Genomic DNA, 55,689 nt, shown 5'->3' with positions numbered 1-55,689 from the left:
GAAATCAATGACGAAAGCCGATGCAGCCCATTTTTTTTGACGGAAGAGTCATAGGTCCGTTAAACTGGATTGTATAAAAACATCCAATAATCCATCAATCTCCTGCATGTGCTTCACACAGGCTAATGATGCGAGGAGAAAATGACAATGGGGAAAATGCAGGATACACTCAAGACGAGCCGTCGCGGCGCATACACAAAGAGACACAACATCACAGACGCTTACACCTCATGAATAGGAACCGTTTATACGTCAACATTTGAAGCGAAAACGCATCATGTCTTCATTTTCATTTCAGAAATCTTTCATGTTTACATGGCTGTCAGTAATAAAACCACACACATGCAGAAAACAAATGTTTTCACTTCAAAATGTTGTGTAAACAGGACCTTAGAAACAACTAAACACAAAGACACAAAAGTCTTTCACATGGATTTCGTAGGAAGGACATGCAAACCCTTCTCAGAATGAACCAAAGTCTGGAATCTCTCTTTTGGGCCAGAATGCTAAAACGCTACATCATTCAGAAAAACGCCCATTTGAAAGAAGTGGTCACTGTCAGTCTCTCGGTTAACCTCCGGCAGGCGTGTGAATAACACTTTATTGTTTCTATTAGGATCCTAATAGCTCCCATTATCATAAAAAGGTGCTGCAACTTCTGCTTTCAAGTTGCTGTAATTATAATGTACCTCATGTCAAGTAGCTGCTGGCGCTGTGGGAATTTCAAAGTCATTGAAAACACCCTTAAAAAGAGGTGTTTTCCACTCCCTCTTGCTCCCTCTCATTACTTGCTCATCTCCATCTATCACTTCCCCGTGCCGGAAAGAGTGGAGTCGGCACATTTGAATTGCTCAGCTGTTAAATTCACTCCATAGTTAATCTTGATTATTCCAGCTGTAAGTTTGGAGGAGCTGACGAGCTTTTCGTCACAACTTTTGGAACCAGTTTCCATCCTTTCCCCCCCAAACAGTCTCCGCAGCTCCTCGGCGGTGGACAGAGCGCCAGTCAGGGAGGTTTACATGCGCTCCAGCTGCAAGCAGATGTTAAGAGACTGAACACGCAGTCCCGAGCTCGGCCAAGGTGGACTGTTAGACGGAGGCAGAAACGTTCAGAAGTGAACATGAGGGAGCACGTAAACCAACACCGCAACTCTGGCTCTCCTCTACAGTCGAATCGGAAGGAGGGATGCGCTCCCCCCGCTTGGCCTAAAAGCTGTCGTGTGCGTGGCCTTGCAGCCACAGGCGGGCTGTCAGATGGCCAAGATATGGAACAGAAAGCCGATCTCGTCCGCCGATGTGTTCGGGCAGGCAGCTCTGCTTCCCACACGCTCCGCGCAGCGCCGTAAATCAAAGGCAGACCCGAGCAAAGGCGAAAGCCCTGTAACTTTCTCTCCTGGACGGCGCAGACAAATAACAACAAAGGCGTTTACAGCTGGACCTGCTCGCTTCGGTTAGGCTGCGGGACGGGAAGGATTAGGCCTGTGTTTGTTTGGTTTGGTTTCACATGAGCTTCATGTGCTTCCGAGGCGCCCCAGAGTCATTCAAACCAGGTGAAGATGAAATGAAGAGTTTTAATGAGAGAAAACTGAATTCTCCGATTTAAAAGTAGCCACTCGTGTTGAGCGCATACTCTGCAGTTATGCCTCTGTACACGGCAACAATAACATGACCCCCGTGCCAACATTCACATGGCGTTTGAATATATTTGCATGAAAAAGCGCAGCGTGTCACAGTGAATCGTGGCGTCAGAAGCCAAGGTCAGGCTGCCGGTCAGCTTTCCAGATGCCAAACAATCTCTTCCATTGAGCAGCGTCTTATCTATGAATACTCAACCTGATGGGGTTTACAGTGAACAGTGGACTTACTGGACAGAGGGGTCATTTTTCTGAGCTCGCCCACCGCACACTCGGCCAGAGAGTTTGGCGAGAATAAGCTTTGTCTCACTCAATCAACCGTAGGTTCTTAAACTTTTTCAGCCTTCAGCCGAATCTATTTCCTGCCTTTAAAAAGGCAAAGCCGAACGCAGTCCAGACCACCGGAGTCTCAAAGAAGCCTGATTATGACATATGCAGAACAGAATGTCATGTAAAGTTTAGAATTAAAAAGGTCAGAGTAGAAATGTTGGAAAAAAAATTTTCGGAGAAAATTCCAAAACTTTATATTCATTTGACATGACATACTCATCCAAGCTAATAGAGTCTGAACACCGATTAAACGAGAATCGTTAACCGTTAATCAGGAATATAGTGACCCGACATGGCCCAGATTTTTCCTTCAGGCTTGTCAAAGCACATTTTCTTTATCTGGATGACTTTAAAGTGCCAGTTTATTACTCAACCTGTGTAACGGTCTGATAAGAAGAGAATGATTGGCTAATATGCGACCTGATAGAAGTGTGTGGTGCAGTGTGAGCCGTAGGAATTCAATAAATACACACTTGTATTACAGGAAGCACATTGGGAGTCTGTCTCACGATACATTATTTTGAGGAAAAGCAACCACAACAGTGACACTGGTGTACACAATGACATCTGATATCCAAACAGCAACAGTGCCAGAGAGGAAAAGTGCAACTGATACGGTCTAAAATCAGAAAAAACAAGTGAACCAATCCTGCGTTAAGACAGGGCTCTCGATCCAAGCGACCTTTCAAAATTTTCCTGGGAGTGAAAGAAGATGTAGCTCTGTTTATTATTAGATGTTGGTCTGAGGTATAGTTAAAAACAATACATTCAGAACCGGTATTATGTTTCTAAAGGCATGAATGGACTTCCATGTCTCATTGTTTGATTGTGCTCATGAAAGCAGGCAGGAAGTTTGAGGAATCCTGCTGTCACATTCCCAACATTCCAGAGGTGAGCGCTGTAAATTCTTGTCCAACGCGTCAAACAAAGGGCTCGACGCGGCAAGTGACTAATGGGAAACAAGAGAGGAATGTGTAGGTAAACAGAGAAATTAACCAGTGTCTTGACCTTGGGGGAAAAAAATCCAAAAAACCCCCCCAAATTATTAAATACAGAAATGTGACAAAAAGGTGAGAAGACAAATGTGTCATGTGATATTTACACTGAACTGTCACCAATGTGAGCGCACACACTTTGTCACCATCAGATGGTATGGAGACATATTTATAAGTGGAACAGCTCACGCTCGCGGCAGCTACAGCTCACAAAAATATTGCAAGAATCCCTGCTCAGGTTGATCTGCTCCACCGTACTGCTGAAGCCCCTGAAGGCTACATCTGGGTTTGCAGACGTTTCAGTCACTGTACAAACTTGCAGATAGTGAGAAAAGTGTGAGCCGATATTCATTCACTCTAAATACGTGTTCACGTTCAGACTGTATTGCTATTTTAATTCTGAAGAGCATGGGAAGAAACACATGCATCCATGTGATGCTTTTTTCCAGTTTGTCTTCATTCTTGTGAAGGTTGTGAGAAGGAGGAACGTGAAAAAGATCTGGCATTTGGTTTCCCAGACAGGAATGTTGTCAAAGCAAGCTCCTGTTGAGGTGAATTTGTTTTCACTCAAACACTACTGGTATCCCTCATCTTCTGACTTGAAGATTGCTCAATCCGTTTAAAGTATTAAATATTAGGCAGGGTGCTGCCATTGGCTACCTGTTTAGAATCGACTCCAATTACATTTGCTCCATGTAAACACCTGCATTTGATGAGAACTGGTCCTGTTCAGCTGAAATTAGATTGGATGAAATCACATTGGAGGAGTGATCTAACTGACTCCAATCAGATCCATGTAAACGGCAGATCAGATTACTTCTTGAGTGCATGTGTTTATGCTGTGAAACATATTATTAAGACTTAGGTTTGAAAGCTCAATGAATGTAAAGGCTGGAGTCAACAAATCTATCTTCAACACTGACGTCATGTTATTAACATAAAATGTCACAGAGCAAAGCATTATGGGAGTGAGTCACCAGCTGAATTAGTTGATTTCATTGGCAAATATAACTCTGCAGAATTCAAAGAGATTGACAAAAAAAAATGTGAGCATGTGAAAAAAAAACACTTTTGTTAATTCATCCTTTTCACATGAATGAATATTCACCGTGCCACTTTAATATTTCGAAAAATGCAAGTAACAAGTAGCGCTCCACATCACTCTACACTTCTGAAGCAGCTCTAAAGTTTCAAAAAGTTGGATCACGCCTGTACTTGAGACACATTCTAACTTCGAGAACAATATTATACCCAGAATTCCTTTGTAGTCTGTCCAAAGCGACCCTGCACAATTGGCATGCTGGTTTTTGTTTAGAAGTTGGAGACGGCGGGGTGGGGGGGTGGGGTTGGGGGGGTTGGGGCTGAATGGAAGCAGAGGGCAGTCAGCAGCTTGGGGTTTGTGTTGTGGCGTGGACAGTGACTCAGTGTTTCCACAGAGGGGTCTGCCAAACACGGGCCTCCCACAACACTGCCTCTGTCAGCGCTGCAGACCTAATCAAACCCAATAGGGTCATCTGGCAGACCCCCCCAGCGTCCCATGGATGTGATGGGCCAGTTGATGCCAGATTGTAAAACATCTGAGAGCTCCAAAGTCACACTCGGAAGTAGTCGTTTTGTCATTTTTTTAGACGCACAGTTTTTGAAAAGGAAAGAAAACCACCGCCTGGACGCTGCCAAAGCGGTGGGTAGAGAGGCAGTCACGGCAGGAAGAACCACACATTACTAGTATCCATTACACACTCCTTCCTTCTTCTACAATGTTGGGAGAAGTTTTCAGTTTGGTGCTCTGTTTGGCTACACATTATATGAATCGCAGTAACAGGGCAGAAACTCGCTACTTAGTAGCAACATATTCAAAAATCAAAAATCTGATATAGGTAGACATCTTGCAGTTTTTTTCTTGCGCCCAAGTGTTTTGTTTTGTTTTTTTGATGAATTTAAGGGATAAAATCTGATGACGCTGTCAGTCAGGTTTATCACCACCTGCATTTACATTATCACACGGCAACAACTTTTGAAATTTTGAAAATGTTCCCACAGATTTACAAGACAATCATAAAAGCTGATGTCAAGGTTATCTGCATCTCGCCATGATGGCGTATGTGCATTTTTAACAGAGAAAAGAAGACATACTGACTTGAGGGATTCAGATTTTTAGCAGGTAAGTTTGTATCAGAGCAACAGTCGACATTAAACTACGATTCAAAAAGTTGATGCAGCTGAACTGGCTCTTTTCACCTCTTTCATGCAATGAAACCATCTAAAAATCTGTGAAAGTAGCACATGGCAAACATAAGAGCGATCGTCATCTGAGGAGATGGAAACTTCAAAAGCGGTTTCTTATTTGTCTGATTCCAACAAGATGCAGAAAAAAGCTTTCCAATGGCTTCAAGCTAAGTCTTAAACGTAAAAATGTTAAAAATCTGCTATATTCATGTGTGCTGAAGCGATGGAGCAAGTTTCTGTTCAGCAGCTGCACATCATGCTGTCTGATAGGTACATATGAGATGTTTAAACCAGATCAGGTCATGTAAAGTCAACCAAAAGCCGTTTCCACGTTATGGCTCGAGGTCAGACACAGGTCGGAGGAGCTGCCGACGGTGTGGGGCCACGGAGAAGAATAACAGTAACTGAGCTGGAATCCCTCAGCAAAGACCTCACTGATGCAGTCCCAAGGTTGAAGGAGTTACAGAATATTTACAAAGCCTGGAAGGATTTGTAGCAGGTGTTGTCTCATGGTAGAGCCTCTACCTGTTCTCTGCCAAGAACGGCAACGTGCTGTCCGAAATATCAATGAAAAACACGTGAACGGTGGAAAACAAGCTGGTTTAAACCAAGTAGAAGTTGCTTTTGTTTTTTTAGTCAGACAAATTTCCTTATTATTAAAGATAAAAGTTACCTTTCTGCTATTGACATGATTTCTTTGATACAAATGAAAAATCAGTCATCTTTCTTCAAACGAACACATTTGGAAAGACTCGTTTTGGTCCCCGGTGATGCAGCGTGAGTGTAGACGTCTAATGAAAGCAGAGAAGACTCCCAGTCATCGTATAAAACACTAATTGAAGTAGGGCTGCATGATATTGGAAAAAACTGACATTGCGATTTTTTGGGGGCTTGCAATATATTGCAATATATATTGCAATATTAAAAATAGAATAATTTTCACCAGATGACCTGAATAGCTGTATTTGGGGAGATGGCCACTTGAGAGAAATACGTGGTGTTTCATACCGCTTGTCGAGCGTGCGGATCATTTTTTTAAATCCCTCTTTAACGATCCACTGTGTTCAATGACACCATGTCTTTTGCTAGGTAAAGGGTTATTGCATCCATGATTTGTCGATGCTGTTTGGAGTTCCTATCATACGGTGTTATGCCGGCAAAGGCTTCTGTAATTGTTCTGGAAATACAGGAGCTTGTGATGGCGTTTCAAATGGTCCAACAGGTTTGACGTATTACCTCGTGTTGAGGCAACCACGACGAGGCACTGTCGGCAGAGAACGTTTTTTTGTTCTGTATCATCTTTTTTTACAGTCGAAATACATCCAAATTTTGTATGTTGACCTTCTTTTGAGGACTAAATCCTTCGTCGCTTCCTCCTGCATGTCGCCTGTGTTCAGAGTGGACCTGAGAGCGGCCCCTCCCATCTCCTCTCTGCTGTGGAGGAGGGAGGGGGGCGGTGAGTGCCGAGCAGGAGGGAGGAAGAGAGTGCAGCTGTGCAGAGCATGGAGCACCTTGCTGCTTTTACGAAGCAAAACAAAAGTTAATAATAATAATAATAACAATAAAAAAATATTGCACATCCTGCGATGTGACTATTGCACATGTGCACATTGCGATGGCGATGTTCAAACGATATATTGTGCAGGCCTAAATTGAAGTGAATAAATCAAGAGAATCGCCGCCTCAGCTGCTGCATCGGTTGTATTGATGAAACCTCTAAATCACTTGACAAGTTCTAAACTTTAGTTTTAATGAAATCTAAACAACTCGCTGTCCACGTGATCACCACATAGAACAAACACACACACATAGGGATTTCTACTCTCCAGTCCTGACTCATCTCAGCATGCGGAAAAACTCAGTTCGTCCCTCTGGAGGGAAACGTGTTCAATAACCTTGTCCTGCTATTGATTTTTTTTTCCCCCCTTTTTCTTTTCAAAGAAGCACAAACAGGTTTAAAAATAAGAAAGCACGTGGGCTCCTTTTACAGGTTGTGTGCCCTTGTGTCTGGGCGCTGCCTGGCTACTGAGAGGAATGCTGCTGCTGTTGACTGCAGCTCGGCCTCTCTGGGATTTACGGGGAAGAGCAGAGAGGTCGAAAACAGACGTACCAGCCAGACTCTGCCACACATTAGGAACAAGTTTCAGCACAGGCAACAAAAAAGCTTAAAGTTCAACATACTGCATAATGGAGATTGAATAAATGACCTATTCATATGTAATTAATTATTTATTATTAATATCTAACGAACAGGCAGTCTTATTAATATCTGGGATGTGTTATCGGTACAGTGCAGTTGTAAATGTGTTGATTATTTTCACCTTGACACTGTCAAATACCACATAACTAATGTCTTTCAGTCATAAAACTAGGCTGATTGCCTGAACGGAAAGGCATCTTGAACAGCTTTACAGGCTGATTTTCGTCATTGTTGCCCAAAGATTTGTCATGAACTGCTGTGCGACTGCGATAATGTCATCGCAGGGAGATTTTACGTACATGTTGTGGCTCACAATGCTGCCACATGAAATTCAAATTCATCAGAGCACGGAACAGAACAGATTGTGTGCAACTTCCAGCCATCTGCAGCTCCACATTCGACCGATCAGACAGGGTCCATACAGTGTGTGCGGATCACAATGTGTAGAGAGTGAACACGTCCCTCCATCCTCGACGCCACTTTATTCCACAATCAGAACCGCTCTGCTGACGTGAGCTGGAATCCTCAGCCAGATTCTGTCGGTTTCTTTAGAGGTGCCAGTGCGGACTGGGAGCAGATCGGGCCGTTCCCACGCAGCATGATGCCCAGTCTTTTGAAAAATATAGCTCAGCTAACCTCCAGAGCAGAATCCCAGAGCTGCTGATCTCAGCCGGCTCCATGTCAGCCAATTAAAAAAATAATAATAATAATAATAATAATTTTCATTTGAAATGGTGTCACACTGAAAGGATGATGACAACCAAAACTTTGTTACCAACGAGAGAATAAAATAAATTAGAAGAAACAGATCTGTGATATGCTATTCCTTCTGAAGCCTGTTCACTGAGCTTCACTTGACTAACACACTCTCATGAGGAAACACACTGCGTCTACCCACTTACAAAAAGAAAGTAGAATAAAGGTCTGTCCTATAAATAAAGTGTTTCAGAGATAGATACGATAAGTTGTTATCTATAAGCTGTAAACTGATGCATGCAGATAAATGTGTGAACAAGCATTCAAATAGAAGGAACAGGAAGCTGCTCAAGCCCAGTCATTCCGGCAAACACCCCACATAAAAAAAGAAAGAAAAAAAAAAAACAGCTGAAAGAATCTGCTGCTTTCTTTTTCTGACACACATTCCAGACCAGTTTTGCAAGCTTGTAAAACTGTACGGCAGCAACAGGTTCCTGCACAGGCTGCCTCCGGGCCGACGTCTGCTCGGACAGAAACGCAAACACAACAGAGAAGAGTTAAGATCGGCAGAATTCAATGGGAATCAAGAGCTTTCTCTGACAAAACACCTGGAAAAAACAAACCTGCTGAATCATAATCAAAAAGCTAAAAAAAATAATTAAAATTTCATTATTACATTACTTTTCTTTCAAATCCACCCAGAACGCTAAACTTCGCCTCCCTTCAGAATGTTTTCCTTGGCTGTGGGTCGTGCCATAACTTCACAGGAACACTAAAAGTAAGTTGGTCTGTCTGACTTATGAGCAGCTCTCTGCTGGTGGCTCACACTGTTCGTCTTCAGAAATAAAGCTGTCAGTGCACACACAGCAGGTCACTCTGTACAAGCTCACCGGCCGCCGGGGGGAACATAATGAGAACACAGCATTCTTGGAAACCGTCACCACGCAAAAGGTTAACTTTTAGATTTTAGGACTCCAATTCCTTTCTGCAGATTTCATCCCAACGCCTTGCCATTGGGCACAAAACAATTTGCGCAGAAATGCCAGAGGAAAGCAAACGATCCTGCGATGTTCGGCCTGTCAAGGTAACTCTGTGACGGGCTGACTGAACGATGCAAGATGAGTCCATGTGTAGCCTTGACGTGCATTCCCCACAAACCTAACAGGTCAGAGCTGACGCTATCTGCCTGTTCACACCTGCTGTCCTGTGTGGAATGCAGCTGAACACACACACACACACACACACACACACACACAGTAGCAGTGACATGCTACGCTGTTTGCACAGGCACGCAGGCAAACATGCCGGCCCGGCCCGGGCGGCGTGGCCCGGGAGGCCGCTGGTGGTACCCACAGGGAAAGCTGACGTGTTTACATTCAAACAATACCCAGCGGGACAAAGCCGGGCTGCTGCTGTGGAAAACAGCCAAGCCCTTTTTTTTTTCTCATCACAGGAGATTCTGCTACAACACAAGCTTGCAATTAAAGAGCCGAAGTTAAATATTAATTACAGCACGATTAAAGCAGCGAGGACAAGCCTCAGCTAGATTACTGTTTAATGAGGAGTTCACCCATTAGAGAGCATGAATATATTTACAATAGATGTGACAATTCACTCGGGTGACGTCGCACGATGAAAAAAAAAAAAAGTCGAATCACTGCAAATCCTCACCAGCTACTTCTAAAAGTAACAGTGGTAGTTGTAGCTGGATGTGACAGCGTCACGGCTACGTCACGAGAGCGTGCTGCGCTGACCCAGGAGTCACTCTGAAAAGCAAAATCACTGAAGCCAGGTTCTGTCAGCATCCGTCCGCCTCCCGATGCCCGGGCCCGTCGGCTGGGTTAGGAGGAGCCTTTATTGGATCCACAAGGAGGGCCTTGAGCGTGCCAGGTCAGGGGAAGGCTGTGTTTATTCATCCATTTAAACACACACACACAGGCTGTCCCACACAGCGACCAACCCTCTCACACACATACTGCTTTGTACCCATTTCATTTCGGAGTGCCTATCTCACATCGACAGTTTGTTGATGTTTCCGCTCTGAATGTGTGTGTGATTCGAGTAGAAGACAATACACTGTTAACTTGTGCCGTATTCACATCAATCCTGAAAAAACAAAGCATCAGCGAGAGATGGTCTTGGCCTCAAATCTAAGGTGCACACACACACACAAACACACACAAGTCCATCTACATCACGGCAGTCTTGAAGCAACAGGCTAAGCTCTATTTCAAAGTGAGTCATCGGTATTGCTTCGACTCTCCCAAAACTCTCTGAAAGCCGACGCGAATGAGGAAGTGAAAAGGATTTTTAAAAATTTTAAAGGTTTGTCAATATGGAAATTGCTCAACCTGCAAGGTAACACGGATTACAGCTGACTAATGTCCAGGCTGATGAATCGGGCAGGGTCGTCTTTCTTGCCTAAGGCCTCAGGTTTTATCATCATGAATCGTTCTGTTGACTCTCTGAGAGGAAATGAGTCGCCAAGAGTAATCCCAAACAAAAAAATGGATTCTGACAACCAACAAACTACACATTTGAAGGAAGAATTCACACAACAAAGTCTTTAACATTGCAACATGCCATGATCAAGTCATGTGTTTAACAAATGACTGTCTTATATCAGCACACAGTACAGAGTCGGACCATAAAAATCTGTGTAAACCGCTCTGTGTGCTGCACAGCCCTCAGGCCACATGCAGCACTTTTGCTGTCCCTGACCAGACCGCGTGAGGTCAGTGAAAAATTCTGAATCAAAGGCGTATTTCTACTTCCCTCCACAGCACCAGTGAGCAGAGGTGATGCTTGTCAAGCTGCAAGCGTGCTAGAATGCTCGGGTCTTTAATCGAGATGTGATCGTTTTCAATTGGAAAACCATTGTTTTCGTGTTTTCGCCTCAGAAAAGTTTGGCGTTTACACGGCAACGTTTTGAAAACGACATCCGTTATGCAAACATGGACACAGCATTTTGTCCACACTAATCTAGAACACTGCCACAGTTTTAAAAGCATTCCAAGAAAAAGATTCACCACACAAACTGATAGACAACCATAAACTACGACAACTTTAAAAATAATATTGTTGTTATTATTGTGTGTTCAGTCTATACTTGACAATTAGTGCTGTCAAAATAAAGAACATGGTATAAAAGAAATTTCAGTATCGGCAAATTTTCGGCATATCGGTATATAGGCCCAGGCCTCCAACACACTCTCTCCAGATTCAGTTTGTGAGCTTCTCTGGGATTGCCTGTGTTCATGCTGACGTCTTTTCCCAAGAGTCCCTGGTCTGGCAGGAGGAAATGGACTCAAATCGTTAAAATTGTATACATTCAGGCCGATCCAAAAGCTCTTTTGTGAGGTAAATGTTTTTATTTCCTCATCTGCATTCCTTAAAGGACCATTTCAGAACATGAGACACAAAACGTATGAGTCTCAGACAGTTTCTCTTTTCCTATATTAAACTGAAGCCACTTCTTGACCTCACAATGTGAACAATCTCTCATTTCCACCTTTCATTTGCCAGTTTCATCTGAGTCCACAAGTTTCATCTTGAAGTTTACTTTCTCACAGCCAAACTTTTGATTATATGTTGCTGCAGCTCTTTTCCCCTGCAGCCAGGCTTTTCTCAATTTAAACATCCACATTTCCCCCTCCCTCCCTTTCTCGAAGGCATCTTTTCTGATTACCTGCTAGTTTCTCAACTTCCCGTCCTCTTTTTTTTTTTTCCCCCCTCTTCGATCAGTTTGCGGCCTCCTATACCTGATAAGATTTTTCTTAACTCGGAGAGGATCGTTCTTGGACGCCTTCTGTGTCCCTGCAGCTTATAAGAAATGATCTTGCCTCCACTCACTCCTGCTGTTGCTCATTTTCTCCCATCTTTCCATCCGAATTTCTCTCTCCACCTCTTTTGTCGGCGTTGCTTTATTCTCTCTCCTCTTCTAATGATATGTGTTTTTTTTTTAGAGAGACCGTCACGACCAGTGACATGTAGGTACAAACTCAGCAGTGAGAGGAAGTGGCATCGACTCAGTTTCACATCAACAGATGCCAAAAACCACAAAGCTCCCCAACGAGGTGAGAAACTGATGCGCAGAGCTTCTCAAACAATGAGACACACTACTTAGCGTCTCTCTCTTGCATCAAAGCAAAGTTTAAAGCCACAATATTACCTTTAAGACTCTTTGTTCTCTGCAGGAATCGGCGATGGAAGACATGGAGTTTTGTTAAAGTTTCATTTTCGACAGTGTCACTCCTCGGTGATCCACCTCTTCCAGCTAAGCTTCGTCCCCAGGGTGAAAATAGATGGCACGGTTTTCAAACATGTCTCAACAAACATACTTTGTTACGATTCAGTCATTCATCAGCTGTTTTCTTTTTCTTCCATGTGGCAACAAGATGTCTCCACGAGGCCAGCAGACCTTGATACAGCTGTGTGAGAAAATAAATACGGCTGAAGTAGTGACTTATTTAAGATGAAAAAAACAAGGATCTCTTTAAAACTGACCCTGGAATACCCCATAAAAAACATCCCTTTAAGTCATTTTTATAATGTAAAAATAAATCAGTCACTCGAAGTGAGGCAGGTGCTTCAGAATAGCTTTTCAGGGAACAAGCCGCCTCATTCGGATTGTAAATCAAGGTGTAAGCTGCTTCACTGCCCCGGGGACTGAGACGGCTGCATCGCATCGGTCAGAGTTTGAAGATATTCTCAGTAGTTCCATCCAAAAGTTTCGGCTGGACATGAAGCAGCCTTTTTTTTTTGAAGCACAAAAGCGAACAGTCAGTTCAGCAGAAAAGACACACATGTGGTTCAGATTTGGTTGAAATGAAATGACACTACTCCCCCAACTGACTCCGAGCCACTGATCACTGGCTTTTATTTTAATATATATGAATTGGGGTCGTCCTTTGAAAAGAACGTGTGGACAACTAATATTGTTCAAGAATGAATGACGACAAAAAGAAGCGATAAACACGGACAGAAATACAAACAATGCTACTGGAACAATGGTTCAGGGAGAATGAGTAAGTTTGATTCATGCATGACTCAATGCCAAACTTCAAAACCAATGAACTGGGCCGTATGTCACAGATAGCGCCGCTTTATTCAACATGTTCAACGTATTTCTTCACGATTTCTAAGAAAACGTCTGAACATAGGGTACTGAAACCTCACATGTGCAGCGACGGAATCCAGAAAGAGACGTCCGCTGTGGTTGTGCCTGTTTAAAGTTCACACACATTCACAGGACTCATTACCAGCAAAGCAAACACACCAATCACATGTTCCTATTAAGAAATTCTACTGTATTCAATATCGAAATTAATGACAGTGGAAGAACAGTGGAGTCGTTCTCCACCAGCAACTTGATGCCTTGGGCAACACCGGAGTGCTTGTGGAGCATATTGTACGGCTGCACATATAGCTTCAAACTCGTGCACAAAAACGCACGGATTTGTGCCTCCATGGCTGCTTCGGGGCTCGCGCATTCATTTCCTGCAGACTGGCTTTAAACCAAACTTGACCTTAAAACATGTCCTCAACTTGAAATTTAATAATGCTCAATCAAGCGACGACGTGCTTTTTGTTCTAAAATTACCGCACACCCTCCATAACGAGACACGCCGCGGTCTGCTTTATGTCGTTTCCCACAGTTCTGTGTGACCTACATCTTCTTGGTGAAACATGAAATACCAGTGCGAGAAGCCACAAACCCAAGAAGATTCAATTTCAGTCTTACCAGAGCACTGTGTTTTTCTGTTAGACTTCTCTGTTTTCTTTTTTAAGGAACACAGGTGTCACGTAAACTTTAGGTTTAGATCTATTTTGAATTCTGAACAAGAATCATGCAAACATGTATTGATATAACCATGCAGCAGGGGTGCTGAGCTTTAAAGTTAGAATACGTAATGAACTGCAGGAACTGATCGTGTTGATGGTGAAATTAGGAAACAACATATTGAAGAAGAGTACCGAGGGACCAAACTGGAAACACATCTGACATCTGCACACTGACAACACCCGAGGTTGGGTAAAGAGGAACCTGAGCAGCTACCACCTACAAAAGGCGGCAGATTCTTCCACTCGTAGAGCTGCGTCAGCTTCGGCTTTGAACCCCTGTGATTTGGCAACCTCCGCTGAAACGCACTTCTTTGCAGTCGCTCCAAGAATACAGTCCTGACCGACCGACCACACACTGGTCTGCCTCTCCTCCTCCTCCTCCTCCTCCTCCTCCCTCGTTTTCTTCATGCTGTGTCTGTGTTCCTCTGTCTCTCCCCTCTACTCGCAGCTTCCCTGGGGAGCCTGCGGCTTCGCGATGGCTGGAATTCCCATAAATGTCCAATCTGGAGCGAGCGCAGCCAAAACCGCCATAAATCACCCCGACGCGATTTGTCGTCTCTTACCACCAGGCAGTCTGGATGGCAGCGGGGAAGGTAGACAGGACAGGGAAGAGCTGTTCGGAAACCCCACCGAAACTGGGGAAGGTTGACGAGGCATTAAAGCTGCGGTGGAGGAGATCACCGGCCGAGCCAAACATCTGCACAGGAGACGGACCAACCACCAGCACGTCTTGGCGCCTCCAAGAATTTTCGCTGACACTACAAACACTCTGAGGAGCTCACGACTGTGGGAACAACACATCAGATAGGACGGACGATTTTTGACATCCAGAGAAGCAAAGCAGTCGTTATTTCTGCCCCAGATTGCATTTAGACGAAAACGCCACGTTATGTTGTTCGAGGCTGATGTCTAACTCAGACAGGTGACAGCTGACAACGGTTACAACTTTAAAATCTGACCTTGTGGTTCTATCGAGAGGAAACGTTACGGAGTTCCTGAGTCGACGCGCCGAGACCTCAGACAGCCCGACATAATTCTGTCAGAAACTTCACAACCACCGTCTCACGACAACAAACAGTGTGAAAGTGTTGTGGCAATAAAAGTAACACCGAGGCCTCCGTCGGCGAAACCTTTTCACCGTTTATAAATGCGACCAGAAAAAACGCTGAAGGCACAAGTTTCGTACACAGATATACAGGATAATGTTATTTTTAAGCACTGAGGTACGTTGTGGTGTGCAACATCCAACACTGTGCAGCTGAGTTTAGCTTTCACAAACAAGTTTAAGAAAATGTGTGCAGAATGAGACTTCTAGATTCTTCCTGTCGGTCATAAAGAACTCATGTTACTTTCTTTAAGTGTTCCCAATCATGAGATTGATTACCAAATAATCCCAAATCCACTTCACTGCTGGGACTGTGTCGCGTATTTGTGGACTAAACATGGCTGTTATGGTTTGTTCAAGGGCGCACAAAAGCCCTCTGTGAAGGTGTGAAAGAGGCTTTCAACCTCCACGTACACCCACAAACAAACAGAGGATCAGCGCCTTTTCAAAAGGCCTTTTCAAAAGCATTTTAGAAAACATTTGCAGAAAAAGTGCCTGCTCTTCAAAACTATTACCGGCGGTAGGACATGGAGGGGAGTACGGCGAGGGCTATTTTTGGGAAGAGAGCGTAACTGAGGCAATGACAAGCCAGCTGTGTTTCCACAGCTCTGTGCTGGGAGGAGGAAGAGGAGGAGGGCTGGGAACGCAGCGATGATTAAACTGAACTACTGGCTTCATTCAGGCTCACGTTTACACAAACTATCTCGCGGGTTTTAGGGCATAAGCCGCCTGATGAGAAGCCGTGACGTGATGTTGTGTTTGGTAAGCCCAGGCACAGGATGTCGTGCAGTAAAGAAGGGTTTTCCCAAACATCAGCTCCCCTCTCTCCAGTCACTCCTTGTACAAAGGAAAGTCCTGTAGGAGTCTGCCCATTACTTTCCATAAAATCGCAATTACTTTAGCAGTGGCGTTTTGGCATGTTTGCCAAACAATATTTATTTGAAGGAGACTGTTTCATTAAGCAGAACTACACTTCTTCTGTAAATGGATCTTGTTATTTCTTGCTTTTTTTCTTAATTGGTGTGGCTGAAGGGGTTGGGAGGGGAGTGTTTGTTTGATTTTAAGCTTCACAACTACATTTATAGGGAACCTTCTCTTTTAGTCTGATCTCTTCGGGGAACACCATAGTAGATCGTCTCTCTCCTTCATTGCATCCATCCTATCTCTTACCTCATACCCAGCATTCATTGTTCAATACATCCCAATACATGTCTCATGGGTTTATTTCCAATCGGAGCTGTCTGATCAGGTTTGACCCATACTACAATGAAGTTCACGGAAACTCTATTCATCTATCCACCCTTCTTCTGTAACAGCTGTTGGGTGGAGGGTGACTCAGGTCCTCGCCCATCCGACCCTCAGAAACCCATCGAGGTACTTGCACCTCAGACTGAACATCACAGAAGCCTGCTATTTAGCAGACAGACACAGAGACTGTACAGTGTGTACTACAGTGTGTGTGTGTGTGTGTGTGTGTGTGTGTGTGTGTGTGTGTGTGTGTGTGTGTGTGTGTGTGTGTGTGTTCTCAGAGAAACTCTGCTGACAGCTGAGCTCAGGTAGTAAAAAGAAAACCTGTGATGGAGGCTAAAGTTAGCAGGGACGACGGTTTTGTTTACCTCTGCTGTCCGCAGCGGGGGCGGCTTCTTCAAAGCCAGCCTGAAAGAACTTTCCATGGCTCCAGTCATTTTCATAACTCCGGCTCAGGAACTTTCTCCCTCTTCTTCTCTCCCCGCTCGCTCTCACTTCCACGCCGCGCTGCTCGGTGGCCGAGCAAACTCACATCCCCGTAGTTCCCGTCCGGTCCGAGCCGAGCATGGATGGAGTTTAATCCAAAACGAACCAACCCGGGAACTTCTTCTTCTTCGTCTTCGTCTTCTTTACACACAGAGGAGGAGAAAAACTTCACTCACATAAAACTTCACCGCCTCACAAAAACGTAAAAAAAAAAAGAAAAAAACTCCAAAGTGTGAGAGGAAGTGGGTCGGCAGGGTCTTGTTGTTCTGATTTGTGCGCATGTTAGAGAAAAGGACGTGAATTCAGAGACAGATCCAGGAGTTCAGATTTAGAACCCGCCTCCTCCTGCACGCGCACAGGTGACGACATCTGTCCACCCAGAGTCGTGCTGCCTTCACAAACTGTCGGAAAACAGAGCTACTGCAGCAGACTCAAAAGAAAGACTTTGTAATAATGTATGTTTGCAGTTTTCTTCAACATAATCGTTAGTATTGATTTTAATGCAATATTTTTGTGATTTTAGGAAGACTCAAGGAAATATTTCGAAACACATTTTGTATGTCCTGAATTACTGCAAATACTCTACCAGAAGACCAGACAAAGCACATCAAATAAAGACTTGTTAAACCTCAAATTAAAAACCGAACTGTCATCTCTCATGCTTTGAGAGACAGAAATCTCACATGTTATAAATTGAATCTAACCGGCTTTATAAACAATCACTTTGCCAGTTTATCATTGCCTGAAAAGCACAGCAAGGATTAAAGGCCTGACAGGATTTAGAGAAGGTAATCCATGAAGTTGTCCTCAGACAACTCAGAGAAAATCAACCACATCAATACAGTTCTCAGATGTTTTAAATTTCGAACATATTTTGAACTATTACCGCTGGTCGACAAAGCAGTGTTATGTTATGAAGCATCCAGATCATTCAGGTCATCTGGAGCAAACCTGTCTCTGTCCCAAGATGTGTTTTTATTTCATATTAAATTCAGGTTCCCAGAAACCTGCAGGAATGCTCCAACTCTGAATTCTTCTGAGGCACGAATCAAGCCTTTGTTCGAGTCCTGATCGAGGGGATGTTTTCATTTTGTCTGCATAACATTATTATTGTAATGAAATGATTTTTTGCATTAATTCCTGAAGTTTTAAAATTTTTGTGTTCATTTATGATCACTTGCTTCTTAGTGGACAACCACTTCATATTTCTGCCTCTCCTGTTTATGATTTTAATCTGTTTGAATCACTTGTGAGCTTTTTGTGTTTCAGAATGTATTTCACACCAGTTTTTGTTCTTGTGGTAGCTCATTTCTTTAGTGGTTACTTTATCTATTTTTGTTTGTTTATATGGGATGGTTTTGTTGTTTGCTTTGAGCTAATTTGCTATTTTTCTCTGTTTAGTGATGATTTTGTGTCTTGTTCAAGGTGTTCAGAGTTGATGGCTCAACACCTTACCTCACTTGACTCATGATATATTTGAATTCATGTAGTGACATAAAGATTTTTGTTTTAAGGTTGCCTCACCAATATATTAAAACAAAGTAATCTTAAAAAAAGGGATGTATTCTGTTTAGTCATATATTTGAAGAGAGATGTTATTTGCATTCATAAAACAGCGACAGTGGTGTTTTAAGTTTGAATGTGTTAAAAGCATCATAAAAGCATCAAAAGCAAATTTTGAAAATATATTGTACGAGCTCTGAAAGGAGCACTTGAATGCAGCACAGACCCTCCCTCTGACAGAAGCGAGCTGAGTTTACAAATTACCGTAATGTCTATAAACGCAGCATTTATGAAGAAGACAAACTCCCGCCACCGAAATGTTAAAATTACCGTAATGTCTAGAAATGTACCGCCTGTCTTTTCTTGGAGACTTCAGCAAAGGCCTAGTAAACGCACTTTTTCCACATTTCATCCAAACTCCCAGCTTCTTGCTGCTCCTGCAGTGGAGTTAATAGCAATGTTGTGACAGGGAGAAGACACGGATGTATTTCTGCTCCTCGGCCCGGACACGCCTTTTCCCCCTCATTACATAACTGCGGTGAGAGCGAGAGTGCGTGCTCGGTTCATTTTACCCCGTGCTCCGCCGGGAGGGGCGGGGCGCACTGGCAGACAGTTTCAGGGTGGTAAATTGAAAGGAGGGGTGAAAATGTGCGATCCAGATGGTGACCACTGGCAGCCAGAGCACCACCAATCCAAACAAAGCGGCTATTCTTGAGAAGGCCGTTTAACTGTAAAGGAGCATTACTGTAAATTGTGTGATTTGATAATTAAGGAAAAGGAAATGGAAGAAAAACTCCATTAGCTCAGTAGGTTTAACTGGAAATAGAGACACAACCACCAATTCTGAGGGGTTTTTTTCCCCCCAGTGATTGTGGGAAAAGAGTAGAAACCACAGTTAGTAATCTGAAATGTGACACTTATTTAAAACATTTCTCTAATGTTGTAACTTCTAACCCACAACAAGTGGTTAAATCATCAAATCCTATCAAAATCCACTCAGTTATACCATGTCCAGTTCCTTTCTTTATGGTTATTCACTTCGGGAAAACTGATTTTATATTTCATCTTCTTTTAACTTGAGTTACAGACAGGACACACACTCTACAATTCAACATCAGCATCTTTATTGCACAACGTTCCCATAAAATTGGGAAAAAAATAATTTGAAAAGACAATTCTTAAAAGACATTCTGTACAAATACATGGAAATAAAACTGGAGTATGTACAGTTTACACGAACCGTTACGCTTTACCATGAGCAACTAAATAATTTAATCATATACAAAGAGGAGAAAAGAAAAAAAAAAGCAGATACAAAGTCATACCTTGTTTTAAAACATAATGGTTGGGTTGTACAAAATGTAGGCTGATATAGCGGAGCATCTTCCATTACAGTAACAAGCATGTAAATATGCATTCTAGACAGTTTTCCCAGAAGCCGGTGAAGCATTAAGACTTGGACAATACACAGGGTGCGATTTCAGCCAATAAGAAAGCACTGTCCAGTTTTCCAGGTTAAGGTGCCAGCTGCTCATTTTGAACCACAACAAGCCTGATACACATTCAGTCCCATCTCCAAGGACGCCCGCACATTACATTTCCACACCTGGTCACAAATTCCTACATGGATGATCATATTACTGTGCAAAGCAGCAGTTGGTTAGACAATGAGGCTGGTGTCAAATTATGAGCACGTCAAGAGCAGGGGTGTCAAACTTACACAAATTGTCTAAAATTTGCTTTCTTTGAACATTTTTGCTATTTTGTTGACGAGCCCATTTTGGGCCATGGGCCTTATGTTTCACGCCCTTGCCTTAAAGGGGCAGAGGGTTTAATTGCTCAGTTCAGAATTAAAAACAGCTTTAAAAATAAGATTTGTGGGAATTTAGGGATTAGTACATCAAAGCACAACCTGGAAAAAAACCCCAAAAACTTCTTCTTCCATCAAGATACATTCGTTAGATAGCAAATATAACTTCCCATCTGATAGCGAATACTTCTTTTCTCCACTTCTGACGCTCTCTACATGACAGAAAGTAGTGATGTGAAAAAAGTTTGTGGCAATTAAAAAAAAAAAAAAAAAAAAGCTGCTAAACCGCAACGCAAAAAATCGCACCCTGCTTATCTGTGACTGCCAATGAGGAGGAAGAAAGAAAGAAAGAAAGAAAAAAAGAAGTCCCGCTGTAGATTTCGTGTGTCAAGCTGTCACAGAAACGAGCTCTGAAGTAGCCTCAGCTGACACACACACATCCACTATAAGGCCCACCGTGCTCCTCCTCTCTCTGCAGCAAACATCCGAGCCGTAAACATTTGTATAAAGGTGGCCAAGCTATAAAAGTGTGAAAATATCTCAGCATTTTGGTTGTAAAATATATGCAGATAATGCATGTTTTAGCTTCTCCACAGTATAAAGGGACGTTCCGTCATCTCGGCGGTCGTCCACAGGAATTAAACAGCCTTCCCTTTTTTTTTCTATTTCTTTTTTAAAGAACACAGCATTGAGTCTGCACAGTTGACATTCCTCTGATTAAAACATTAAAGAAAGATTTACCTCAAGGTTTTTCTGCTGGGCAGCTGAGCGTGGGTGTGTCACTGCCACAATGAAGATCTGAGGTAGTGCTGTACCGACGGGAAGAATGTCAAAGCCAATTCTATCTTTTATAAAAAAATAAAAACAAAAAGACGGTGAGTTTGATTACCCATCAGCCCAAACGTCAAACCAAAGATCAGGTGGCCACTGCTAAAAATCCAACAAAAGAAATCTGATTTGTTGAGAAGTCTCAGGGAAATTTGGCTTGTAAACAAAATACGTGAGAATAAACCAAAAATGTAATTGGCATAAGATTGATAAAGTTGGTAATGATGTTCACCCCAAAGCAATGTTCAAAAATGTCCACCTGTTTCATTCAAACTTGTAGTTCATTGTTTCGTATGACTGAGTTTAGGATTGTACAGGAAAAAAAGCAGTTGAAGAAACTAAATCTGTCGTTTTCTGAATCTTTCATTCTCACCAGGAAAAAAAAAATTAAGTCTTTGGCATATGTGTCCAAAAATTCCAAAAGATTCCAGTTTAAAAAAGAAACATTCAAACAACAGGAGAAGGTCGTTTCCAGGTTTGTCTGCCGGTCTGTGGTCTCTGGCTCCACCTTGTGGTGCAACATCGACATTGCTCCAGATAGCCGCAGCAGAAAGCCGCCAGGCTCCAGCTGAGACCGTGGTCCGTAAAGACGAGCACTGCTCACAGATCCGGGTCGGCGGTCGCTCAGCCGTCAAGCGTCTGCAGCCGGTTTTGTGGGCCGGAGCGGCATCGGGACAGTCTCATAGTAAGATCTGGGCAACGTAAGGGGAGTGAGTGCTGGCCACTGCCGCTAACAGGGGGAGGTCGCTGGATTCGATCCTGCAACGACAGTAGAGCAAAGATTCTGGATAAGTTTAAAGAAGAAAGAAGGATTTCTTCAAAAACAGTGGGTCAGCCACAGAGAAGAGCTTCAAAACTCTGCTTACCCTAAGACCATGCCCAGTTCTTTCACATGGACTCTCGTCTGGCCCTTCAAATACTCAGCGAGCATCTTGCTCTTAAAGTAGATCTCTTGTAGACGATCCTCGAGGTGCATGATGCACTGAAGAGAGGGGAGACACAACAGCGTGATGAGCCAAACGCAACCGAGTGGGATTTTCTGCGAGCGGAATCAAAAAGGCCGAGGAGCAGCGACGTACGAAGTTTGGGGAGAGGTTGAGCTTGTAGAGCTGGTGAGTGGACTGCAGCAAACTGGAAACCAGACTGGACACCAGGACCTCCTTCCCCAGCTTGTTGACGTCCGTGGCTCGCCGCTGACTGCTGGCGACCTGCACCGTCCACTTGTCTGTGTCTGCGATAATGCAGACGGCCTCGGCGATGGGCTCATCCAACACTGGATGCTGCGGACGACAAGGACAGAGTCATGGGGGTGGAGTTCAGTAACACTGAGGACCAAGCTTTATTGAGCAAAACATGAAACCATGAGTTATTATATCTTATACATTACAAAAAGGCTAAAACATTTGATCGTATTAAGTGGAAATATGCTTTGGCAAATTTGTCATTACCTGAACAGCATGGGTCAGTTCCGTCATGAGGCTTTGCCGCAGCTTATCGTCACTGGGCATCCCATGCAGTACAAAGTCTGGCACGTAGGTGGGGCAGTAGCCTCCGAACAGAGACCGGCCGAAGTTGGCGATGCTTGGCTTGGAGTAGTTCTCCACTAACTTTGACCTGCAAATCAAACATTAGAAGGGAAAAATAAAAGATTGATATGCTTCCAGAGCGTACGAACAAGGAGAAAAGGTTGAGGTCTTGTGTCTGTGCCTCGTCCACTCACCCGGGGAAGGGGACGAGGACTTCCTCCTGCCAGTCCTCCGTCTCCTCGCTCTCGCTGTCGCCCAGTGCGCTGTCCGAGCTCTCGTTGCGGGGTATCTCCCAGTCGTTGACGGGCCCCGTTTTGCCCTTTTGGTCCTCTTTGCTGCTGCTGCTTCCGTCCTGGGGAACGGGGACTGGCAACAGCAGAGTCTTGTCCTGCTCAGCGGGACAGATCCTGCAGCGGCAGGCGTCGGACGAGTCTGTGGAGCCACACCGGCACCTCCTCTGAACACCCAACACAATGTCTCCCTTCCTGCTGGACCCTAACTGGACACCACCCAGACCCAGACAGAGGCCTGAACCCTGACCTCTGCCTGGACTACAGAATTTGGGATCTCCCAGGTCATGAAGCCGGGGGACCTCCAAAGGGCCCGGTGTGTCACTGTGCACGGTACTGGCCTCCTGCTGTTTGGCCACATCGTCTATAGTCCTTGTCTCCACGGGGTTCTCCTGGTTAAAATACTCATCAAAATGGTCGACACAGTTCAGGCTCCAGTGGGACATTTTGCTGGAGACCCGCTGCAGAGCCGGAGCCGCCTTGGTCTGTTTGCTTTGGTCCTCTGATGCGCTGGTGCTGCTGGTCTGTGACTCCGCCCCTCTCTGCAGCTGCTGCAGCGCTTGCTGTTGGTAATGTTGGCCTTGCTGATGCAGCTGGAGCGGATATTTATCCTTGAGGTGTTTCTTGTGCTTTTTGAAGACCTCCTCCACCTTCCTCCCGCGGCTCTCTGTGTCCGATTCGGGAGACAAGGAGTCTCCGATGAGGAAGGTGACTTTTGTTGCCGGCTCTTCCTCCTCTGGGAGAGGCAGAGCCATGGGCCCCGATGCCGGGTTCCCCGATATTCCCGGAACCGGCACAGCGGCGGCCACGGTCTTATCGGGGGGCTTCTTCTCCAGAGGGATCCCTAAAGGGCGAGCAGCCAGAACTTTGCAGGGCTGGTTCCCTGATGCTGGATCGGCGTAAACCTCAGCTCCGCAGGTTTGAGCGTGTGCGCCGACGGGACTCAACGACGGACTTGATGCCGGTGTCGCGGGCGCGGACGGAACGACGAGCTTCAGGCCGCCCCTGGTCTCTGCATCCGGCTCCCTGGGGGAGGCCGAGCTGACGCGCAGCACCGTCTCCAGTCGGGCCTCCGTGGCCAGCGGGCTGCTGGACTCCCTGTGCCGCTCCCCGGACTCCCTCCGCGCTGCTTCTGCAGTCCTGTGGTCCGTCTGAAGCACGCTGCTCCTCGATCCTTGACTCTCGCTGCTGTCCTCGTCCTCCTCGTCCTCGTCGTCCTCGTCCTCCTCCTTGGGCGCGTGCCCCGTGCCGTGCTCGGCCTCGTTGTCCGTGTAGGTGCTGCTCTGGAGGCTGTTGTCTGAAGGGTAGCTGCTGTCCTCGGCCTCCGCCTGCTGGCTCTGGGCTCCCTGCGACAGGTAGTCCCCGCTGGGCTTATGGACGGTGACCAGCACGTAATCCGACTCCTCCACCTCTCCCTTTCGCAGAGAGGTGGTGATGAGCGAACCGGGCATGACGATGGCCTCGTCCTCAGCGCTGTCCAGCATGTGGGTCTCCAGGAGCTCCGAGCAGCGGATGAAGTAGGTGAGGACGTAGAGGAGCCTCTGAACCAGCTCCTGTCTGCGGCCCACCACCACCGTCCTCGACAGTCGCACGGGAGACCCGATGGCGCCGTACAGGTCGCCTGAAAACAGCAGCAGGGAGAAGAAAACATCAGCTATTTAGATCTGTCACATTCATGACATTTAAACATTCAAATCAAAACTGTTTTCTGAGATCAGTTATTTCTCTGTACACTTGGGAAGTTTGACCAACATGATGAAACTTGCTAATATTCAAGTCTAATGCCTTTTCTAATTGTGTCAATTCAACATACGCTGCAATGCAATCACCCCAACACAGAGCATTTCACTGGGAGCAAAGATGCTGAATTAACATTCAAAATAGCTGTTGTGCATCATTAACACAAAGCTCAACTTTCCTCTATTTAAGAGGAAATTATCGAAATTATCACTTTATTTCTTCTGTTTTCATGTTAAACATTTAGCAGGAACATTCTGAATTTTTTTTGTTCACAATAACACACTGATGAAAGTCAGACTAAACACAGTACTTGTGTTAAACTTCAGCTTCTCATAAGAGAATAAAACTATTTGTTCGGCCAGTGTGCCTGATGATTCTTAAAATCCTAAAATATGAAAAACAGTGACTCATGAAAAAAAACACAGAATGACCATTTTCAAAAAAAATAATGCATCTTGTAATTCATATTTACTGGAAATGCTTCACATTTTTCATGTTATATGTTACATAAATTGTGAAAACTGTCTTAAAATATCCTTCAACAACATCCTAAATTCCCAAAACTGTCATTCAGTGGCAGACAAACAGTTCAACCTATACTGTGAATCGCAGTTCTCATTTGTGACCACTGGGTGGCGTGATTAACTCACGTTGGAAGTGCTTCCTATGTCACTTGAGGTTAAAGTTTGGAAAGCTAAACACATGCCTGTAGATCCCTTCCTGACATTTTATTTATAGGGTCTCGCTTTTATATATGCTCCTATAAATCAATTGCAAATGTTCACACATAAGCAAATGATCCTCACATAAATCTATCTTTGGATTTCCACAGGTGCAGAACAACACCGCATTTACCCTCCTGCTTGAGCTGCACGCCGCTGCAGGGATGTTTTAAACACAAGTAAAGAAAACAAATCCCACCCGAACAACTGGCAAACACAACAACGCGACAGAGAGAGAGAAGAGAAGACTTGATGAGATGCATGTAGGAAGAGCGTCGAGTCCGAACCTGTCTGCACACGCTAATGTTTCACCACGGCACGCGTCTGCCAAAATAAAGACCGGCCAAAGTTGCTCCATTTCATTTTCTCCCTGCTCGGCTGCTTCAGCAGAATGCACAAACCACCCTGAGTGTGTGTGTGTGTGTTTGTGTGTGTGTGTGTGTGTGTGTGTGTGTGTGTGTGTGTGTGTGTGTGTGTGTGTGTGTGTGTGTGTGTGTGTTTGACTGAGTTACCTAGTTGTGCCCAGAGGGGGTTGTAAGGATGCGTCTTTGCCAGCATGTCGACGCTCTGGGACGAGTGCTTCTCCAGGAAGATTTTAATGGGAGGTTGCCCGTTTGGCATGACGGTGGGAACCCAGGCCAGGTGGTTGGTCAGGATGGCTGTCAGTAACGCGGGAAGGAATCTGGAATATCAAAGCACGGCCCGGTGAGAAGAGAGAAGAAAACAATGCAAAGCAGCACTTCCTGTTTGGTCCGTTTTATTTTTCTCCCCCCGTTTCCCTCTTGACCTGGTTTGGTGAGGTCAAGTTCACTTGAACTATATAAAACTCCAGTCACAGCTTTTCTTTGCTGGCTTTGAAACTACACACACACACACACACGTAAATGTATGAACATAGAGACACACACATGCTCCATGAGCATGATTCACTTCTCATTTCTTACCACAAGTGTCTACTTCCCTTCCTGTCTTATGACTCAATGCTGCTCTGTTAGCCGAGTTCAGTCACGTGCAACAGCACAGTTGTGTCTGCCGCAGTATCACTCGGAGGAACAACAACCAGATAACTCGCAAGGCTTATCTCGGGACGTGGTCACACTATCGGTTTCCACGGAAACATGAAGCTCCTGATCTGAGTCAAGAGCATGTACGCAGTCACATGACCAGTCATTCTGAAGAGCGGTGGGAAAAAGTGACCAAGAAGAGGGATCTTTTTTTAAACTCCTTTTCTGTGGAACACAGAAATGTCTTCTCAGTGTAAAAAATTGAGTCCAGTGTCAAAAATACACTGAAATCAAAAGCAATGAATATGAGAACTCTGTTCAATCTATGCCTTTGCTACCAATTCATGTATGGAGAGTTAATTGTGGTCACAGCCACAGCAGCTCTGTGAGAGCAACAATAAGCCATTAGAGACAGGCGGGGAGCTTCTCATTCACAGCTCCTTTTGAGGCAAATAAATAATTGCAAAGAGGGTGAAACATTCAGCGTCCGTGTGCGAGTGTGTGTGTGTGTGTGAAAGCATAATAAAGGGGTTTGTAGGAGAAAGAATGAACAATGAAGAGAAATCTGCAAGTATGTGCCTCAAGATAAGCAAACAAATATGGAGAAAGAAGATGTAAGTGTAGCATTTCTGATCTAAAAAAAACAAACAAACCACAACTAACATTGCATCCCTTTTATATTAGAGCATTTGCTGAAGTTATGAATGCTATTTTTTTTTTTTTTTTTTCAACACGGTTATTTCCACAGTTGCAGTTCGTTAGACGCCAGTTATGGATTCTGACAGTTGTGCGACACCTTCAGATGTCGTATGCAACCTGATTTGAGCATGAAAAGACACTCAACTGGTTCTTGGAGGCCTGCTCCATCAACAAGGAGAACTCCCTCATGAAGTGACCGCACAGCTGGTTCTTCTCCGACGCTCCGGACATCATGGTCAGCCAGACCGGCTCGGCTACCCGCGGCATGGTGTAGAGGTCGCAGATGGTCATCCTGGAGACGAGGTACAGCAGAGGATGGAGGGATGAAGAGGGGAGGGGGCGTGGAGGGAGCAAATGAAAGGGGAGCGAGGGGAAAAGGAGAAAACAGACAGAAGGGAACAGGCGCGTTATTGTCTCTCAGGGTAAACAAAAGAGATCTCAGTTAACAGAGCTGTGCTGTCTGCACTGAGGCCAAGGGAGACCCTTGTTTCGTGTGTGTGTGTGTGTGTGTGTGTGTGAGACAGTCCGACGACCTTGCGTACACTCAAACTCACGCGCGCACACACACATTCTTTCGGGCTTAGCCTGTACAGTGTGTGTATCCATCTGTATGTGGCTGAGTTGGGGCGTTTGTCCATTGAGACTGTGAGAAGGAGTGGAGTTTCCATGGAACGTGGGGGCCTGCCGGTTAGCATGTCTCGGCCAGGGGCCAAGCTTTGACACAGGCGTAGGGGAATCTCCACAGCCTCAGAAATGTGGAGAATCAGGACTTTTGAGTCAGATTTTTAAAATGAGCAGCAGCCGTCTCCTCAGTTCGAGCACACAGGGCTGTACGGGCGACACATAAAGGAGGTAAATGCTTTTTATGAGACCATCGGATGTTTAAAGTTCATTTCTACGCTTGCTTTTCTTCCACTGCAAACACATAAACTGAGCGCTCATTGCGGTCTTCAGGAAATGAAGATCAGACACCAGCGCAGTCGGATAAATTGTAGCCAGCTGCTCTCACCCCAGGTAACCGGTCACGGGACCTGCAGGTCCTGCTGGTGTGAAATAAAAACCCCGTGCCGTGTGCATGATTTAGCCTCGCTGCACACTGCGGGAGATCTCAGGTTGTAAACAAGGTTAATTCAGCAATAAACCCACAAACTTGGCTGAGGCGCAACAAATCATGAGACAGACAAGATGCGGACGTGTTGCACTCGGAGAGAAAACACGGATCTGTGAACACGGCTTGCAACAACCCTCCCATGAGATAGTAGTAGTATCAAACTCTTGATGATCAATTAGATGATTTGTTGCAGAAACCTTATGGCGACAGGAACCAGCAGGGTAAACCAGGATAAACTTTATGCAACCTGACATGTCTCTTTACATCTGCTTGTCAGCAGGGCAGTCGAGATGATCCGTCATGTTCTGCAGCATCGAATGACCCTAATAATGCTTTATTCATTCCAAAGTATCACTCAGCCTTTTAATCCCTGCTTGACCCCGCTGTGTCTGGGGTACATATGTTGACTGAGAGCCCACCACTGGGCTGGTGGCCGAGTATTTGCCAAATGAATGAGGAAATCGAGTCTCTGTGTCTGTCCAGCAGCTGTTCAGGTGAACTTTAAAGTGCACGGCTGTGAGATTCGCCTGATGCGTCAGGCTTAGGGGCCAGATTTCAATTACTTCACTATGAAGGGCAACAAATCAAATATTTCTGACCCCCTTTATGACTTTTCTTACCTTCAGTGCTGATTGATGAGACTTTTTAAAGAGCCTCTTGTAGACATGAGTAAATGCAAAACGGGTTGTGCAATTCTGTGAAAGTATTTTGGTTCTGGATTCTTATTAACGGGGTCGCAAGGTGGTGTCGAGCTTACGTGCGTCCGTGTGTGTGTGTGTGTGTGTGTGTGTGTGTGTGTGTGTGTGTGTGTGTCTGTCTGTCTCTCTGTTTGCTCTGTGACTGAATGTTGTGGATGTCTCCAACCTTCGCTCACAGTCAGCTGTGAGGCATGTATGGATGGATGCCTATTATAACTGGCTTTCAATGTATAAGGACTTCCTAACAGGCAGCTATCATAATCCAGTGTTTTTGTTTCACCACTTCTATTTATACATTTTTGACCAAACTAAACCATTCCTGTCATATTTCAGTGCCCTGCATACTGCTTTTGTACTTTTGACCTTCGTGTTTATTCTATTTGTTTGTCATTCAAAGTAAGGATACGTGCACGGAGGAAACCTTCATCATGTGATTGTGGTTAAAAGGGGAACTGAACACCTAACCTTGTCACCTTAAGTGGTTTGCTTCTCCCAAGCTCAAACCTTAACATAACCCCCGGTTATAGGCTTTTATTGCTTACGCACACATGCCTCCGTACATGCACAGCTTATCTATACCAGCGAGCCTGGGCGTGTGTGCGTGCCCACACCCTGCAGCTGCGTCAAAGCCAAATCAGTAAAGGGTGAAGGCATTTCTTCCACTTTCCTCCTGTAATGTTCCATGAAGTCAAACCTCTGAATGGCAAAGGTGGTTTACCTTTAAATTTAGCTGCTGTCTGAAGGTGAGATTTTACAGATATTGTCAGTCCTGAGCCGCTGCATTCCTCCTGCTGGCACTTGCATGTTATTTACTATTCTGGTGCTCGTGACCAGTGTCCGAGGTAGATAGGGTTGCTGCCGGAGAGGCTTGGGTTGCCGCGGACGGCTGCCAACAAGCATATGACTGCAGCGGGGAGGAAACCTCAAACAGGGAACCGACTGCCAGTGTGTGTGTGAGGCGGGTGAAAGCAGCGGTGAGGACAGGCAGGAGTGCGCTCTCTCATAAAATGTGTGTGGATAAGTATCAACCATACGACGTGAGCGAGAATTTCCCACGCTGACAGACATGCTCATAAATGCGATCATAGATCTTACTCAGTATCAATTTATGATCTTATATTTTGGGCCTTTAGACAGAAGCAACACATCCTTCCAGGAAACGATGTTTCTTTGAAGTGTACAAGTGAAGCATCCGCTTTAGCGGAAAGAGATGAAAAAGTGGCCGAATTGAGAAGTAACTTCACGCTTTTGAAAAACTGTGGTCACATAAGTTTCCCTAAACACAACCTACGCAACCTGAGGCTGGAAGTGAAGAACTTTAACTGCAGTTACTGTGCAACATCCGTGGTTTTCATGCTGGAAACACGATGTTCAAAGTTGTTTTTTTCTCATAAAAGTCCAAAGGAGAAACCAAAATAAAATTCATTGTATTTAATAAAATAGAAACTATCCGCATGACATGCGCCCCACAAATAAAGGTGAGTGGATATTAATTATTGATTGTTGGGACACTTGAGCACACTGCATCAGTTGTCAGACAAGAATAAGAGAATCACGTCACCGCAGCCGAGTTACTCGAAGATCACATGAATCGTCGCGCAGCCTATTCAACCCGGCACAAAGCAACTGCAGCAACATTTTCATTTTCATTTCATGTCAGTTATGTACCGTACAGTATGAGCGCGACGGGCAATGACGATAATTGCTTTACTTTTCCCAGACAAACCCCTGCAGCTTTAAAAGTTTCAGTTACTAAGATAAAGCAGCTAAACTGGCGCTTGGTATCAGAATAGACACGCCGGCATCCCATTAGCTAAAGAAACATGTTCGGAATGAAAAGCATTTGAAAAAAAAATTCTCAGGTCATTAAAGCCAGCCAGAAGTTAGCACCATAACACTGGGTGAATATGAGCACTGGGTGACCTACTTGACGGGACGTAACAGCTTTGCCACTGGCAGACGGACTGCAACAAACAAGTCTAGAACTGGAGTTGAAATCTGTCATTATCAGTCCGATCTGACTGAATTTATTTTAGCATCTTGATTTAAAGTCTGTCACGAGAAAAGCAGCTTCACTGGGGGGGGGGGGTTGTCCGAGACGCCATTATGTAAGGATCGGATGACGTTTGCTGTAACTTTCATAATGCGTAAAGGTCACATTGTGCTCCTTCGTAGCAGCAGCTTCCAGACCACTGAAAATAATACTTTACAGCCCCGTTATATAAATACATATACATGTTTTCATATTAATTATAACTTTTGATGCGTGTGACGAGTTGCAGCCTCACCTGAACTCATTGAGTCCATCAACCATTCGGCTGTAAGCCAAAGCTCTCTGACTGGCATCTGCTGATCGTCGACTCATCTTCATGGCCTTGTGAATGACACAACACAAATGTTAGAATCTGCGTCGGATCATTAAATGATCAACTTGTCATTCATTTCTATTTTGGGTCAATTCATGCATTACTACAACAATGTTGGGATGTTAAAGGCGAGATCATCTTTAAACTGTCAACAAAACAATGGGATTTAGGACAGTGAATAGAGATAACACTAAACCAAAGCACAGAGGACGTTTACTGATGTACCTGTTCGATGGCGCTCTTGAGTTTGTTCATGTGGCTTTCAAAAAGCGGGAAGTGGGAGAAAAAGAAGTCTTGGAAGCGGTTGTTCTCCTCAGCGTTGTGAGACAGCATGAAGATGACCCCGATGGCGATTTTCTTCTTCCGGGTCACGCCGAGGCTCGGGCCGGCGCTTTCGTCGGACATGTTGAAGCTCTCCTCCACTGACCTGACGGTGACAGGGTTCACATGGATGCAACTTGAGATGGGGAACATAAGGAAACCATACAGCTTTCAGTCCAAGCTGAATTTAAATTCTTCTCACATGTATCCAATACTCAGAAGTCATCAGGCCTATGAGGATAGCATACATGTGAAAAGAATTTTAATCCTGGCCTCTTCAATAGCGGGAGCTGGTAAACAAGATGCTGCTGAACCCGAGGGAATGGTGCATTGAGAGGCTGACAGCTGCGTTTACAGTTGCAGACCAGCACAGCATCCTGTAGAACCACAGCGCTGAGAGTTTGTTTGTGGTCTAAGATATTAGCACGTAGCCGCAGTGTGGGCCATTTTTCTCTGCTGAAGGAAGGAAATGCAAGATAAATTTCACTAAAGGTGTGTGTGTGTGTGTGTGTGTGTGTGTGTGTGTGTGTGTGTGTGTGTGTGTGTGTGTCCACTGTGGGGGAAATTGTTTATTCTGCAACCGTTCTGTGTGTTTTATTGCTGAAACAATTAGTAAGTCAATAAAAAGCCACACAATCAGAAAGAAGAGGCTTCCATTAAAATACCAAAACAAGGTTTAAAACTTATTTAAACTCCTCTTCAATTAATATTTCAGGGTTGGCAGGGGAAGAGTAACTTGCGATGCAATTTTTTCCACACTTATGAAAGTGGGAATGACATTTCCAGTATTTTCTGGCATCTCGTAGGCTAGCCAGGAACATTACAGTAATTGATAGTAAAAACAATGGCAATGTAGTGTGCACTTTCCGATCCAAACCTGCAGGATTATGCAAGTTTACGAATCTGTATGCATGCTTCAACCATCTGAAAGTGTGTTGGCATGCATGCATGCTTGCGCACATCTCACCATCGGGGGAAAACACCGTTTTCCAGGCTGGTGGTTTGACTGCGGAGCCATCGACGCTGGTAGCTGGACGCACAGCTGCTGGTCAAGGAGGAGCCAGGGGACGGGAAGGGAGTGATCAACAGGCTGCTCAGAGAAGCTAAAAGGGCAGATGGGGGTGTAGAGAGAGGCAGGGGGAGGGCGCGTGAATAAAGAGAACAGTTACACAAACCAAGAGAGCAGAGATGAGGAGGAGGAGGAGGAGGAGCACAGAAGGGAGATGGGAACAGATGGAAGGAATGGTGGATGACAAAAGAGCAAAAGGACAAGACTGAGTCAGACAACAAGTGCGCAGAGCTATTCATTCTCAATGACACATCACTCACACAAACCAACAGATCGCTCACAAACACAAAACATTAAGTGTACATAGTGACACTAAAAGAAAAAAAAAAAAAAAACTCATGTTCCTCACTTCATTTCCGCCTTTGCTTGCTATTCTCCCGTGACATTTTTTTTCTGAGATCCAATATCAGCGAGCCAGCTCACAGTCACATGACAAAACTTGTTGAACAGCCTGGCTTTACAACAGGCTTGGCATGGTAATGTCAACCTATGCACCCAGAACACGAGCCCCAATCACGAGGTTATTTACAGCCCAAACAGCAGGCACCGATCGATGGTCACATGAATCATTGATTTCTGAGTGTCATCTTGTGTGTATTTTAAGAGTGACAGATGACTGATCACAGATGACTGTATTCAAGAGAATACAGACTAAACAAAAACACTTGTAGCAGTGTGATACAGTGGGTTATATATGTAATTGTGTGTGTCAGAGTTAGAAGAAGAGCCCTCCAGCCTGACTGCAGAGCGGGGGTGGAGAAAGTGGAGATATGAGAGGACGAGGCTCAAATTAGAAAGTTCATTTACTAGTAGCGGGTTTTGAGAGCTGCTATATTTAATCCTCTGCATGTGACCCATGTTTGAGCAGAAAGCTCAATTCTCCTCGTACCAGCCATGCCAGTGGGATATGGTGGTGTTTGGATAAGGGGGGATGAGGGGGAATAGCAGGTTGGGCAGAGGTCAGTTCACCAGGGCAAGGTTTTCCAGGCCCACAGAGCTGAGTAAACAAGTCAATACCCTCATCCGCAACACATCTTTGAATACATCTCTGGTTAGATCTGGAGAATCGCCTGTGGCGAGACCAGACTAGTGTTTAGTGGAACACGTTTGTATCTTTTTTAATGAATGGAAGCCGGCACGCATCTTTGTCTGCCTCATAAATCTGGGGCTTAAAGCGACGTCTTGAAAATCTACTGGCTCGTTTAAAACGGCTCCACCTTTAAAACCATGAACAGGTGGATCACTTTTACGTTCTGTGCAGCTCTGAAAATAAATCCCAGAGGTGAAAACTGTTGTGGAAACTTTATGATGCCTCAAAAAAAAAAAAAAAAAAAAAAAAAAAGTTCCTCACAAACTCTCAATGCTCGGTTTCTTGACCTCTTTAGAAAAGCGGAAGAACAATTGGAAGCTTAACTGCAGCGCGGGAAGGTGAGTGAGTGTAGGTCAATCCAGGCTTTGGTTTCTAGTCTCATTAACCTACCTGACCTGGCGATGCCGCTGTCCCTCTCGTCGTGCAGACCTCGGCCAGGCATGTCCATGGGGTGACTGTGACCTGGACGAGGGGAGAAGGGAGGAATGCGGGAGAGAGAGAGAGAGAGAGAGAGTGTGAATGGTTTGGTTAGTCGTAAAGGTTGAAAAGGAGAAGAGAGGGTTAGGTGATGACAGAGTGGGAAAAGAGCAGAGACAACAACAAAAACCCCGTGAGAACCAGTTTGATATGAGTGGGGAAAAAAAAATGAGCCATGATGAAGATGTTCTTCATCATCAAACAGTGAGATGCTTCACAATATCAGCAGTCACATCCAAGAAAGAGCAATAAAATCTCAACTTGTTGCAAAGAGACTTATGATGGTAACAGGATCACATTTAGAAATATATCGGTAAGTACTCTGTCTTGCTCGTTTTGGCTTCTAACACCGCTCAGAAAGGCTGTTACTATACCCATTATATTTGCAACTCCCAAAACAGGACGTGTTACAGGAAAAGCAGACAAGTGCTACTGTTGTAGCACACTCTTGCTCAATGAGTCACTCGCTGTCACCGTCTGCAACAGCTGCAGCAATTTGGATACGACGTTCCACAACACATCGCACAGCCTGGATGTCACAGGGCTTGCTTGTGCATTCTCCAATATCCTTTATGTCAACACTTTGGTGTAAAATAGTAAAATCGTCACTGCTGCTAACAGCTGACCAGGGTGGAAAACCACAGCGGCAGCATCTGGATGTGAAAGCAAAGTCATACTTCTGGCTGGATGGAGAAGAGAGTTTCTGTTGGTGCACCGTGACTATTCTGTAGCTGCTTGGAACAACCAGACTGAAAACTCCTTAAAATGTATTGAAAATTGTAAATAAATAAAACTTTCATTACTGATTTTGAAAGCAATCTTTCCATGACATACCATGATAGCTTTGTGGCTCATACTATTAAAAAAAACATGGAGATTTGATCTGAATAAGCAAAAACTGAGTTGTTATCTGTGGATGTAAAGCCCAAAATCTGAATCAGCAAACAGACAGAAAAACTAACATTATTAAGTTTAATTCCCCTAAACACAAGACACCAGGCTCATTGTTAAAAAAAAAAAATAAATAAATAAATAAATAAACTGTCCCTCTTTTCAAGGTGACGATACATGGGCAAGCTTCCAAGCAATACTGCCAGCAAAACCACTCAGTGTTATATTTTAGGTGTGAATACAATCGCTGAGGTCTCATGTGGATCACACTCACTGTCAGAGACACGGAGAAGGATTCTCCTTTACCACTGACAGTATTTAGAAAGAGGGATTGAGAATGAAATATTTGAGGTTTCACAGAGAAAACTGAACAGTTTTGTTTTCCTTTTCATCAAGAAATACTGCTGGAAAAGCAGAAATGTTTAAAAATGTTTAAATTGGAGTGTTTGCTGTATGTTGAGCCTAAAAGCATTGCCCACATACCACTGGCACAGTCCAAGTTAGTCAAAGTGAGTGAATAACCCAAAGAGAAGGAGGAAAGTTGTAGAAGAAATGACTAATGAAACGGCCGCCGACACCAGTGAGTCCCCATGCATTTCTCCATCTGTGTCATGCACCTGCAGACCTGAGTCAGATACTACTAACAGATACTTTTCATGAGGTTTCTGAGAAAATAGGAGCACTGAGGCTATTCTGTGACACTAACAGTATTGAAAAAAGTTAATGGACGATGTGTGAAGATTAACATCCTTCCTGCATGGTTTATGAAGTGGCAGTTTACATTCTTTAAGTCTATTATACTTTTAAACCATTATCCAAAACTGTGTCAGTTTGTAAAGACAATTTATTTATTCATCTTTTTAAACAGAAACCATTTGTACAGTTGCTATCTGACTCAGGTTCTTTGCAGACATGCTATGCTTCCGCATGCTACAACTTCTTCTACTACTACTACCACCCTTCGGAGTGAAAGGATCACCACACAGGCATGCAGCCACTGAGAGCTGAGTCTCATACAACCACTGCTAATCGAACTAAAGCCTACACACACGCATGCGACTGGCACGCGCGGCCAGTTTTAAGCGCCAACCTGAAAAGAAAGACGCGCTCTTGATGAGGCGCAGAGGGCCCTGTTCAGAGAAGGCCCGTCGAGGGCTGCAGAGCTGAGAAAATCCTGCGCGGCACAAACGAGAAAACAAACATGGAAAAGAACATTGGGAGGAAGAAGGAGAAGGAGACAAAAAAAAAAGGAAGAAAAAAAAAACATAAACCTTGATTAGTGAACGAGCAAGGAGGAAAAGTTGGCTGCCTCCCACTGTCCAGCTATTTTGTTAGTTACAGCAGGTTTATTTTATTAAGTCTGGAATAAAGTAATAAAGTAGAGACGAATATCATCTGTTGGTCAGTCGGTCAGTCAGACAGACAAAAATGAGAGAGCACAGAAAATACCAGTAACTTTTTAACCCTCGCTGCTTTAGTGTGTGAATTGTTTTGCATCTCAAATCAACAGCAGACAATATAGACAACAAAAAATAATGACATTCAACAACATAACATAAAATACTATAATTATATATTGTTTTTAGTTGCTTAAGTTACCTATGTTCCCTAGGAGACTGTTAGGCCCGGCGTTTTGATCGGGTCTTAGCGTGTTGCTATCCTGCCCGATGAACTCCAGGCTGTCCTGTAACCTGTGGGAGTCCAAAAGGGAAGTTAGCAATTAAAATAATTACATTTACGATTAAGATTAGCTTGAATTCACTTTCTACAAATGAGTCTAAGTGAAGGGAAGTGTTTGGATGAAGAGGAATGGAAAAGAGAAATGTGGAGGCAGACCTCAGTGCAAACACACTGGAGGACTGGAGACACATGAGAGTTAGAACGATGAAACTGAAGCTTATCTGCATCTGTTGACTTTAGGAAAACGACACCACTGGAATCAGAGCGAAAAGTGTGGAAGTGTATTTATGAGTTTGTGTGTGTGTATATGCAACTGCTTACGTGTTCAGGCTGCCGTACACGCTGCCGCCCGTCCTGGCAGTGAAAACCTTACTCAGCATTAGCTGAGGTGGTGATCTGATAGCGTGAGGACAAAGATCACAATTATCAGCGGGGGCTTGATTTGTGTGAGTCTCATTTGCCTGGATGCCCATTCACATTCACTGCTCTTATCTTTTGCCCTTTCCTTTTTCTTTCTCAGTCAGAATGAACTTCAGTGACACTAGAAAATCTTACCTTACTTTCATAGCAGATTCAGGTCTTAAATTGATTTCAAGATTGTATAAAGGTTTCCAAGAGCTAAATAAGTCAAATACAAATTATTTAAAGCAAAAATGGGAAAAGGAAGCAAATGTGCAAATATTGGATGAGATTTGGTTAAATCATTGTGCCTTTCAATGGAAAATTACTAGTTCTAATCTATGGAGATGCTTTGGTTGGAAGAGCCTTTGTAGATACTTTACAACTCCAGCACAAACTGCTCACTTTTCAGGTTCTTCAAGCTATTGGAGACATTGTGGTGCACATGATGTAAAACAATACCATTTGTTCTGGTCTTGTCCAATAATACAAACTTTTTGGAAGTTGGTTCAAATAGAGATAAAATCCATATTAAACTTACACTCACTACATTGGGATGAGTTACTATTTGGATGTTTACATTCCACTGATATGCAAAAGGAGACTAGACATCTGTTCGGCATACTGAGTTTGGCAGCTCGAAAAGCAATCACTAAGAAATGGCTAAATTGTGTTTGCCCTGACCTGAATGACTGGCATGATGTTATCTATTCAATATTTGTAATGGAACGAATAACATTTCATAAGAAACTCCAGTTGAATAAGTTTAATAAAGTATGGACAAAATGGTTAATGTATGTTTTACCTAAGAGACCCGAATTTGTATGATCTCCTGTATTGTTGTGTACACCTCTGGTTCTTTGTTGTTACTGTTTCTGTTTTAAAAATGTGTGAAATTTTGAAAAAATAAAATTGAAAAAAAAAAAAAAAGAAAATCTTACCTTAACCTAAAAACTTTAAAACTTTTATAGTAAAACAAGTTTATTTTTTTCAATTATTCTATGTCCTTTCAGGTGTGATGAGTGAAGCCACTGACTTCTTACCTGATCTGATGGATTTTGAGAGTGGAGCCTTTGTAGCTCATGGCCACGGAGCCGAACATCATCTCACCCAGCATCACCACATCAGATGAACACCTTGGGGTCTGGGGATTAGAGGAGAGATGCTCGAGATGTTTCTGCCTTTAAAAGCAATGAAGAAGTTTCCAAGCAGTCCGTGAGTGTAACCTGGAAGCGGTGGCCTTGCTCCTTGGTTTCCTTCGATTCAGACGTGCAAGATGAGGAGCTGTCGAGGGAACTGCTGCTGCCTCCTGTAGGACGGAGCTGGCAGCATTTCCCGAACATCTTCACCTGGGCCTCAGTGCTCTGTGACACAAACAAGCAACATCTCAATCGATGCTTATTTTCAAGCTTCCCTTCATGACACAGAGAAGCCAAAAAGACAGGATAACTGGGAGTCTTAGATCTTTTTTAAATGTCACCACAATACAGACAAATAAACATGAACACTCTTTATTTCATTAAAAAAAGACCCCTAATTAAATGTTAACATGAGGTATATATGTTGAAAAAGGAAGTACATAAATGCAGTCGCGCCTTGTAGGTCAAAAACCAGAGAAACCTAATCCTGAGGCACTTGTGTAAACAGCTAACTAAAAGCAATGTGAGCTCAATCAGTCTGTGTCATGTGTTTTCTTAACTTGGCAGCCTATTCAAGAGGAATGCATTTGGGAGGGTAGGAAGGGGAGGGGGAGCGATAGGGGGAGGGGGAGGGGGAGGTTGTGTGTGTGTGTGTGTGTGTGTGTGTGTATGTGTGTGTGCCCTCTTATTAGCAAGGCTCTGGTAATGGTTCATTTGAAACCACTGTTGCTCTCAATCTGCCAGGGGTAACAGGGAGACGAGGGGAGAAAGAGAGCAGACAGGAGAAAAGAGAAAAGAAGGTTTTTCTTTCCACTTGTTTTACAAACACATCATACATTTGTCTGTAGATTTCTGCACATATATATTTTGTGTTTCTTTGTTTTTTTTTTAATTGAAGTGTGTTGGATTTTGCAGAAAGCACATGCATACGCTCTGGTTCGGAGCGAGCTCTCTCTGAGTGTGCACATGGGTGTGTTTGTGTGTGTCCGCTGCAGTGCAGTGTGAGGTATGTACACCGAGTCCAGCAGCATGTGACTGCCAGTCATATGACTCTTTGGAGAACTCGTGACTGAGCAACACTGCAATCACTCTCCCCCTCCCTTCGCCACTCATTCCTGCAGCCTGCTTTCTCTGCTTTAAAACATTTCTCTTCTCTGCAGGAGACGTCGTGTCTCCTTGTGTTTCACGCACTTTCTTAATTTCGTTTCTCCCGTGCATGTCTGCACCTTTCCTCCTCTGCTTCTTCCTTGCACCCTTGTCTTTCGATTCGCCCTTTTCTTAGTTCATCTCTCCGAAATATTCTGAGTTGACAAAAACATTCATCATGTGATAAAAGTCACAGTGGCTGACAAAGCCCCAACAATGCAGAATGCACCAAAAACATTGACATCAGGCCAGGGAATACTCCAAAACACACTGCAGTGCATCCTACTGCATTTTCCAAGCTCTATTCACTTCTGAAAAATTTACTTGCAGTTCTGATATAAGGCCCAAAATTCACATGTCAATATTTTTTGTCAAAATGTTGACATGAGCTCTTATTTTCAGTATTTCCAGTAAAGTTTTAACACAAAGACAATTCTGGGTCAAAGTTAAAGTAAAAACTGCAACAAAGGCTCTTTTATGAACCACCAGCACCACAAAATAAATGTGAATTCTCCAGAAAAATAGTGAGAAAAAAAAAGTGTGATGCAAAAATGTTTGTTGGGTTTAGGCAATTGGAGAGAAACTCATCCTAATGTCTCTGGCAGGTGAAACGTTAACTGTATTTTAACGGTCAGGTGCTTCAACAAGTCAGATTAAACTTTATGGCACTATGTGTCGTTAAAATCAATAAGAAGCCAGTGTGATACTATACAAGATTGTGAGGGAATTTACACATATCAATTTAGATGTGAATATCCACATGTTGCCCAGATCATTCAAAGTGGTGTTTTTTTCTGAGGCTGAGCTGAGAACAATTACAGAAAAGCATGTACATGAACACACAGATGCACAGCTGCGTAGATGGTGGTGCTCCAACTTTTGATGAAAAAGAGTTTTTGCATTCTCTGCAGACTGCAATTTCCTGCTTCACACGGGATGGGTGAAATCTGTTCACAGGCCGTGAGTGCAGGCAGAGGTGGGGCCCTGAATGCAGCTTGCTCAGAGCGAGAGAGGCTACAGTGGGAAGCATCGGGCCAGGAACTGTTCTTGTGGTTTTCACACTTGGAACCAGCCTCATTCAAACTTCAATGAATTCAGTGTAATGAGAGGAGGAAGGTGAGCAAATGGAGAAACCTAATTTGAATGTCCGTGTGACGTACATAAAGCAGCAGAAGACGAGCGTGTGATGGCAGGGTAATGTGAAGCAAAAGGACAGTGGGTGCAAAAAGGTAAGAGAGAGCAGGCGGACACAAAAAAAAAAACAGCTAAGAAGGGAAGCATTAAGAAGATGCAATGAGTGAAAATGGAAAAATCAACAAGAAAATGGAACAAAAAAAGCTGAAGTCACAGAAATGTTAATGAAGAAGGGTGGACATTATCAGAAAAAAAAAAAAGAAACAGGCATAAAAAGACACCACCTAAACAACCAAATGAAGAGTTTGGTGGATTCAAAAAATAAATCCACTGAGTAAAGGAGACCAGGTTAACTGCATTCATTTCAAAAAGCAGACAACAGTAATAAAGGCATAAAAAATACATACAAGGACACACAACACATTCAGGGCAATAAAAAAAAATGAGGACATGGTTAACGAGAAAGAGAAAAGGAAACAGAGACAGTGAGTGACACGGCCGTCATGTGAGGATGAAAGAATGCTGCTTACACACGGGCTGTCAGCTGAGGCTATTATTATTGGAGATAAGAGCACCAGAACAAACCAGTCTGGATCAGACAGGAACACACAGCGGCATTGTGAAAATATCTGGAGGGGTTATTCACAATTAAATGGAAAAGTGAATCACCGTGAAGCATAAAATAGCCACACACCCAAAGCAGACCGCCAATTAAGATTATTAAGACGTTTAGAAGCTATTATTGCACAGACTGTACATTTAGAAGTTGGTTTAATTATTCTGTCAGACTGGTGAAGGAGGATGAGCAATCACTTCCACAGACAGACAGCTCTTTTAACATAATATTTCACTTTTATTCTGCGGTGAAAAAGTGGTTCTAACGATGCAAGTCTTTCAAAGTAAGACTGAAGTTTTTAAATGAAAGAAAAAAAAACTAATTGACACACTCAGGATGTGTGTACAGTCGAACTTGGTGACCCCTGATCTCTGACACTGTACATCTGAGGGCAGTAAGTTTTCCCACAGCACTACGTGCAGCAAGTGTCCTCTGAACATCATGAATCAGTCACATGACAGGCTGTAGGTCACACCTCTGTGACTGTGCTCTTATCTTTGCTCGACTAGTTTGACTGTCCATCAGCTTTGAAGGTCAGAGAGTCCACATGTTACAAAGTGGAAAATTTAACACGAACCCACGGTTCAAGAGACTGAATATAGGCAGCAACAGCAAGGTTACTTCGCAGATCGTCCAATGAGTCCCAATCACAAGCTCCTGGAAATGGGCAAAAGGCAACAGCACCGTAAGCACCATGAGCAATCCAGTGGTTAACATGTCAGCAGTCTGGAAGTGAAGTCCTAACTCGGCTATGTGGCCGTGCATCATGTGATAACCATTAGTGGTCGAGTGCCCCCCAATGTGGTCCCAGGTTTTAACCTTGAGGTGTTAGAGCAGGGCTCCCCAAACTTTGTTGCACCACGGACCAGTTTTAGGTGACACAATTAGTCCACTGACAGATAGGACCGTGTAAAAAGGCCTTAAAGAGGGTTTAATGATGTATTAAAAAAAACTTTGTCATGAACATATAGAAAAAAGTATTAAAAAACACACAGCAAACATGTGACTCACAGTGATTGGGGTTTCCTCCGTGGCCCTTTTCTTGGCATTGGAGTCAAAGAGGACAGTTCTGCCACGCCGCTCACAATCCTGGTACACAATGAGCCTGATCTGACTGGGCTCCAGCTGGGGAAGAGGCCAGCTGAATTATAGGAGTGATGGACAGGGTAGAAGAGGATGGGAGGTGAAAGAGAGACAAATGTATTAGCATTAACACAAGTAAATTGATAAAGCAGTACTTATGACATTGAATACATTTGAACAGGGCTTTAATTCTTGTTTGACATTCTAAAAAAATGTGGCGATAATAAAGCAAATCCTGTCCGTTTTATCATCAAATATACTGTGATTTTGTTATGTAACATAGTGACATCAAAGCAAAGCCCCCATATCTTCAGAATGCCATTGGAAGCATCAAACTTCCATTTACAACTTTGTAATAAACACTGCTAAAGTCGTCATGCATTCCTGTGGCCAGGTCAGAGCCAGCTGACTCGATGAATCAGCTGCCATTCATCCACCTCACACCCCAATCTGCGGAAAAACTCAAAGCATGCCATGGCAAACTAATGCCCACCAGATTTATAGATATACAGTGTACCCAGATAACAAGCTGCCACTCAACACGCAATGGGCTCAAGATAGCCAAGAACTTTAAACCACTTAAGGCATGCGACTTCACCATATTAGCCGAGTCATCATTAAAGCGTTCCTAAAGTCATAAAGCTCTTATTCACTGCTAAAGGAGCAAATGTAAAGTTATTAGATTTTTGACAGAAATTAAACCACAAATATCGATACTGATTTAACGGAGTCACAGTGAGTCACTAGAATGGGTAGATAGTCGATATCTGTCCAGGTTGCAACCTGCCTTCACCCATGGCCAACTCCACTGGCACTATAACTCTAGATGACCATGATTGGCTTAAAAACTCAGAAACAACTAAATAATTAAAAAATAATAATAATAAAATTGATGATTAACTACCAAAGCAGGCATACTGGAATTTCTGTTTTAATTCTGGTCGATATAATGCTGGGACACATCTCCGGGCAGACGGCAGACTCTGGACACCAGTTAAATAAGAGCTAAGCTGGTTTGGCTGGCAGCGTCTGCTCTGTAGCTGTTGCTAAGTAACTCACAGTTTCATTCAACTTTCCCATGTTGGACATCTGAGGTAAAAAAAAAAAAAAAAAAAAATTGTAATGAATGTTGTTGAAGATCTGGATCCCCCTGAGTGTGACTGCCAGACCTTCATCACAGTCTGAGGCCCCCTCACTCCACCCTTTGCTTTTGGGGAAACTTATTCCCCTGGATGATTTAGTGGAGGCTATAAACATGACAGCAGACTGGACGGACAGAATGACGGTTGAGGATTTCTGTTACATCTGACAGAGAGATGGGTCAGGCACAGGAACACAGGGCCGAACCTAAATATAACCTTTCACAGGGGAGCCAGGGCGCACCTCAACACAAGTGTTTATTGTAAATGGGCTTTAGGGGGGTATGGAATGGGCACAGTTAAGCCCATTTGACTCGTCGGTGTAAATAGTGCACCGACACAGGTTGGCAATCAAAAGCAACACTTCAATAATTGGTCAGGGTGCTGCAGCTGAGAAGAGAGTACCTGTGACAACGTATGGTTGTGTGGCACTGAGAAAAAGGTGTGACCCTTTATCATTCCCATGCATGTGAACTTCTGTTTACTAAACATGGGTGTGAAAGTTTGGCCAGCATTCTCTGAGGCAAAAATGATTAGTGCAAGGGTTGTAAAAGGGAAGGGAGTCATGTGCTGCTGCTTTAGTGCTAAGTAGTCAAACCAAAGTCATTTGACACTCTCAGAGGCAGAAACACAAGAAAAAAACTCAAACGACGATGAAGAATGACCTGACCTGACATTTTGGGCCAGTCCTGCAACTCACTATGTTTCTATCTTAGCAGGCGACAAAACCTACGAACAAACAAAAACTGAGGCCACAGTTGGGATTTTAATTAGGCTTAGAAGACTTTCTCAAAAAATTAAAATAAAAAAAAAAAAATCGGCCACATTTCTCTTTAAGTGTGCTGATTCACATTAATGGAATTTAAATGTCTTTAAATTGTTTCTACTAAAAACAGATTTCACCCAGAAAATAGAATGTAAATCTATTAAAAAAAACACACACCAAAAAAAAAAAAAAAAATATATATATATATATATATATATATATATATATATATATATATATATATATATATATATATATATATACATACATACGTGTGTGTGTGTGTGTGTGTGTGTGTGTGTGTGTGTGTGTGTGTGTGTGCTTTTGCCTTGGGAAATGATTCCCGGCTCTGAGACAGCCAGACTAGCTCAACATTAACTTCCACCCAGTGATGTCAAAAACACAAAACACTTGCCAAAAAACAAACTACAACCAACAATGAGGTTTTGGCTTGAATGCCGAAATGAGGAGGTGAAAGGGTTCGCTTCAGGCCTGACTTACATTCTGATTACAGGACCAACAGGAAAACAACACTTTGTCTGTGTCTAGAGCAAAAAAATCTGGACAAACCAGCTGATGCTTTCTGTAGCCAGAAACACACACAAACAGTTCAGGGGGCTCTCACTCCCCCCAAGTCTCGCCTGGCTACCAGACATGTAACAAGTCCTCACAAATAAACCACAACATATGCATGTCATTACTAGAGACTGGAAAGTACTTTAACAACAGATTATCTAAAGAACAACCAGTGCAGCAATGCATCAAAACAGGTTCTCACCTTTGATTGTATTTCATGACTTTGCTCAGAATTTGATCTTTTGTGATTTGCAGGGCTTCCATAGAAGCAGTGGTACAAACTGAAACAGTTTGAAGGTACCTACCCCGACTAACCATCTCACTTCAGCCACAGGGACACTGCTGACTGATTTAATCAGTTTGCAGACCTCCAAAGTGAAGCACCCATGAGCAAGTGAAAGGCCACTCATTTGTTAATCCTTTAATCGTTTGTTTTGGCCCATGGTAAATGGATGATTGTGTTTGATCACATTATGCATAGACAATGGTAAAATCATCAAGGAAAGATCTAACCTTTTGACTAATCTGAGCACTGAAAGAATGATGTAGTGGCCGGCATAAGATTGTAAATGTACACTGGCCTAAAAAAAATTGGTTCAATTGACATTGTATCTAATTTAACAACGAACATATACTGTATGCTTGTGTGTAAAATTACATAGGTGGCTCCTTTATAGTGTCATTTTCTTCTTGTAACTGGACAACAGCTTCTCACAGGTGGTTTATTACTGAATATCCTCTTGGTTCTAATGTGCCAAACAAAATTGTGACCACTACATGACAGGGATGATATTTGCCATTAACTAATTTCATACAATAGTGACAAATGTTATTTTACAGAATTTCCAGCATTTTATACATTGGGTGCAACAATAAATAAGACTGAATGCTGTGTACAAGCAAAATGAAATGTGCAACTTTGAGGAAAATTTTAAAAAAGAAATAATAAATGAAAAATGTTTTGGGAAAAACAAATACAGAACCTTCTTTGAGAAGAGTACTAAGTGGAAGTGTAAAGGGCAAGAAATCAGCAGAGAAATCAAATTAAACTTGTGTTATTAAATGGTACCTAAAAGAGCAAATTGCCATAAAAATAACAACATGAGAAACCAAAATGTAGCTTTAATACTGAGGTGGGAGATCACTGAGAGCAGAAAATGAAAAACATCTGACAGAGTCAGAGAAGCATCAGAGAGAAAGAATAGGCAGACCGTGAGTGAAAGAGGAAGTTCCCCATCAGTGAGCTTGTGACAGTCACAGCACTGTCAGAGGAGAGAGGGGAGTCATTCATAAAAGCAGCACATGACTTCATGGCTGTTACATACTTGTACTGCAGTGACTTCGATGGTCTGAAGTGAAAGTGACTCAAATATTCAAACACCCAGGTAGAAAATACAGTTCTCTCACTGACCAACCTGTTGATCTTTAAAGAAAAAGGGGCCACAAGGAATTTTTTTTTTTATTTTTGTTGTATTTCAAAACACCAAGAGGAGAACCAGAGTGGCCTCAACTTTTTATGAATGATTACTCCTCCTATTTAGGAAGTAATAAAATATGTAAAACAGAAAGTTTTCATTCACACATCTACAAAACAGCCTTTCTCTTCCCCGAGAAATAAAAGGCAAACTTCACCACAAACCCAAAAATCCACATTATATAACATGACTGCAAGTGATACAATCAATCTTGATTATCACCACTGCGGCTTACAGAAAAAAATTCTGCCACAGCGGTCCTGCTGTCCAGCTGGCACGCTTAACTTGCCAACTCTCAAACAAGACAAAGACCTAAAATAACAGCACATGCACTGTTTGGAAACCTACTCTAACGTGATCATGCCTGGACGCACGCACGCACGCACGCAAGTCAGGTTAAATATTACCGACTCCTACCTACCTGGGCATCATTGCGAGTCTGCCAGTCTTTTCTCAGCCCTCTCCCTCATTCCCTCGCTCTCCCTCTCTCTCTATTCCTCTTGCCTCTGCTCTCCCAGCCAAAGCAGGGTCTAAGAATAGCGGTGAACTAAATTCACACAACAACATGAGACTATCAGGTGATCGCAGGAACACTGTGTGTGCTGGACAGTACAGAGGCAGCAACAGCAGTGAGCCTGGACTGCTGACAGCCAAAGAGCACTGTGATAAGACAAAGACAGTAGGTAATTGTCAATGTGTAGTGTCTTAATCCCATTTCTTATGTTCCTTTGTGCTCCATCTATCTTATCTATCTTTCTTTGCTCAATAAATTTAAATCTACAACTCATCCTTGTTAACAAACGGCGTTTCTCTGAAAAATTCTTTTGGTGAAAAGTGACAGCTCACTTCAGGCAGCAAATTAAACAATAGGTCAGAAAGGACTGAAAAAGTTACCATTATCAACAGACCATTCAAAAGTCATGTGGGTACCTGTGTTTTTTGTGTATGCACTTCTTTTTTTTTCTAGATGTCAGACAGCAGCACTAGCGAGATGATTTGACACATTTTTTTCTCCAGCGCTTGGTCCCAGTCCTGGACTTCGGAGATCACTTGAATGCATGCTGTAATTGCATCCCTGCTTCAATTCATCTCTTTCACATGATGGGCCATCATCAATCTTAACGGGGGCTTGAAAGCAACTCGGGATTAAAAGGTCAAAAGCGAGCAAGCTCGATTCTTAGACTGCAGTGTGTCTGACATCAGCCAGCAATGAAGGCAAAGCCAGCTCTCCCTCAACTGTCACTGGAGCGTGTGTGTGTGTGTGTGTGTGTGTGTGTGTGTGTGTGTGTGTGTGTGTAGGGTTTGTCAGAGACGGTTACATAAACATTCCCTTGGTCCAAGCTGTGTGACGTTCTTCCGGCTGAGTGCAGCAGAGGATTCTGTTAGGTCCATGAGCTTGTAACTTTTAAAGCCATTTCTACTGTGGATATCAGCAGAGGTCCAGCGGATTTGAAAATGAGGCAACTGAAAGCAAAACCACGATTCAACATGCATGACAGCGGCAGCATTTAGCGAGGTATCTTGTAAGTTAGGCTTTTACTACACTGGCTGACTTGGAAAGGAAATCTTTAATGTGGCAAATATTGAACAGCACCTCTTTTGCCAAAGGTCAGGAGTGAAAAATGAGACAACTCACACTATGCCCAAGTGTGACATCTAACAAACCACATCAAGAACAATCTTCATGAAGCAAGGCCAGTTTTCCGTGAGAAGCCTGCTTTGTACGCGATGACATTAGAGGAGACCTATCTTGAGAGATCATTGCACAGGAACACTCTCAAAGTGATATTTCAACAATCTGATACAGACTGCATGACATCTGTATTTAGCCACTAACTCAACCTCTCTGTCTTGACTAACTGTTTCACGTCTCACATGTCCAATACATGAGTATTCCAGCGACACGCAATGCTATTTGCATGTTATGGGTCATCCTGCGCACCCATGTTACTCTCCAACAGTATATATAGTACATGTATATTATATACACATTGCTGAAGTCAATCCTGCTCTGCATGCATACACAACCTCAAAACTGCACAGACATGTAACTACTCTTTTGGACTCTGCCTACATGACAAATTTGAAACCCTCCATGTAAAGAGTGGTGCATAATGTTATATGGACTGAAAACTAACCTACACCAGTGAACATTCATCTGGCCCAACGACAATAATCAGCAAGTATTTAAGAATTTCCCCCTGGAAAAATATATTTCTATTATATTCTATGCATGTAGAAAGAAAATGATTAAGGTATGTTTTTAAAAAAAATGCTAGATGGGTCAAACTTCGAGATTTAAAAGTAAATGAATTAAAATTTGGGGATTTTTTACCACTTAATAAAAGAAAACAACTGAGGACAATGACCGTGATAATATTAGTGCTGCTGTGTGTGCCACAGTCCATATTCATCCAGACATTTGAATTCGTACAAGTTTTACAGCACCGGGACTCAAACCGCAGCCCTCCAGTCACCACACTTATCTCTTTGCCACAGAAAAAAATGTGAAAATAACAATGGCAAAATTGTTAATAACAAACTGACAAATGCTTTCCAGCATTCTCACAATCTCCAGTGCTTCCAAACAATTTTGTGAAGACAATGTTTTCATGAACAGTGACTTTAAGAAGTTGCCACACACAGCTCAAAAGCACCTGACTACCTGCATATCTGCTTGCTCCTCCACTGGTTTTGTTGCAATAAGCACTTCTGCATTCCAACAATCACATGATGTTGAGCTGGTGAAGATGCTCCGACACCCAGAGGTTACCGTATTGACAGCAGCAAGCCATTTACACACTGAATGACGGCAGATTGTTATTTCTGTTGTTTCCACGTCGGTGTTTGACTCAGATTACAAAGTAAACAATTTGTGTGTATATTTAATGTTTCATAGAACGTCTTGGTTTTCAGAAACCCAGTATTTCTTTCATGACACACGTTTACACATAAAACAAGTACATGTACACTGTAGCTCAACCTGGTGTCGCAACCTCTGAATCAACAACACATGACACAAAGGGAGTGATGGGCGTGTTAAGAGTAATGACTGTATGACTATGCCTCACGCAGAGTCACAGGACCGACTGAGTAAAACAGGTGGGGGAGAACTGTTTCAGCGAGCCAGTCAGGGTTTTGCCTGCAAAGTGAAAAGCAATTTTGCCTGTTTGGTCAGATGTTGCACATCAAAGCAATTTTTAGTCAGCGAATGGACAGGAAGTACCATATTAAATTAATGAAACTTCAGCTCTCAGCCAGAGTCATGTAGTCCTGTTAAATTTCATCCGCAGCCTGCCTTCTTTTCATTTCTTAAAGACTGCAATAAGACTATTTGGGTGATGTGACACCCAACATGGTTTACATGGTTTAATTTAAGGTCAGGGCTTCAAATGATCTGAAACTGCAAAAAGAACAAGAGTCATAAAAAAAACAAGCCAAACGTAACATGGAGTTGAGTGTACTATCCTGTGATGCACGTTTAACCTGATCAGCGCTTCAAATGCAATTGCCACAAGGCAAGAAGGCATGGAGGTCTAACTAGATGCTAAGCTGACATAGCAGCACTCAGCACAATGCTTCTGTGAGTGTGTGACGTTGGGGCAGCTTTTACGTAAAACTATATCTTTACCATGACCCTGCAGTTCTGCGAATCCCGAGTGTGACTACTTAAAATAGCCCTGATAGGAACCTGATGACAGCCGCTGTCTTTACAGGACCTTGGCTAGCCTGAAACACACACACACACACACACACACACACACACACACACACACACACGCACGCACGCACGCACATGTGCACAGACAAGCATGGGAGCGGGCAGTATCTAGCTGTAATGTACACAACATGAGTCTATGATGCTAACAGGAAGCATATTGAATTGGAAAGTTTGGATAAGGTAGTGGAACATTTGAAATGTGCGCCTGTGAGATTAACAGATTAAAGTGAAAATTAAGGAACAATAATTAATAAAAAAAGATCCAGTTTCAAAAGATAGGACTTTTCCACTGCAAAAAGTAAATATTCTCAATTACTGCATTCAAATATCTTTCCAGAGGTTTGTGCTAGTGACAGAGCGCAGCCATGTGATCGTCCCCCATCTGACAGCCAGAGATTGATGAAGACTCACATGTCGTAGTGAGCTATGAAAGTGTACAGGCAGGAAGGACACCATGCTGATCAGAAACCCGACTACTTCTGAGAACTTTCAAAGAAAAAAAAAAGACCACTATAAATAGAACAGATATGCTAAAAAAAATGTTGTGCAATATCAGACATTTCTCCAGATCACAGGTGGGGATACAACCCAACTGGTCAAGTCTTATCTTTTTCTTTTTTCCCACTCAAAAAGAATATTGGTATCAGACAACTCTAATCAGGATGTGATGTTCGGCTGTACAGGATGTTGTGTTGAACTGCCTACACTCTTAACATACTTCCTCCTTTGTATCAAAGCACAGGTACGTTGAGCTGTACGGCACAGGTCAAGGAGGAAGTTTCCTCAGCAGGCTGGTGGGGAGGACAAAGCTTTTGGCTAATGATCAGGCCTCTGACTGGCCACAGGATGAGCCAGAAGCTCTCTGTGTAATGTACAGTATGCTGTTCTTAGTCAGGTGCTGTACCCAGGGAAACAGGAGAGGCTTTTTGGGCTTTCCTCCCAGGGTCAGCCAACCTGCTGCCCTCTGTGGTATTCTGGAGGGCACAGGGATATGCTGCGACTGAGCCGGGGCTGAGTGATGCATTATGCAGAGTGAGAGAGCTGCGAAACATACCAATACGCTTTTATACACCATCTGTGTCTTCTTTTTTTATTATTATTATTCTGAAGCAGATTTTCAGCAATTATCTCTAACAAGATTCTTGAGATTGCTTTGATTCTATTAAGTCCACTGAAATAAAAAAAATTAAAAAAAAAAAAAAAAAAAAAAAAAACACAGGTACATCTACCCAAATTTCCCTAAATGAAACAGGTAGGAAAATGTAGGTCTTTAAAATGCTTCACTGAAGGTCAGCATCTTTGTCTACTAACTCCAGTCAAGCCTTGCACTCCTTCTTTTGTGCATCCTCTGGAAAAACCAAACTCAACCTTTTGATTTTCTTAGCTTTCTCCCATCAGCTAACGCCACATTCTAGCTGTATAATAGTCTCCTTTTCCTCACATTATTCTTTTGTGAGTGATGGATTCTCTCAGTCTATCCCACCGTGAAAGCCGCTCTCTCCTGTTTCAAAAGCCATAGCATTCAATTTTCTCTCATTAGATGTTCCTGACTAACAAATGATGCAGTCTACTCTAATCCTTCTAACATCCAAGTGTCCTCTCCCCGTCTCCCCACAGCTCCATCATCTCCACAGCATTTCATGCTTGATGAATGGGGAGCTTATGCCTGAGGTATGAAGAGCACAGCTGACCACTGAGTTAACAGAAACGCCTGCTGCCTGTCTGTTTGCTCTAGGATGGGTGCCAGCCAGCCAGCAGCCCCCTACCCACTCAGCCACACACTCGCAGCATTTATATCACTGGGTACGGGGCACCTTTATGGCAGAGGAGCATGCTCTAGCACAGACGTGGGCCAAAGTGCATGCAACACTGAACAGAAGGTGATCTTTCAAGTCCACTGGTAATTATTTCCACCGAGGGTGACAGAATTGGAGCAGTATTTTCCAATGTGACTGTGGTTAGATCTAAGAAGAGCATCTTCCCTTAGTGCAGACCGGACCCTGACCCAGAATGTGAACAGTAACATTCAAGAAGGGACAGCAAACCAACTGTGGGAGTACCAAGCCACTTCAATGATGCATTGCTCTGGATGGTTGAATGCAACTTTAGTTTATTTCATAACTTGAATTAAGTTCTATTTCTTTTTGGAATGATAACACAACATATTCTTTCCTTGTTCTAGTTTTCCAAAAATCCTCCTCCCCATCAGCAGCACAAAGTACCTGAAAGAGTTTTAGTATTGGGCTGTATCTCCTTGAACATGTCACAGTGGTCTGTTGTGACATTAACATTTGAACCAAGAGGTCAACATGCTCAAACACACCAAACAAGACCTTTTGGCAGTGATGAGAAGATCACCCTATGAACGTCTGAAACAACAAACCCTGAGGCAATGCAATACGATCTTCTGCTTCATTGAATTTTAAGACTCCTCCGATTACAATGGTAAAATCAGGACGCGCTATCCTATCTATGTTTGCAGCATCACGGGTGTAAACTCGATATATGGAGGCATTTTCCTCGTAAATTGCAGTTGTAAATCAGGACGTGTCACTTTTTGCTCGCGCAGAAGAGCATCGCTGGGGGTTGAACAGCACTTCTACAATATGAAAGTACTAACAGATAGCGTATCGTGTGTTTACGGAGACAGAAGCGGTGGCCAGTGGAGAGCCGCGAGTAAAGCGGTCACATGTGCAGCCATACAGAGCACACAGTGTCCTCCTCACGGACGGAGAGGAGCACAGCACCACAGGCAGGACAGAGGGGAAGCCACTGCGACTTTACTCCAAGTTATCATAGTTAAACCGCTCCTGATAAGAGGCAACAAAAAAGGCGCATGGCTGCACTATCACAGCAGCCTCGCTGTTTGTACGCCACCAAGCAGGCGAAACTGCCGATACCGCCGAAACACAAAGGGGGGGCTACGGGTGGGGAGACAAAGGAGAAACCAGCAACTTTGACAAGCTACGTGTCCAATAAGGCTTAACAAAGAGATTGTGTGTGTTATAACAGGGTTAATTGTCAGTAGCAGAAGCTCTAGAGTGGCGGGCTTAAATGAGGATTAAAAACGTAAATGAGGAAAGAGGTTGACGCTGGGATACTTTCTCGTGAGGTCCCACCAGGAGACAGCGTGCCGCTGCCTGGTTAGACAGCGTCTCGGACCTAGCATTAGCATGTTAGCTAACCACCACACGTCTCTCACGTCTGCCTGCACGTTGCTGCATCTTAGATAAGCCCCAAAACTACGCAGCGTCCCACGGGAAAGTGTCACAGAGTTCACGACACACTCACAGACCGTCATGTTTACAAACGGAAAAGTCATTAAGGAAAAAATAACGCACAGCCGTACAACGTTATACACACTTAAATAGCCCACCTGAAAGCGGGGTCCTCCTTGCTACATCTCGGGGGCGGCGATGAAAACGCATTCCGCTTGTTAAAAAGTTTCTGGAAGAGAGTCGGAGGCATTTTGCACCAAAATAAATTCGGTACAGAAGGTCTCTTTTCCTTTTCAAATCCACGAGCAAATCTTGTTCCTTGTAACTGTCTCCATGGGTGTCACAGTCATATGACAGGCATTAGTCACAGGAGCTGCCTGGTTACCCGCTGCTTTTTTCTGATTGGCTGAGCCGACGCTGCCGCTACAACAAATTACGCTATTGGCTGATATTTTTGGTGCGGGACCACGTGGTCAGCGGACTGGTTGTGTTGATGTTTTGTCGGGAGTCGTGACAGCATGAAATTTATTCACTCAAATCTTACAAATATGAGCGGAGAAGCTTCACACTGTCTCAGAGATATCCTTGAAAGATCTGCACCACAAAAGCAAATACAATAAACGCATTTAGGGAGGCAAATAGAAAGAAAGAAAAAATAAATAAAAACAGGCATTCAAAAATATTCATTTATGGGAGTTGTTTATTAATTTACTTAAACATTTCACACATTTTCTGTAATTCCTGAACGTTTTCAGTCACATTATATACATATTAAGCCATTTTTTTCTGTATAGACTTTACATTTTTATTTTCTCAGCATTAAACGCGTTGCTTTTATCATTTTCAATAGTGCAAACAAGGATAAATAGCCAGACACAAAGAGATACAGACAACAAGTATATCTCACACAAAAAATGTGGGGGTCGAGACAAAACATCGATAGTGAGGACAAAAGAAAGACCACCAAACAAAATACTTTTCTGACATCTAGCGGCCATTGTGCAGCATCCGATTTTTTAAATCGTTGGTGTAACATGAGGACATCAGAGGGGGTATGTGAGGGCTTATGACAAATTTATTCTTTTTTTTTTATCTGAATGCATTTAGTGTCTGGATCTACAGATTGGTCCTGACATAAATAACCACTTTTTGTATTAAACAAATGCTTTTTAAATTGTTAGCATAGGCATAAATAGTTTTAGAGATTAAACATTTTGTTTTAGATTTATCAAGAGCACATGCTGATGCAATGTATTTCTTTTTAAAGACAAAAAAGGATACATTTGAACACCAAATCAACTTTTGTCACATTTTTGCATCCTGTTTTTGTTCAGTCAGTGCTTCTCAGGTTAGTTTTGTGGTTCAGATTTGAGGGAGCAAATCAACCTTGTCTGACTGGTTTATTTTTTTTTTACATTTGATGCCAGACGATGCTGTGTGTGGAGCAGATATGAAAGGAAAAAAAGAAAAACTTTGGAGTTTGGCACACCTTTCTCTCATCTTCTGAAAAAATGCATTCCTGTCATCATCACCAATAAAGTCAAAGACCTTGGAATTCTCTGGGTTGTTCACAGATCTTTGTAGAATCACCTTCAGATGTGGTGTGTCAATGCTGATCTCCACAGCTCTTGAAAACTCCATATCAGGTTTAATTTCCTCTGGTGGACTGAACTGGATGGTTTTGTGAATGGCTATTGGAGTGTTCTTTCCTTTATTGGTCTCAGAAATGAGGGGACTTCTAAAGCACACTCTCTTCTTGCTTAAAACAAGCTTCCTCGTGTTCAGCTGTGGAGGAAGAAGGATTAGATTAACTTTAAACATGAAACACAACAAACACAATAAAGGTAAAACTCCTAAAAAGACAAATGATTGCTTACGTTTGGTGTTGATTTCCTCTTGAGGGTCCTCTCCGTAGCTGAGGCTTGGAAAGCACAAAACAACCACTTATGATTAATATGAAGTGTCATCAAACTGCTTGAGTGTGTGAAAAAGATTTCACAAGAGTGAGTAATTTGTTGACTGTATGCAGTTTATTCAGCAAGGCAGTTCACCTGATTTCAACGGTGTTTTAATCTCTAGTTCAGGCTCCCTGCTGTGGCTGGATAAAGAAAAGACAGTTATTAAACTGGCTGTGCACATGTGCATTTGGTATTCACAGGCATCTGTCAACTATCAGCGCTTAAGATTTAGAGAAAAAAAACTCACATTATCTCAGATTTCACTGCATCAAGAATTGTTGAGGCATCTACAGATAAAAGGAAAAATAAATCAGATAGTGACAGACTGATAATGATAAATAACAGCACTTTGAAATCAAACAAGATACACTTGTTTTTTTCTATTATTTGAATAAGAAATGCAAATGTTATTCTGACATGAATACCTCCAAAATTCTGTGAAAATTTGTAAATAGTCATAGCATTATAAAACTTAGTCTTAATGTTGCACAACATTTATGTTTTGTGCTATAGCTTTGCTTCTGTTTTAAAAAATCTATGCATTCATAAAAATATACTAGACCTCTAGAACAGCAGCAACCATAAGATATGATTCTAAATTATGTCCCTTATTTCTCCCATTAAATCCTGGAATTTCATATTTCAATGACTGCATCTCATAAACACTTAATTGAATGAAATAAAGATATCCTGGAAATTTATTTTTGATGTCCTGCATTTATTTGAATATT

The 55,689-nt window shown here is 43.2% G+C and overlaps 1 protein-coding gene across 2 annotated transcripts; it reads right to left on the bottom strand.

Moving 5' to 3' along the window:
- Positions 1-19,368: 19,368 nt before the first annotated feature.
- fnip1 (folliculin interacting protein 1) lies at positions 19,369-53,339 on the bottom strand. 2 transcript variants are annotated; one of them, XM_030100606.1, is made up of 18 exons: positions 53,159-53,339; positions 42,034-42,163; positions 38,214-38,351; positions 38,031-38,131; positions 36,910-36,984; positions 36,508-36,599; positions 35,999-36,082; positions 33,931-34,002; positions 32,349-32,484; positions 31,286-31,487; positions 30,983-31,068; positions 27,031-27,177; positions 25,695-25,864; positions 22,625-24,341; positions 22,353-22,518; positions 21,984-22,184; positions 21,771-21,886; positions 19,369-21,663 (listed from the first exon to the last, which is right to left on the bottom strand). In XM_030100606.1, the coding sequence occupies exons 1-18, from the start codon at positions 53,248-53,250 to the stop codon at positions 21,585-21,587; spliced, it is 3,804 nt and encodes a 1,267-aa protein (XP_029956466.1). In that variant the 5' UTR covers positions 53,251-53,339; the 3' UTR covers positions 19,369-21,584. The 2 variants fall into 2 exon arrangements, with proteins under 2 accessions (XP_029956466.1, XP_029956467.1); XM_030100607.1 differs by lacking the exon at positions 35,999-36,082.
- Positions 53,340-55,689: the final 2,350 nt, after the last annotated feature.

This window comes from Salarias fasciatus, chromosome 10 (genome assembly GCF_902148845.1).
Source record: "Salarias fasciatus chromosome 10, fSalaFa1.1, whole genome shotgun sequence".
Taxonomy (NCBI): Eukaryota; Metazoa; Chordata; class Actinopteri; order Blenniiformes; family Blenniidae; genus Salarias; species Salarias fasciatus.
The sequence above is the reverse complement of the archived record's forward strand: the minus strand, read 5'-3'. Positions and strand labels throughout refer to the sequence as shown.

Coding starts and splice junctions, on each gene's coding strand:
- fnip1 (XM_030100606.1), bottom strand. CDS start 53,250: ATGCCTCCGACTCTCTTCCAGAAACTTTTTAACAAGCGGAATGCGTTT. Junction 36,985..38,030: donor CTCAAAATCCATCAGATCAG/GTAAGAAGTCAG, acceptor TCACGCTATCAG/ATCACCACCTCAGCTAATGC. Junction 36,600..36,909: donor GTGTACGGCAGCCTGAACAC/GTAAGCAGTTGC, acceptor GGACTCCCACAG/GTTACAGGACAGCCTGGAGT.